This window comes from Pempheris klunzingeri, chromosome 16 (assembly GCF_042242105.1).
Source record: "Pempheris klunzingeri isolate RE-2024b chromosome 16, fPemKlu1.hap1, whole genome shotgun sequence".
NCBI classification, from domain to species: domain Eukaryota; kingdom Metazoa; phylum Chordata; class Actinopteri; order Acropomatiformes; family Pempheridae; genus Pempheris; species Pempheris klunzingeri.
The window spans coordinates 4,954,855-5,012,202 of record NC_092027.1 but is presented as its reverse complement, the minus strand read 5'-3'; the positions used below and the strand labels follow the sequence as shown (position 1 = coordinate 5,012,202).

Here is a 57,348-nt window from a genome sequence, read left to right as displayed (position 1 = left end):
ACAGCAACCTGCGAAGCTGCAGGCCAACTAAAGAGCCTTTTAGAACTCAAGATATTTTGTCATGATGGGAAACGTACAGGTGTGAATAATGAAATGAATCATGGCTGTTTAGCTGCTCCAGTGTCAGGGTCCAGGTATTGTACATATTGGGACGCTTGAATATAACAGTGCTATTGTTAATGTCATTAGTCACACCTGTGCTGTTCCTCCTGTGATAATCCAAAATGTCTGCAGTAAAAACATCTATTTAACTGATTATATTGGCAGCTGAAAAGTTTGTGACCTCTTTATAATGTTGCATTTTGTTTCATGCCGTGAGAAGAAAAATAATTTATTTATGAGCACAGATTTCAAAGACAAAAATGTGATTAAGGCCTCATCTTTTCTCTGTGTAGCCACATCCTCTAACTTCTACTCAAATAACTGAAACATGTCAATAATAACAGGTTGAGACATAAAAACCAGCCCAGATCAGTCCAACAGATCATAGTTCATTCATATACAGTATATACAGTGCTTATTGTATTTTCAAAAACCTGAACAGTAATCTGTCTCCACCACTTGAGGCTGCTAAAGCTGCAAAGTGGTCCTCCCCCTTTATTTCTCTCACCCATCAGATGTCTGTCTCTCCTTGCTTGGCTCCTGGTGTAATTTAGTTTTAAGAATAACAAAACCACGCATCAAACACAAGAAGTCGTTTTTTAGTGGATATGAAGCCATTCAAAACCTCCCAGCTCTCCACAGTCTCTACCAGCACCTCCTGTGAGAGGCTGTAATCCTCCTCATTTCTTCTCCTTATTGCTTTCTGGAGGGGTCAGGGTCAGGGTGGCACCACAGGATTTGCATACTCAGTAGCTCATCACTGGAATCTCTAGTGAGAATCTGCTGTCTGTCTGTCTGTCTGTCCTCGGCACCATGTCACTGGAAACTAATAACAGCATATAACATATAATAACATATTGATGCCTTCCAAGCGGTTTGGTTTGCAAAATCCCGTGTTGAAATTACACGGCTATAAACATTCCTGAGCTGCAAAATGTCGTAACTTACTTTACTGACACAAGAGTCCACTTGTTCCTAAGGCACTGCATAGTTCAGCGCTGCCCATGCAGGTGCAGTACATATGAGAGCATCACTGTGAAGATGATTAGGTTGCTTGAACCTCCAAACTGTTGAACAAATGAGAAACTGATATGCAGCTTTAATGTTGTTATGAGCCCATAATGTTGTAAACTACCAATAAAATCATAGTGTATGTACATAAAAGGTCTGACAATATTTTGTTATGCAATAAAAAGTAAAAGAATAGAAAAAAAATAAAATAAAAGCACAAACAACATGCTCAGGTTTTATTTATACTGCCTTTCTTCTTTCACACTCTGACCCTGTGATGAGCTGTAATGAGTTTCTAGATGGCGTATGCCAAACAACAGGGTCATGACCTCTGTGGCGGTGGTGTAATATGCTGCCCTCTTCCCTGCATCATTACTAACTCTCTATAATTGGCCATGTTCTCATTCTAGGCTCTGTTTTTGCTGATTTCGTTAGTTTTCTCTGCCTCTGTAGCCGACACTTCTCCATACATCATTACTCATCATGGTGAACGATGATCGGTGTACTCACTTTAAATGTTTCATTTTTATACATCAAAAGTTTGGTCTTTATCTGTTACTGTGTGCTTCATCTGATATTATGTCAGTTTCATACTGTGCTCCTGCAGAAACGTTATGACGTTGGAACTGTATTTTTTTTATTCACAATTGCTATGACAGAATGAATTGCTATTACAGAATTAAACTTGAACTTGATGCTGAAAAGCCCTTGTTGTAAATACTCTGCATCAACAGTGAGAGCACCACACGAGTGTAATTACTCATTAGAGTTATGGTGTGTTTTAGTGCCCCATAGTGCCAAAGATTACAACCAACACTGTACTCATGTTATGTTTCATATATCACATGTAGAAGGAGGTCTGGACACAATGATATGAAGACAGCAGCTAATACTACAACAGGTTTGCAGAGCATCGCTCAGGTGCTCCTTGTACTGCACATAAATACATTTGCTACACTTGGCCATATAATGGAATGCAACACAAAACTGAATGAATGAATCTTAAGCTTGCTTCACAATGGTAATATTTATTTAAGCTTTATCGTGTTGGTTTTCATCATATTGTTCGTTGTGCTTACTAATGTTTTTATAAAGGGCCCAGCACATGTTTGCATTCCGATAATTTATCAGTTTTAACGTTTTACTTCCACTCACTTTGAGCTGCAAAGAAACATGTGTCACTGACTGACCCTTGATAAGTCTAAAATGGGATTTCTATGACTTATAACTTCCTCTGTACTTCCAACAAAGTGGTGATTTAGATTCCCGTCTGTGAAAGTGTTGTTTTTTTTTAACCTGGTTTTACTCTAATCTGACAATAACAGGAAAAGAATAGATGAGCATGAGACCTACACTGTGGTGGAGAATAGTTACATGGACACCAGGATGGGTTGATCTCAAGAGTCTCCACCCAGTTTTAGGTGAGAGGCGGACCAAAGAGCAGCCTTGGTGTAAAGAGTTGGTGCACTGTCCTGCACATAGGCGGTGTCCCTCTCTGAGCGAACACCAGAGACATTTAACATTCACTCCAGGACACTTTCAACAGGTGGGCTTTGATCATTTTAAAATTGCAAATTCTAATTTAATAATAAAAATGTCAACATTTCTTGTGATTGTTACAGTCTTTGGTACATTTGATCATGTGGGGATTTGAGTCTAATCTACCAAATGTTTTTACTTTTGCTTTGCTTTCTCATTTTAGGCCTACTTGTGGATTTTTCAAATTATTTTCCATCAGATCACTTTAGTAAAATTGCATTTAAAAAAACAAATCAAAATTCTGCTTTACGTTGTGTTAAATTCTTCCAGAGCACTAATCACAGCAGACTGCAGGTGAGGCTGCAGGGAAATCCGAGAAATCTCCAGGATGGAGTCCCCGTTGAAGCCGGCGGCTCCCCTCCTCCTCCTCCTCCTCCTGCTCGCACTGTGTCCCTGCTGCAGTAAGTGGACCTTTACAAAGTCCAACATTAATTCAAGTTAATGAAATCTGCGTTTGATTTAAGTACATTTTAAAGGTTTAAATGCAAATTGCACCATTTTAAAAGCAGAACTTGCCCAAAGTTCCTCATCTGCTGCACGCCACCTGGGCGTCTCATTATGTATTATTGTATATTTCAGGTGCTCAGCGTATTGACAGCATCAATCCACATCGAGGAAGCATAAATGGAGCAACACGACTCACTATTTCAGGATCAGGTAAGAGATACGACACTGTGCCACTGTGTTCATGGTTTTATCCAAACTAATGATGCTTAAATCTTATTGTAGCTCTGAAGAATAACTGTGAGCATTTTTTTTTTTATTAATTTATGAGACTTTAAACAGATTTTCATTGACTCTCATTGACTTTTTTATTGACTGCATAAGCACCTTTTATTGCTTTCATTCTGTTTTAGATGTGATTTCAGGCTGTTTCATATTTTTATGTCTATAGGACGTGTATACATACACAAAGCTTTATTGCATTTATACATCCCATCCCTTTCACTGCTGTCATAACTCATTACCTATATTCTGCTATTTCGTGTTTAAATATCTTTATTTTACTTTTATATATTGTTTTTCTTTATACATCTTCCTGCAACAGAGCTCCCAGCCAAAGAATTTTACACGAGTGTACTACTACAAATGGAGTGCCAATATCTTGAATCTTGAATGATGACGCATCAAACCAATGATTGATATAATAAAAATAATCAAAGAATATTATTTGTACTATAGTTACCATGTTATGATACCGTTTAGAAGAGAACTGTGAAACTGTGTCAACTCCTAAACCAAAACTTCAGCTAAATTTTCACCTGTTTTCACAGCTCTGTCCGTCTGTTGACTCTTTCATTAAGTAAAAATATTTTTTAAAATGATTTCAAATTGATTTTTTTTTTCAGGTTTTGCCCAGGAGAACCAGTTTCAGCTGAATCCAAAAGACGACACATTTGGTAACCGTGTCACTCTGGTGTCGGACACCCTGTCGGTCCCCTGCGATGTGGAGAGAGACTCAACACATGGCAACCAGATCATGTGTTACACCAGGTAGCTTACGGGCCAGTAAAACTACACAACAAAGTCCCCTCATGCGTGTGATCTGATGATTAATTTGTGATTAATCACAGGCACATGCCGGGTGGTCACTATACGGTTCGTGTCACTGTGGACGGTGATCCCATTCCTGACAGCAATATATGCAGAGGCGTGTACAAATCATACTACTGCAGCTTCTATGTAAGTCTGAAGCTACATACGACACAGACGCCTTGATTTTTAAACTCCTCTAGTCAGGTTTGGTTGTGTCTTGCTGGTTGGTGTCTAACAGTCTTTTCCCTTTTAACTGTAACCTTTCTTAGACTGTGTGGTATCGCACTCCTACTATCACCTCTCTGAGTCCAGTCAATGGCCCCCCAGGTACAGTGTTTACACTGCACATCCTGCAGTCTTTTCACAGAGTCCATTTTGCACTTTACATTAAACCCTTTTCAAAATCCCTGCAGGCACCTTAGTGACAGTGAAAGGGCGCATCTACTCTGATGTGTATGGAAGCAACACTCACAAGAGCACCAACGGCCTCAACGTCCGATTTCTGAGGTATGACGACAAAATAAAATATAGATGCACTTTCAAAATGTTCCTGTTAACATAAAGCTTTTTCTCTTATCCAGGCATTAGAGTGTATTTTTTAAATGAGGGACATTTCTGTTTGCCCACAATCTGAAATCACCTGTAAAAAACATCTTAAGACATCTTACAACCTTTGCAGCTTAGCACTCTTTTATTTCAACCAGTCCTCTTCTACTGTGCCACATTGGTCTCCCTTGTATTTCTGTTGTATTGAATTATTAAAATTTTGCACAAACACCTCTTTATAAAAATTGGCTTGATTTGATTTGATTTGATTTTATTTGATTTCTATTTTGCTATATGATGATATCCTGTAAATATCCTATAAAAGGAGGCAGACTCCCCACTAATAAAGGCTAAAGAAACTAGTCCGACATAAGAAAGCTCTTTATGCGTTAATGTGTTAAATGTTGTAATCAATGCATATAATCTTGTTTATTATAGATCCTACATGGGAGGGATGCCATGTGAGCTGCTCAAGCCTGAGTCAGATGAACTGTAAGTAGTTGGTGTACCAGTCTTTCAAGTGAACTAATAATAAAACTAATAAAATGTAATACAAATAAGTCTGATTTGGTATTTTGTGCAGTATTAAAAGTTTGTCAAATATTTCTAAAGATATAACCTGCGACTGAATTCTGAAACTTCTCACTGGGGAGAAATGAGCTGCAAAATAACGGGGACGTATGTCGGTAAGCTGCATTTAACCACTACAGCTGGTCTTAATATACATTTTAAAAAAGATGAATTAATAAAATAACTACACACACTGTTCTCTGTTAATTATGTTTTATTTCTAACAGGGCATCACAACTTGACTTACATTCTCGATGATGAATTCGGAAGGTAAAGCTTTTATGAAAACATCTGACTTCTTGCTAATCAGCATTTTTTACATGTTAACTTCAGTTTAAGATTTGCATACAGACATATTTATGCTTTCAGAAAGATTTCCCAGCACCGGGTTTATTCAGAAAATAGTATAATGTTTCACTCAACAACAGTAGTATCGTATAAACATCATCATGAAATCATGTGAATTAATTTCTCTTAAATTTTTAGGAGTTTACCAGAAAAGAAACTGTACAGGGTTTCAGGTTTGGGCAAGCTCTCCATGTTCCAGACTTTTGCAGGTACGTTAAGAGGGAAAACATTTGTTCATACTTAAGAAAACGGTCACATTTATTAAATGCCACATAAATGCCACAGTTCCTCTGTGGCATTTGCCACAGTTCCTCTGTGGCATTTATCCTTCTTGTAGTGAAATGTTTGTTATGTCTCCTGTTCAGAGGTGACAGGAGTCTCCCCATCCAAGGGCAGCGTCATGGGTGGAACCTTGTTGACCGTCCACGGCCGCTTCTTCGACCAAACTGACCGCCCAGCCCGTGTACTCGTCGGAGGTAACATCACTCACTATAAGTGTTCAGGATGATTACATGAATGTCTCCTCAAAACAAAACTCTGCACCAGTGGTGCAGCCTACGTGATCTGCACACACTTGCTGCATATCCACTAAGAAAGCTCCAGGATTTCTGTACTGCACTTAAAAATGCAGAGGAATACGTAAAAATATAGTTTTCAGACAGAATGCAGAGAGACTTGACCCCACTCTGGTTAGGGCCTGGGCTACATACCATACTACTTGTTGGGAACAGGCGTCTGATTACAGTCGTGGTTGTGGGTCAACAACAACAACCTGAGCCAATCATTTGAGACTATTAACCTGCAGTCGCAGTCACTAGTCTTGCAAAACATTTTCTCAAAGTGCACACAGCGTGGATGTCAATTTGCAGCAGTTTTTGCATATTTTAGATGCTTACATTACATCATGATCATATGTTGTTAGTTCATTGTGGAATGATTTCTTCATCTGAAGTACTATTGTTGGAATCATTTCATCTCGGCCAGTTTTTGCGTTCCTATTGGGAGTCATCCCCGAACACCCACTACAATAAACCAGACTACACCACTGTTCTGCCCATTGTTGGCACGGCATGTCACGCGAAGGTGATAATCCCCTTTCAACACTACAGAATGTGCATATACTCTATGTCACAAGAAACAAAAGAAACCACAGAGTAGCTGCACGGCAGAGGAAAGAATCTCAGAGACACAGCAGACCGTGACGAACAAACTGAACAAGAAGTTATGAGTCATTTACCATGGTATTGCGTTACAGTCTGTGTTTGACAGTAGAGTCACTTTTCTTGAATCAGTCGTCTTTGACAGTCACAAAATCTGGCGTGTAAGCATTAGTACTCAAAATGAAATCACTACTCACATTTTTGGATTGTTAAGATAATTAACTTCGACAAATTCAAGGGGTTAGAGGACACCAAAAACACTTATAAACCATATAAAGAATACAGAGTCCAAAAGGCTGCAGGGTGTCCATTAAACACCTACTAACTATTTACTTTGAAAGTGTCTGTTCACTGTTTTAAACTAATGTGTTGGCCACAGTAAATGAGTAACCATGGCAACAGGCATGTAGTCAAAGCCTCTGTTTGCAAAAACAATTATTTTGTGCTGCTGCAGGTTGGAGGGCATTGATGTACCAGATACAAAATAAAACACAAACAAAAATGACTGATAATTGAAGATAATCACAGATACATGCTGAATATAATATGATATAATATAATATAATATAATATAATATAATATAATAATACTACTAATAATTACAACCAAGGTACATAACTGCGCTCTTATTTTCAAATATATCACACTGAAACTCAGTAACTTTAAACACCTCTTCGTGACAGCTGTGAGTAGATAATGAGCGTATTTTCACTTTCCGGTTAATTATTCCCATAAGTGCAGCCTGTGTTTTTGTGTCTTTGTGTCAGTGAAAAGTTATTGTGAGACATGCTTTTGTTCTTTGATTTCTGTTCAGGCTTGCCTTGTGAAGTGGAGAGCGTGTCCGATGACAGAATTACGTGCAGAACTGCCAAGCACGAGATGAACAGCAACAACAGGACAGTCTACCCAGGTGAGAACACATATCGTCTTCTTACATCCTTTTGTCTTTTGATGTGATGCAACCAATGCTTGTCTGGATCCATCAAGTTGCTTTATTTTGTGCTGTGTCATTATCTGAAATGCACATCAACATCACTTGATGGATTATCACTGGAAGAATTTAAAGAATCTGTTGTCTTCACTGAAGACAGCACTTGTCACTTGTCACATTGATCATGACTTGGGGACTTTGATGTTCTATGTACTGTTAAAAGATAATCTGGTATCTGACAAAAACACATATTTTTGGTCATACATCACACAAGAGGCCTCTCATACATGTCAACAGGAGATACAGACGCCGGCTTCTCATCAGGATGAACTTTAACAATCACCTTTGGCTGCTTGGAACCAAGCAATAAGACCAAGAACATTAATTCTTTGCTTTTCATATCATATTCAAGAGGCGCAGAAAAACTATTTATTTGAAGTATGCAGCGTGCAAAAGAGGGCTTACATTAATGTTGGACAATGTTTTACTGTCAGAGCCTTCTGAAAATAATTCAAATAAAATTTTAATTTGTTTTGCATTTGTTTTAAGCAAAAGAAGCTAAAGAGGTGTTTTCATTTATGAATGTATGTAACATTAATTTCTTGTGGTTATTTCTAGATAGTGTGTAAGAGTGCTTTACAATTTGCCACCAATATTTCATTTTGGTCACGTTAGATTTTTCTACTGATTATTTTCTCCATTGATTCAATTAATAGTCTATAAAAACAATGAAAAATGCCCTCTGTGATTTCCAAGCACTGAGTGTGACATCGTCAAATGTCTTCTTTTGTTTGACCAACAATTAACCCAGAACCCAAAGATAGTCAGAATTTGAAAGAGACAAATGATTATTAAATAGTCAAATAATCATTGACTAATCAACTACTAGTTTCAACTCAACTGATGATTTTGATTCAAGATCATTCATTTCCATTCAAACCCAGGTGGAAGAGGGTTGAAGGTGGAGATATGGAACCAAACAAGACCTCGTTCCCTGAGTGACATTCACACCTACAACGAGAACACAACTGGTTACTGGACGAAGGTGATCGACTCCATGCCCGAAGACTTTGCTGATGTTGATTATTTCAGCTCACGACTCAGAGGCTTCTTTGTCCCGCCAGCGAGAGCCAACTACACGATATACCTCAACTGTGACGACCGGTGCGATCTCTTCCTCAGCAGCTCCAGCCGCCCAGAAGATAAAGTATGAACAAAGAGTTTACTTCAACATCAACCACACCCACTGTCATCAAGAGACGTTTTCAACAAAGATAACCAAAGAAATGTAGATGTTCTATGTATTACTTTGTGATATACCAATAAGACATATCATTCCTGTTTGCTTTACTTCAGGTTAAAGTTGCGTACCAACCATATTACGTCTCAGACTACACGAAACTGCAATCCCAAAAGTCTGAAGTGATGACTCTAGAGAAAGGCCAACAGTGAGTACAGGAGACACTGTGGCTCTAATTAGCTCACTAATTCATGGTACACCATATTCATTGTAACCCTTGAAAATAATCTAAACTCTATATTTTCTGTAGCTACTACATGGAAATCCTGCAACAAGACTATGGTGGTCCAGGAGGTGTCAACATGGCCTTGTTCCAAGAAGAGAGTTCCTTTACAGAAGCCCAGACAAACGACGCCGTCAATGAGGTTCAGCACATCGTAGCTAAATACGACGTGTTCGATGAGGAGCAGGTTTGTGGTTAATAAATTAACCTGCAGCTATGTTCCACTAAACACAACACATCCCGTTTTAGGAAATGCTCTCTTTCTTGTTAGATGAGAGGATTGATGCCACTGTCTTATATGTTCTCTCTTAGCATAACGACTGGAAATGGGGGGAAAAGTTAGTTATTTAAGTCACTAAAGTGGTATTCATGTTCTTTATTTCCCAAAATGTCAGTTTGTTAATTCAAAGTGAACCAAATAAAAGTATAGTAGTGATATAGTACACCTCTCAAGTTTCATTTGACTAAATAATACATTGAAATTCATTTGTATGTTTTTTAAAATCCACCTCTAAACATTTCAACATTGTTAAGAGCAGCTAATGGCTGGTTTCTGTCCGTCCTCTAATTAGTTAGAGCCGTTTCTATCCTCCTTTCTGACTTTCCAGCTCCATTTTTTGGAAACACAGATACGAATGTCTGTACTCACAGCAATACAGCCAGACCTTTATAGAAGAGGTGATTCAGTGTCTGCCTCTTTCTCATTTGTGTGCTTCATCTTCGCTCACTCAGGTGGTAACCTTTGAATCCTGGCCCAGCAATGCCGCCAGAGTCAAAGAGGTCCAGAAGGTCACCGTCAGCAGCAGCTGTGCCAGCCATCTCTGTGGGAGCACCTTCTTCAGCCTGGGCTATGGACACGCAAAGACAGGTAATGTGTTTTACAATCAATTCACTTAAAAACAAAAGAAATACTGCTTTTTTCTTTATCTTACTTCTAGTAGTAGAGTGACTGCATACATATTTAGCAGCCACAGAAGAGGACCAAAATCCTTACACAGGACAATATTACTCTACTCTAAAGGAGAATACAAGCCTATATGTTCCTTCATGATCCTTTTAAATCATTTAATGTAGAGTTTATAACATGGAAAATACATAATCAGTTAAAACAGGTAAGTAACATCCATTTATTTAGTATGCTCCTTAAACGTCCAAGAGGTCACTTTGCAAGAGAGTCTGCTGCATTAACACTAAAAGCAGATCCTCTAAGATCACTCCTAGCACAACACACTTTAAAAACAACCCACCTACGGCTTTCACAATTATGTTATTGTGCCATGAGTGCATTTTAGGATTTGCATCCACAAAAGGAAAACCTGTTAAAATAATGAAGCTACATCATAAACCAGCCACTATGTTTGTTAATGAGCTTTCTATTTTCCTCTTCTACAGGACCGATGCCAGTCAGCGCCTCAGCAGAAGTGGTGCAAGCAGCCTTAAACAGCCTCTGGTCCATCAAACCAGACACAGTCCACGTCACCAAACAGGACGATAGCCAAGGCTCTCATTACACAGTCACGTTCGATTCTGACAGAGGTATGAAGAGACAAAACAGACATGGACAAAGTGAATCTGTGTACTTAATTGTATTTGTAGCAGCCAAAGTGCAGTAAATTAATTGATCCTCTGTCTTTTTTTTTTGACTGCAGGGGATTTCAAACCTCTTCACTATGAGGTTTTTGGCTCTGACACCAACGTCACCGTTGTTGAGGTTACCAAGGGGAGAAGCAACATGGAGACCTTCACTCTGTTGTGGGGGGGGGTCCCCACGAAGCCCATCGCCTTCAACGCAACTGAGTCTGAGGTCTGTTGTGTAAAAATGTTGAATCCTGAAGTCTTGCTGTCTCCTTTTGCGCCAATGTCCGACAATCTTACTTCACAAACTTTCATAAACAAAGATCTTGGGATAATGACTTAATGATACTTCATTTCATTCACTAAAATATTTTGTCAAAACACATTTTGAACAGAAGTTACTGTCGATGTGGCTTCCTTCACTGTGTGGAAGCTAAATACTAAAAGTAGAAACAATACAAACATCCAGGTTGTGTGACTTTGTGAACAGGTGCAGTCGGCTCTGGAGGACATAATGAAAGCCGAGTGTCCCGGTGAGATCCTGACCTCTGAGGGGACTGACGTGAAGTACTTCAAAGACTTTGAAAATGACAACTCTCAGGTCACTGGAGACAAAAACAACACTTGTATTATAAGTTCATACCTTGAAATATTAACACATTAAAGCATTTTCTTCAATTGTTTTTACTAAATCTTTGGTGAGTATCTGAATTTGGATTCTCACAGTTTTCTGATTTTCTTGCGTTCACCAGTTCAATAGTGCCAAGAAAGGGACTCCAGTGAAGTTCTCTGGTTTCTGTGGTCACTGGTCGCTGAAGAACGCTGAGGTTCTTTTCAAGAACAGTTACACCAAAGAGTCCGGTGGCACCTACGGAGCAGTTTCATTGGACAAGTATCCCATGGTAAAGCACACAGCTGCTTCCATGTATAATGTTCATTTTGTGCATTTTATTCATTTTGAACTCTGTAAATGGACAAATGGGTGCAACAAGAAAAGTAGCTGTTGTAAAGCAACATGCTGGTTTAGGCTCAGTGTCTGTTTAAATCTTTCCTTCTAACGTCTCTAAAAGTTATTGAACTCTGACTCATTCTTCGTTTTTCTCCATAAAACATTTTGAAGCATTTCCATTCCTTTATTTGCAGCTTTGCTTTGCATACAAGGGAATGCTGAAGGATGAAGTTGGAATGAAGTTTACTTACAGCAACAGCATAGGCCAAACCAAGACAGAGACGGCAAAGATCAACACTCTCTTTACTAAGGGCCACGAGTCAGTGAAAACCATCCAGTGATTTTAATTTGTCAGATATATGCAAATATCCTTCCAACACTGCAGCAGCATTTGAACGTGATTGTTTCTCAGCAGATGGAGTTACAAATGCATGGACATGCAGAGTTCCCTGCAGGCAGAATACATTGGAAGTCGATACAGTCTGCTGGAGTTTTACCTCTACAAAGACGACTCTGGAGACGATTTCTTTGTGGATGCCGTTCACATCGGAAAGACACCCACCACAAGTGATGAAAATGGTACAAGGCCACACAGTAGATCTGATTTTTGGTAGAATCAGAATCTATTTTTGTCATCATACAGCAAAGTACAATGAGATTTCGTCTGACCTCTCCCATATAACATACCAACAAGACATAAATAGAAATATAAGAATATGAAAATAAGAAAAAGAAATATATATATATATATGTACACATACACAAGTACTAAAATTAGTAGAAGTATTAAAGTATTTACAATATGTCATTTTATTAATTTCTGTATGCATAACATTACACATTTTTGTAGCTCATTATTGATAATCATGTGAAATACCTTTCTTTACTTTATTATTGTTTACTTTATTCCTCTCTATTGCTTTTATTCTCATAGTTGTTCCCCACAAGAGGAGGCCTCCACCCTTTGAGAGCTCTGCTAAATCCTTCAAGGTGATCGCTGTCAACAAAGACACATCAGCTGCTTCACAGATCAGCTACGAGATCAAAGCCACACCGGAAGAATGTGCCTTTGGCTTCCCACTGATGGAAGTTGGCTTCTTGCAGGTAACTGATTCATTGAATTTATGTAACAATGTCATATTAAAGACAAATCACACGGATCCAATCAGATGTACTGTCTGTCCAGTTTAGGTTCACCTAGAGTCAGGAAACACTTTGGACAAAGAAGTAAACAAACAACCACCTGCCAGTTAATCAGACACTCCCCAAAACATGAACCTCCCTCCCTGAGCCTCAGTGTTTTCTAATATATATCTCTGACACATGTGAAAGGAAGCTTTTTAGCTTTAGAGATTCTGACTTCTTGATGAAAAAATTGCGTGCAGAGAAGATGGGGCTTTCTCAGTTACTTCAGTGCAATCTGTTTGAGCAACAATGTGGAGACTCTAATCTGCCCTGCTGGTGTTTCTTGGGAAATAAAACCCACACAAAGAACAGGCTGGGGCCAGAGCCTTTCTGCAGCAGAAAAAAGGCCCAATCAGCATATGTCCAGTTGAAGGATTCATGCTGATAATAGTTGTTTGAAGCAAAAACAACGTGGACTCCCCACAAGTAAAACCGGATGTCAGATTTAGAGGGGGCAATGCTGCCTCAGTGATGTGACTCATAGAAACAGAGGAAATGTTCTGTAGCCCACGGCCATGTGCTGTAACTTCCAGTACGGAGAGGCGCCGCAGTGATCCTGTGTGTGTCTCATGCCTTGACATGTTGCACACTCATCATTTGCCTAACAGATTACAGCAGAAGCACTGAATCGGTTACTGTGCTGTATAAGGACTGGCACGGAAACGTGTGACTGCAGGTTGTCGTGTGTGTAACAGTTGTTTCATTCAATCTGGCGTGAATCGATTTCATTGTGGATAATTTACAAGGATTTAAAAAACCTTATTCCTCTGCAGTTATGTTGTTTAAATAGAAGAATATTTTGATTGTATGTCGTAGATGTCCAACAGCAGCGAGGACATGGCTGAGTTCAGGGAAGGAGCAGCCACTGTGACCATCACTCGCCCTCACACAGCCACCCCTCCTCTGAACGGCACTTTTGATGTGGAGATTTACGAAGGCCGAGCTGAAGGTAGTTCAGATGGACAGGTGTCGTAACAACTCCACCTGTCTGCTCGTTGTTCACATTAACTCAGACAATGCACGAGATGTTTGGACAGTTTCCAGGGCACCTCGTTTCACACGCGATCACTCCTCCCATCAGCTGCTGCACTGTGAACACATGATGTACACACAACGAAGACAGAAAGAGCTGGAGCAAAGCCTCAGGCTCTGTACAGCGATCAGTGATTTGGCTTCTTAAGTTGACAGTTGAAAAAGGTGACACTTTGAATTGAAGGTGTGTATTCTGTCCCATAATTAGCTACAGATACCAAGAGGTTATGTATACGCTGAGAAATGAAATACAGTGTACATCAACACAGAATTCTCTTTTTTCTATTTTCCCACCTCTTGGTCTGGTTGTTTATTACTACTGCTCCTCCATCACAGCCCATTATGGAGCACGTGGACCAGAGTACCTCAAATTTCCTGCAAAGAGAGAGTCTTAGACTTTAATCCAGACATATCAGTTAATTTGTCTGTATAGCACATAAGTATCAGTTACCTTTGCAGAGAGGTGTTTAACACAACTAGTGTGTGTTCTCAGGTCTGTCCGTGGACATCAGTGAGAAGGACCTAAAGTACGCTCTGGAGGGAGTCCCGGGGATGGGTCAGGTCAGCGTTTCAAGTCAGGGAACCTGCCGGCAACCCAAGTGGAGAGTGGAGTGGCTCACTAAACCTGGAGACCAGCCTCTGATCCACGTCAGACTCCTCTTCTTATTTCAACATTAATTATTTTATTTATTATTTTTTGTTGGCAATATGGCTGCATTGCCTAAAACACTAACACACTGAATTTTATTTACAGAAGTAACAGCTGCAGCAGCAGTCATACGAACAGAAATACGTATAAATGTAGCCATTTGAATAAATATTCATATCATCATGAATTATATCAGATACAGTATGTGTGTACCTATAAACTTTCTATATGAGTACAAACTAGAACTAAACCAACCACAGTAAGAGTACAATGCAGTAACAGTAATACAGTACAGTACTACAGTGTTGGTAGTAGTTTTATTAGCAGTATTTGTTCGTACTGAACGTCCTCTCTTTCACTATTGCAGATTAATGACTCGTCAGTTGTCGGCAAAAACGTACGTGTTTTTGCCCGTGAGAATAAAAAGGGAGGACTGATGATCCGAAGTCTAACAGGAGATTTCTTCCGAGTTTGGGAAACCAAACCACAGGTACAAGTTTCAATAAGCCTCCGGCACATCTGGTGTCAGGTTTCAGCATTATCTGTCCGTCCAATGTCTGCTTTGGCCAATGTAGATTACCTTGTGTGTTTGTTTACTACAAATCCTGTAGGGCAAGTCTTATTTTTGTCTGTAGCCTTGCGTAACACATTCTTTATTTCTATATTTTCTGCCTCCAGGAAGGATTTGATTCATTGTTAGTATTCTACTTAATAACTGCTTTCTAGAAGTGACTGACAGCTACAGTCCTCTACTATTATATTGTTGTGACTGTTGTAACTTCACATGTTAGTGACTAGATCAGCCCAGCGTGTGATTTTTACGCTGTGAAACTTTGTCCTTAAGTTTTGTGGTGCTTTTTGCAGGTGGAGGTTTACATCAATGGTATTCCCTCAAGGTGTTCTGGTGAATGCGGCTTTGAATGGTCTGAGGACACCACTCCAGTTGTGACTGGAATCAGCCCATCTCAAGGTGCTTCTAAACTATTATGAGCATTGAGAAGAGAGTGGACTTAGCTTCACAATTACATTAAGAGTACAACCACCAGGTCCCTCCCATGCCCTCCCTTTCTCTGACCATGGAGCTCAGGGTAGCAGGCAGGAGCTGCAGAGTTGACCGGAGGTCTGGGTAAATCTGGGCAGTGGGCAGCACTGGACAACATGATGAAATTTCAAAAGAATCCTATTACTCTGATTGGTTGTTTGTGCGTTCTGGCAAACGACATCAGGAGCACCAGGAGGAGCCAAAAGAACTAGATAGATCATTTACTATAGTCAGGATTTAGAGACACTTTTGGCAAATATGGCAAAAAGTTATTTTCATAAAAGTTCCCCACTGAGACTTTAAACATGACGCATTGATTTGTAATATACACATCCAATATTCGATCTATTAGGTCAAAATAAACTTGAGAAAAACAAAATAATAATTTGGGAGACGATTAAATTAAACATTAGGCTGTAAAACATATGTAAAATATTCCATTTTGACAAAAAATGCTGTCCAGTTTTAGTGAATTGCTTTTTTTTATAAGACTTCCTGTACATGTGCTATAAAAAGATGGAGATTGTGGTGACTGTTGCATCTATTGTTATATATCGGTGACTCTTTCAGGATCTAATGGCCTGGGGACTCTTCTGACCGTCACTGGGACCGGCTTCAGCAGTGAAAATGCGACCATCGTAGTTGGAGGGGCCAGGTGCCACGTTGAACAGATCACCGGTGAGTGAAAGTGGTTTGGAGGAGTGAATACTGTATCAGCTGTTTCTTACCTAGATGAAGCAGTTAAACCAGATTTTCTGTCTTTCAGCTACCACTCAGGTGTGCAGACTGGGCAGTGCCAGTGCTGGTACTTACCCTGTGTTAGTCCGCTTCCCCTCTCTGGGTGATTCACTCTACCCCGGCGACAACATGTTCCACTTCACCTACCAGCTCATTGTTTCCTCTTTCTCCCCGCTGTCTGGAAGTGTGGCAGGTAGGACGTTACTCAGAAACAATCAGCTGCACTGAACAAAGTCCCACAATCTCTGTTATCTATCAGAGACCTTCCCTCCCTGTAATGGTCCAGTGACTTGGTGCAAAGGGAACCTTAAAGCACAGCCACTTTAAACAAATACTGACTCTTCTTAATTTTATTGAAACTATATAACCATTATGTTATTTTATTTTGTTCTTAGGAGGCACGCTGCTGACAGTGAGAGGTTTCGGCTTCAGCCACAACACCACAGTTACTGTCGGCAGTGAGGAGTGCGCAGTGGTTCGTGCCACTGACACTGAGCTGAAATGCAGAACACCAGCAGTGAGTGTGCAGACTGCTGCTTTTCATGGGTTTTATTTTCCTGCATGAACTAATATTTTAAAGGATTGTTGCACTAAGCACTTTAAATAAACACACATTTTTTTGTGTTTGAGAGATATTCAGTTGATTTATGGTGCAGTATCTCAGTATCATGTATCCCACTGACACAACCTGCTCCAGTCTGTGGCTTGTTTTTCCTGGATCAAGTCGTTGTTCTGTCGTCTGTGGTATAATTGTCTGATATCATTTAGAATCTCAGCTGAAAAATTCTTTAAAATCCATCCTGAAACCCTTGAGAACAAGTCCTTCATTTCGACCCCTTTTACTTATTTATTTCACCCACAAAAACCAACGGGGGGAATTGATGCAACCAGTTGTTTGTTGTGTCGTTCTCACTTGGTGATAAAGGTGTCTTGTCTGATGGTGTACCTCAGCATAGATTCATCCCCTGACAAGTTAAGGCATGAAGACAAATGGAGATAAAGCACCATTTCTTTTGTTTTATCTTTATTTTCTAATCTTGTGGGGTTAAAGAGATACACAGCTTTCATGCTGCTGTTATTACTGGAAGTCTAACGTTTTAAGGGCTCCACTATTACTATTTTAAGAGTTGTATTAACAGCAGGAAGCACTTACCTATTTACCTAAACCTATGTATATTATTTGTAGATTGACTTACACGTCTCACTAATTTTGACATTGAAATGATTAAATTGTAACATTTTGCACTGCTGCTTTAAAGCGACTATGGCAAACATTAGCCACCATAACCTATGGCCAAGTGAGGCTGTAGCCGCAAAAGTGTTTTATTAGATATTAATCCAACTATTGTTTGTAAATAGAAGATTTAACAATTTTTGAACAAATCATTTGAACATGACAGGCTACTAGTTTGGTTTCTCAATAATGCAGTAGCCACTTGTTCGACTTGGTGGTGTTGTTATTTATTTCAGGGAACTGCAGGTTCACAGACCGTCACAGTGACGGTGGGAAACATGAGTCAGACAGCCGGAAGCTCTTTCGCCTACGATAATAACCTCACACCCCAGATCTCAGGCCTGAGTCCCCACACCACCACAGTGATGGGTGAGTTTTTGAGTCAATTTTTGGGCCTTTGTAAACTGTATTCTTGCATTTGTTAACCTTTTAACTAGGTAGGATCATTATAAGAGCGTTACTGAGATGAGTAAACCCAGAACAGTGGGTGGATTATGCTCTTGAATAAAAATATCAAGTAATAGGAAGGATGGGTTTTTGTCCTTAAAGGTCAATAGAAATCCTATCTCTGTGGTGAGTGCAACATAATATAAAGTCTGCTCGCTCTTTGTCTATGAAAAGAAAAGGATTCAGTGTGGATTCATCGTGCTTTAATGCATGGCCTCATGATATTTCCCATCCTTGCAAAACAAACTCATTTGTCTAAAGGCCCAATGCATTTATCATTATGGAATTAGGTTGATGAAAACAATACTGTTATATATAGACAATTGTATTCTTTAAATTGTCAACAACATTAGCCTGCTCTTTCTGTTATAAAACCAGATTAATAACAGGCTCCTACAAGTCAACATAGGGGCTGTTCCTACGGATGTTTTTTCAACATAACGTGAGTCTGAAATGCCTCTCTGAGGATCAATCTAATCATTTGTGTGAAGGGAAGAGGAATAGCAAGAAGTTCTTACTTGAGCTATCCAGTGTTTACATGTGACGCCACTGTCACCAGAAACCTGAAGGAATGTGTGGAAACCTTTTGTTGTCTTTGGCACCTCATTAGTTTTGTTGTCATGTAATGTTGACTTGCAGGTTTTTTCTGTTTTTGCCCTTTACACTTGACTTTAACCTTTAGAATCTGAGCTGAAGACACCTGTCATCCCACGTAATTATACAGTAGTAAACAATACAAGAGGAATACCTCTTAATCCGCAGGACAACCAGTGATACTTTTTGAAAATAAAGAGGATTTAACCAGGTGACAAGTGCTAATTATCACGGCACTTGAATAACAGACGCTCTGGAGTGGAAAACATGTTTGTCTGATGTTTTGTCTCCTTTTGTGCAGGACATCGAGTTCTCACCATCGAGGGTTCGAACCTGGGGGGCCAAGACAACGACAGCATGGTGTTTGTAGGCAGGAAGGAGTGTGTCACCGTGCAGTGGACGGCGACAAGCATCGCCTGTCTGCTCCCCGTGCTGCCGCCTGGTCTACACAAGGTGGACGTGCAGGTCGGAAACAATGGCTACCCCCAGACGAGGTACAGCTGCTGTGAAAGACATTGTCACACTTGAGTGATTTAGAAACACTCTGAAGGACGACAGAACAATCTGTTACGTACCAACTGAAAGGTGCTGATAGTATCACAAGCTTTTGATTTTATTTGCACACGTCAAAAAGGCGCCACTTGAGCTTTTGTTGCACATTTCTTAAAGGTTAGATGTAATAATAAATGTGGATTTTACGGATCATATTGTACAAAATGTCCCCTGATTTTTTCCTTTTAGACATACACAAACAAATATCCAACAGTAAACATAACGAATCAAATCTGATGGACAACAAATCAAACAATTTGATTGATTGAACTGAGTCAGAAAACATAATAAATGGATACATGCACAGTTTTACATAAGACATTTTAATATCCCTTTTTATTTATTATTTCATTGATTTTATCTCAATAAAAACAATAAAAACATTTATTTACTTGTATTTTCATACAACAACTAATGACACATTAACAATAAATCAAACAAAAGTCAGTTATTGAAACATACAATATTACATAATCAATGCTGCTTTCAAGCCAGAAAACATGGTTCATTTGGGACTTAATTGGACTCTTTTGTGCTTTTTTGTTTCGTAGCAACGGTGTGAACGCCACCATTGAATACATCCTGGAAATCGACAGTGTCTCCCCACTGTTTGGCTCCTTACTGGGAGGAACCAGGTTGACTATTTCTGGATCTGGTTTCAGCAACAACACCTCTGACAGCAAAGTGTCCGTTGGTAAGCCACACGAGGTCCAGCAGTTTCAAACAGATTTACTGCCACGGCAATAATCTCTGCCAACAATCTATTAAAAACTGAGATGTAACTACGTAGCAATATGGAAAAGCAATACAATAATGCATCTGCCTCTGGTTTCCTTTATGGTCTCACACGTGTTTTGTGTTGGTTTGTGGTGTGGCAGGAGGAGCGGAGTGTGAAGTGAAGGCCGCCTCAGAGAATGAACTGCAGTGCGTTATGCAGTCGGAGGAGAAGACCCACGTCGTCACGAACCAGGGATCAGACCGCCGTAGGTTTATGTTTCAATCCTTTTTGCAGGTGTCAAACTAAAACTGAGTGGACTAAAATAGAGCACAACAGAGAAAGGATTAAATTCCCCAAAACTGCTGCAAGCAAACAGGCTGTCACCTGCAGCCAGAAACAGTTTCAAAACCAGTTCCACCTGCGATTTTTCCATAATTTGCCATATTTAGTTTTTAAGTACTTCAATTACATAGATTTTAAATTCATGATTTGACGTCTCTCCTGTGCGGGTTAATCTGTTTATGTGTGTACTGCTTGCATGTATAACTGTACATTTGTCTGTGTGTTCCAGTTTACGGAGAAGGGTTTGCATGGAGTCCTGTCTCACTGACGGTGTTTGTTGGAGACACGGTAATGTGGCGCTGGGAGGCACCAGCCTTCCAGAGAGTCGGGTACCGGGTCTTCAGTGTTTCCAGCCCAAGTGGCACCACCTACGAAGGGGGACCATTCAACAGTAGAGCGAAGACAAGCAAAGGTAGGAGACTGACTCACTGTCCGTCAGCAGAAATGATCAGGAGCTATTATCTAAATACTCTTTTACCTCATTGTCACATCAGTACCACTTAACAATAACACTGCCCTTATTAAGGATTTATAAATGATTAGAATTAGTTTATTAATTAGGTTGTTAGCTCTTTATAAATCATTATTCAGCTGTTACAACACAGTTTATCTTCTCTATCAGTTTCTATCTGTTAGCAAGTTACTGGCATTTAACCTCCATCAGGATATCCTAAGTTTCATGTGTCACAGCTGAGTATGACATATCGAATGACCAGAGGCTTTAGCACTATTGTTTACCTCGACATTAGCAGTCCTCAATATTATCACAGGGGCTGATGTGACATTTGCTACCAGGTTGCTATGTGCAGTGAATATTAAAGGGATATGTTGTGATACTTCATGATGGTTGGCATCACTAGTAAATGGTGATGTGTTTACTTACTTTACAGTCAGGCTCCATTTTGCCAGTAATAAATGTTAGTAACTCATAAATAAGATTAATGAGTAGTAAGCAGGTAACAGCAGGTTTGAATCTTCCCAAATAGTGAGTCTGCATCGATGGATGTTATGACCTTATAATTGTTAATTAATGCTTTATAAAATGCTTACAACCTAATTAATAACCTCATTACATTAAAGAGGTAAAGAGGTACTTAAAAATCCACTCTTAAATTGTTTTACACCATCATATGTCATCAGTTTGTGATGTTCAGCGTCTTGCAAGAATTATTTTGTTATACAGGTTTGTGTTGCTTTGTTTTCTCTTATTGTTTTCCTTTAATTAATCAGATAAAAGTGATGTTGTGAGATTAAAACCAACAAAACAAAGAAGAAATGACCAAATGGGGAACTTAAAAACAGTATTATGACAATAGATACATTGCAAACAACATAGGCAACAAACAAGAAAACTGACACACTGCACAAATATAATAATATACAGTTAAGATACATCTGTGCTGAGTTGTAGGTTGTATGCAGGAATGGAGATTAAAAAATAGAAATAGTTATAGTAAAGGTACTGTAACGCAGTCTTTTCTTAACTTAAAGTATGTTTGGGTCGTGGGTAAAACTAGAGCTTGGGGACTACTTCTTCTGTGTGTCCACTTTAATTTGTGCCTCCACTGTAGGACAACTCACCACAGTGCGATACATCAACTACATTATATCACTCCGCCAACCTTAACCACGTCTATCTGTATTTAAGAAAATAATACGGTATATGTTACCATTGATTCAATTATCTCAATTGTATCAGTCCTGAAAAGGTCATCACTGAAATAAATAAAACAAAAATAGATCTCATCGTACGTTATGATGACAACTGGATTTTTGTTTTTTCTTTTACTGTCTCTGATGTTGTGATAAACAAGATGTGTGTGACACGAGGAATGTGATGTGCATGTGATGTGTCACATCTTTCAACATGTGTGAGCGACGGCCGCACACCATGTCCAGGAATGCTTTATGATTTGAGGTCACATCTGTACAAACTCTCCCTCTCTCTCTCTCTCTGGCTCCCATCAGGGTTTTTCAGCTACCGTTTCACTGCACCCGGTGTGTATTACTACAGCAGTGGCTACATCGATGATGCTAACACCAGGCTGCTGCAGGGAGTCGTGAAAGTCGAGCCTCTGAAGCAGAAGAGTAGCGAGGTCTCTGTCAGCGTGGGAGGCATGGAGGCCAGACACGTGGCAGGAGGTAAACGTATAGATGTGGAGAAGATGTTAGTCAGCTTGACCTGTCAGTAAATATGAACATGTAAAAATAGTTCCTAGAGAATCAGTGGATCTTTCTACAACAACTCAGGTTAACTCAGGTGGGAGTTGTGGGAGATAGAGTTGCTGTGACTTTGGTATTTTGGCACATTAGTTTGGATCTGAAATAACTCTTTGAAGCACTTAAGTCTGTTACGGCTGTTCAATCAAAAAGGATCTATTTCAGATCTATCTCTGAAGGGATCCTCTCTGTAATGTTGTCAGACACTTTGAATAATTGGAGCCTGTCTGTGGCATAAATAAGCACTTTTAGTGGTCTTGCTTTAACTAGCATGGTTTCCCTGAAACTGCAGCCACAGGCTACTGGACCAATTCCAAAACCGGTCATTTTAAACCCCAAATATGTGATGTGATTGGAATTATCCTTTAAGAGAAAATAAATAAAGTCATATCAGGTTAATAAATATTTTTAGACATGGTAAAAAAGGTAAAGAGAATTACCATCCAAGTCAAACTAACAACAATTTCAATGGATTAAACTGTTTCCCCTTCAGGTTCACGTCGTGTCTCCAGAGCGGCCCCCCAGTGCGTCGCCTCCCCACAGTGCCCGCAGACCAATGGGACCTCAGGAGGCCTCTACTTCAGTGTCTCCACCTGCGCCACCCCCACAGTGCACTCCATCTCCCCCAACCAGGGCTCGTACCACCAGCTCATCCACATTCAGGGCACAGGCTTCAGCGACACCGCCTGCGCTAACGAGGTCAGCCACGTTTTTATGACTTATTTCTAAACGAGTTGATAATCTGGGCTTTTTTGGTTCTGTTTGTTTTGTTTCTTTTTTTTGTGAACAGTGACACTTTCTGTCCGGGTTTTTGCCAGTACTGTGTGCCATAAAGTTTAATATATTTACTTACACACGCTTTTAAAACTACGAAAGAAAACTATTTGAATGGCTTGATTTGAATCAATATGTCTGCATTTGGCAGATTTACAGGATAATTACACTGATGATTTTACATATTTAAACAGCTAACTGGCAGCCAACCAGTTAATCTGTCACCACTTAGGCTGGAGACAGATAAATTATATCCATCTTTCTACTCCAGATCCTTCATCATCATTGTGCTGTCTGTATCCAAAGCTAAGCTGTGTTTCTCTCACAGTATTAAACAGATAGTTGTCTGTGTCCTGTAGGTGACCGTGGGGGATCAGCCCTGTCAGGTGATCAACAGCTCTCACTCTGACATCAACTGCCAGCTCAGCCCCACAAGCGAACTCTCCATCGGTGTCGCTCTCCCTGTAGCTCTTAGAGTCAACAACCTCGGCAGCGCCATCATCACTGTGCCAAACGAGTTCGGTCGCCGCTTTGTGGTTCTTCCTGTGGTCGATTCGGTCTCGCCTGCTATCGGCAGCCCCACGGGCCACACGCGGCTCCTCGTCCACGGCTCTGGTTTCTCTGAAGGTGAAGTGACTGCAGCCGGCGAGCCGTGCACTGTTGTGTCGGTCAATTACACTTGTATCATCTGTGACACGGCTCCCTCTCAGGAACACACTGGTGATGTCGTCTTCCACATGGACAGGATCCAAAGCTCCTGTCATTCAGACTGCTCCTTCACGTACTCTTCCTCCGTCACTCCCACGGTCACCAGCATTTCCCCCGACAGCATCAACGATTCGACCACCGTCACCATCTCTGGCTCAGGTTTTGGCAGCCATGTGGATGATGTGGCAGTGTTTGCCAGCGCCACAGAGCTGGAAGTCACCGCCGTGACCGATGACAACATCACACTGAGAGTCGATGCTCTACCTGCCGGCGACCACCCAGTCAAAGTGATTGTGAGAAGTAAAGGCCTTGCATCCGGTCATGTCAGCCTGACCAGCCGTGCTCAAGCCGTCCTCAACCCTGACGTAGGCAGCCTGGCTGGCGGCACCTCTGTTGTCTTCACTGGAAACGGCTTCGCTCCAGGGAGCACCGAGGTGATGGTCGATGGCCAACCCTGCAAGATTCAGGAGGTGACGCCGGGTCTGCTTCGCTGCATGACGCCTCCTCACAGCGAGGGGCTGGTGACAGTCACCATCCAGGTGTTATCAGTGCAGTATCCTCCTCTCTCCTTCAACTACTCTGCAGCACACACTCCTGTCATCAGCTCCATCAGCCCCACCACTGGTAAGTATGGTCCTCTACATCCTGTTGTCATAGTAACACTACCCCTCAAGAAGCAGTGTAGACCTGGCTGACAAAAGCATACAAGTCTCTGTTAACCTGAATAAAGTGAAAAACATCTCAATATCTATGATCTAGTGGAATATTCAAAGTCATATTGAGTCCCGTGTAACCTTTCTCTCATCGCCTCATCTTCCTCTCTGTTTATTTCCCACAGGGCCGAGCGGTGCGCTCGTCACTCTGACGGGTTCAGGATTTGGCACAGACTCTCAGCACGTCTCCGTCACCATAAACGACGCCCCCTGCAATGTGTCCACAGTGTCTGACACGCAGGTTCAGTGCACGGCAGGAGACAACCCAGGGGGGGCTTACTCAGTCATGCTGCATCGCAGGGTCAAAGGTTACGCCCAGTCTGATGTCACATACACTTACGAGCTGACCCTGAGCAGCGTGCAGCCCAACGAGGGTAAGCAAAGAGCACATTTTTAGTTATCAGGTCAATAGCTTGGTGTTTAGGGAATAAAGTTTGTTACTGCAACTGAAAATAAACCCCAAACAAACATTCTTCTTTCTGCAGACTCATCACATATATATAGTACATTTGTAGATCTACACTTAAAAACTTCAGTTTAAATTAAAAAAATCACTTTATCTGTGTGTTCTTTGTTTTCTTTGCTGCTGTAATGTTCGACAATTCAACTTTTAATGTCACCTGCATAAATAATCATGTATATATTTATATATTTATATTTTATAAGTAAATCCCTGGATGCTTGGGTCCTGTTCCTGTATGATGTAGACAATCCATTTCTCCTATTTTCTGGAGGAGGTCGTCTCTAATCTCAAAGAAAGTTGTCCTCTCCATCACAAAGATTCCTCAAATGTTCATCCACTGAATGAGACATGGAGGCTTCAGTTTGCACCAGTTCTTTGTAACTTTAATAACATCTCGCTGAATAAGTCTTTCTCCCTCATCTGTACTTCAGGCGGTTTTGGCGGCGGCGCTCTGCTGTGCGTGCACGGGTCTGGGTTTGACCCACACAACTCCACTGTGATGATCTGCGGGGAGGAGTGTGAAGTTCACAGAGAAATGTCGACATCGAGCCGTCTGTACTGTCAGTCTCCATTCAACAACGGTCAGTTTACTGTATTTCACCGGGATAATCCACTTAGATCAAACAAACGTGTGAGAGTTGATCTGTTGTACGAGTTTGTTTACAGTTAATAATCTCCCATAAAATACACTAGAGCTGAAGTTTCTCGTCTCTATCGAGGAAACCAAGCAGGATTTTTAAGACCCTGGAAATAGCAGCTCAACAGAAGGACCATATCAACTGTCCTGCAGCTGCACAAGACGATGAACATCTTTTCAAGTCTTTCTTTAGAAAGAATGTCTTCCTGCTGGTTTATTTTTGGGTCCTGACTCATTATAACAAATCGTTCCTGTCTAAGCTGAACTTTAACAGAGGCAGACTTTGCATGCGAGGAATGCTGTCAACCTTTCGGTGCCGGAGAAAATGACAGGTGCTTCAGATAAGACAGTAACTCGTCACAGGCGGTGAAGCATCTTAGGCTGTCTGTTATCTCTGAGCACGCATCGTGATCCCTCCTGTCGTTTTGTTGTTTCATGTGTGTCTGCCTGCATCTCGATGTCCCGTCTGCTCTCAGGCACTCAGTCGGAGTTGAGCTGCACGGTTGCCGTTTATAACCTGCTGGATGCCGTCAACATGTCAAATGTCTTCACCTACAAATCTCAGCTGACTCCGGTGATCACTGAGGTGTCACCACGCAGAGGAGGAACCGCTGGAGGCACCCGGCTCACAATCACCGGCTCCGGTTTCAGGTGTAGTGAAGGAGGCGACTCTGCAGTGTGCAGATGACACAATGCAGAGACACACCCAGATTATGGACCACTGGTTCAGAATTAAACACTCAACTTACACAACACAACGCTTTTGTTACATGGGACGTCTTTGCTTTCAGTGGATTCAATGGGAACTTATTCTCTTATGCTACATGAAACTACATGTAATATTGTTTTAAAACATTTAAAACAAATATGATTCTTTATATTATCTTTATCATTTAAATGTTTTTTATTTAGTATTCTTTACCAGTATGTAGTGACAATGACAAAGCTTCAATGTGTAGTTTTAAATACACACACAGAACATTATCACGATAATATTACATCATATTATAGTATAGTACATACAGTAATAGTATATGATATTATTTTATCTTATATGAAAATATATGAAATTCTAACATTAACATACTGAACCAAACTATAATGTACCTTCATATAGATTCATGGGATTTTACGTAATTTTACACGACACAATATTGAACAATAAGATAATAATCTTAATATCATTTTAAAATATCTCTTCTATTATATGCATATGTATTATGTATGTCACAGGATCATATACATGTACACACACACACACACACTGTTTTCTTTCCTTTCACTCTTTTCCACCTCACTGAATGCCGTCATGGTCACACACTTTCCCTCCTTACAGCACTGACATAAATGAAGTGAATGTGACCATCGCAGGGTCTGTGTGTGACGTTCAGTCCACCAACAGCACACACATCATCTGTGTGACGAATGCTCAGCGACAGTCTCAGGAAACCAAAGTGCGAGTCAGCGTCGGAGACCAAGGCATCGCCAAGATGGTGAGAGAGAGGACGGTCACAACACAGCGTCACGTCTTCACATCCAGCTGCAACATTATCATCATCTGTGGAGTGCGCGTTTGTCTTAATCCACTCTTTGTCTCTTTCTTTAGGATAATGCAGATTTCTTCTACATTGACGTGTGGTCGTCCAGGTTCACGTGGGGCGGTCTGTCTCCACCTGAGAAGGGCTCGTTTGCCGTCATCACTAAAGGCCAGACCATCCTGCTGGACACCAGCACCCCGGTGCTGAAAATGCTCCTCATTCAAGGTACAACTATTACTCGATCATGGGTATTTGGACTGATGGATCTTTCTTTTCTTTTTGATATTTGCCTAGTTTTTTCATTTTTCTTCTCGTTTTCCAGTCACTGAAGACTTTTAAAGAAGTTAACTATATTTTACCTCCATGTTTTGTTGTAAAGTTTATCACTTTTCAGTATTTAGTGTAGTGTTATTCTTGATCTTGTGGACCTCACATACAGTCTAATTGCTCAACACAAGAACTTAATCACTCGACTCTTTTTTACCAGCAGTGTTGAGTTTGTAACTTGCTGTTTGTTTGTGCTCAGGAGGGACGTTGGTGTTTGATGAAGCAGACATTGAGCTGCAGGCAGAAAACATCCTGATCGTGGACGGCGGACGGCTCCAGATCGGCCAGGAGGCAGCGCCATTCCAGCACAAAGCCATCATCACACTTCATGGAAACCAGCGCTCACCTGAACTTCCTGTTTATGGAACCAAGACGCTGGCTGTCAGAGAGGGAGTGCTTGACCTGCATGGTATGAACGCACACAAACGTATTCAAACAGATGAGAAGATCAGTAGCACTCTCATGTCTGTAGGTTAAATATGAGGCTACAGCCAGCAGCCAGTTAGCTTAGCTTAGCATAAAGACTGGAAACAGGGGGAAAAGCTAGCTGGCTCTGTCAAAGGAAGAAAACTCATGTTACTACCAACTTATTTAAACTTTTTTGTACATATTGAAACATATTTATATATTTAGCATACATATATATTTAGTTTGTGAGTTTTAGAGGAGCTTGTCAGAGGACTTTATTACTTTCAGACAGGGAAAAACAAATAAAACATCCAACGGCATGTTGTTTAAATTTAAATAAGTACTGCAATTATATATAATTTTGATGTACTTTACTTTTTTACTTGAGTATTTATGCTACTTTCTGCGTAGGAAGATATTCTACTTTTTAGTCCACTACATTTAAGAGACCATTACAATAAGAACATTTTTTAGCTATTTTGCATATTTTGCAAATTGTTTTTCACGTTATTTAGCTTCCTGAAACATGTTATATTGGTCAATGAAAAAAATCTTCCTCTCATCAAGTCTTTTTGTTGTCAAATTGAATTTTAAAAGTCATATTTGTGAAAACAATCTGTCAGTGTGAAGTTATATTTCAGTGCAAATAAGCTCGTTTCATTTATTAATAATTCTTGTGCCGCAAACCAGCATTATTCTTTCTTCTTTCTTTATTCTATCAGCTTGAATTATTCTTACTTCACTGCAAAAAAAAAGGTTTTCCGGTCGTATTACTGCTTTTACTTAAATAAAGGATCTGAAAACTTCCTCCACCACCTAATAACATCCATCTAGGTTAACATTAAGCAACAGAAATCTGAAACAGCTCTGACCCAGATAACCCAAAAGCCCCTGATTACATTGTGTCATTATATCACATAACGGTGAGCTGATGGAGTAATTTGAGTCGTGTGTCCTGCAGGGATGTTATTATCATTGACACCTCAGCTGCCCTCCTCAGGTGTGAGTCATTGTTGACAACCTGTTTCTCCAGGTATTCCAGTTCCTGTCCCCTGGACCCACTTGGCCCAGACGGCGACCGACGGCTCGACCACACTGATCCTGATGAAGGCTGTGACATGGAAAGTTGGAGACAAAATCGTCATTGCCTCCACCGGCCACAGGTACCCCGAGGCCTCGGGTTCATGGATGTCTAATTTGTCATGTCTAATTTAATCAAAGTAATTTAGGAAAATAGTAGTACAGTCATTATAGATAGATAGATTTAATGTTTTACTGTGTATTCCACAGATTCACACTGATCATTTATGTGTTTTTCCAGGCACAGTCAGAAGGAGAACGAGGTAAAGACGATCGCTGCTGTGTCTGCCGATGGCAAGACTCTCACCCTGAGCGAGCCGCTCGAGTACACTCACCTCGGGGTGACCGTCACGCTGCCTGATGGTACGGTGTTTGAGGGCCGAGCTGAGGTGGGTCTCCTCACCAGGAACATCGTGGTACGAGGCGCCCAGCACCAAGAGTGGGATGACACGATCGAAGCCTGCCCCGAAGGCTTTAACACAGGTACTGCGTTTTGTAGATGATGTTTGAGTTTTAGGAACTTTTCTGGTTTAATTTTACAGTGAATGATTAAAAAAAGTAAAAGTAAAGAATAAGAGACTTCTGTCAAGTGAAAACAACCTGCAGAGGTGTCACAGCCCAATGCAACTAAAACAAAGAAATGAACAAATTTCACAAAACAAAGAACAAAGATGCAACACTTTGGCATCATTGTTGTACTTATATTGAGATAATAACAACGTTGTGCATATTATCATGGGGATCATGATGATTAGTATTAGGGATTGTTAACATCTTTTCCCCCATGTGCTGTAGGGGAATTCGCCACCCAAACGTGCTTCCAAGGAAGGTTCGGAGAGGAGGTGGGCAGCGATCAGTTTGGCGGCTGCATCATGTTCCACGCTCCCAGACCAAATGAGAATCTAGCAATCGGCAGGCTGGAATATGTCGAGGTGAAATGCTGAAAACCTACTTAGCCGAAACTTTATTATTTATTATTTACAGATGATTATGTTACTAAGAGGGCAGCGTGGTGGTGCGGTGGTTAGAAGGTTTGAATCCTGCTGGCCGGCAGGTTTGTGGCTTGAACCTTTAACCGTTCTGCGTGGAGTTTGCATGTTCTCCCCATGCTTGTGTGGTACTCCAACGTCCTCCCACAGTCCAAAGACATGCAGGTTAATTGGTGACTCTAAACTGCTCGTAGGTGTGAGAGTGAGTGTGAATGGTTGTCTGTCTCCAAGTGCCCTGTGACTGACTGACGACCAGTCCTGGGTGTACCCCACCTCTCTCCCAAAGTCAGCTGGGATTGGCTCCAGCCCCCCCTGTGACCCTTAAGGATAAGCAGTGTAGATAATGGATGGATGACTAATGATTGAGGATGATCATGATTAATAAGCTGACTCCTGTGTTCTTTGTTCCTTTTTGTATCCAGACGAATTGAAATGATAAATGTGATATTTGTGCTTTCATGCTACAGGTCTTCCATGCAGGACAGGCCTTTAGGCTGGGACGTTATCCCATCCACTGGCATCTGATGGGAGACATCAACTACAAGTCGTACGTGAGAGGTTGTGCTATCCACCAGACCTTCAACAGGGCCGTGACCATCCACAACACCCACCGGCTGCTGGTGGAGCACAACGTCATCTACAATATCATGGGCGGGGCCTTCTTCATCGAGGACGGCATTGAGACGGAGAACATCCTGCAGTACAACCTGGCTGTGTTTGTCAAACAAAGCACCAGCCTGCTGAACGATGACGTCACTCCCGCCGCCTACTGGGTCACCAATCCCAACAACATCATCCGGCACAACGTCGCCGCAGGGGGCACCCACTTTGGCTTCTGGTACCGCATGCATGATCATCCAGATGGACCGTCCTATGACAAAAACATCTGCCAGAAGAGGGTTCCCCTCGGTGAGTTTACCAACAACACCGTGCACTCTCAGGGCTGGTTCGGCCTTTGGATCTTCAGGGAGTTTTACCCCATGAAGAACGGAGGCTGCCGCTCCCGAACCCCCGAGCCTGCTGTCTTCCACTCCCTCACCACCTGGAACTGTGAGAAGGGTGCTGAGTGGGTCGACGTGGGTGCAGTGCAGTTCAACGGCTTCATCATGGTCAACAATGAGAAGGCTGGCATTGAAGCCAAGCGCATCTTGCGGTGGGCCGTGAGCAGCTTCGAAGAGGACGGAGGGGCAACGATGTCCAACAGCATCATTGTGGGCCACGTGGACGAGCTCGGACTGGGAGGTAACTACTGTACGCGCCGAGGTGTCATCGCGCCGTTGGACGACGGCCTGAGTGTCCTTAACACCACGTTCATCAACTTCGACCGCAGCTCATGTGCAGCCATCGGGGTCGCCATGATCGATGGGACGTGCGTGGATCGGTGTGGTGGCTGGGCTGTCAGATTTAGTAATATCCAGTACTTCAACTCACCCAACAAGGCCGCCTTCAGGTGGGAGCATGAGGTGCAGCTGGTGGACACTGATGGTTCCCTCACAGGTATTCAGGCTTAAGTATTGCACATATTTCTCACATAGTCACATTAATGTTGAGTCATGTAATAGTTGTATATCCAAATTAATTCCAAATGACTAATTCCTCAATCCATGAGGGCTTCCCAGAAAATCATTATTAGTTAAATATAACCAGTTTTGAATAAATATTACTGAATTAGGAGTGAGTCCAGTGGTAAATGTTGTAGTTCTAGAGTATTTCCAGCAGCAGGAGGGAGTATGTCAGATGCGTATCAGTTTTAAATTCAGGTTACTGCAGCACTGGTGGGTTTATCCTCAAACTCTGCGTCCGACTAACCTCTGTGTTACCCACGTTTTCTTATTTTCAGGAAACATCAACCACAAAGTCGTGCCTATGAGCTCCTTGCTGGATCCTGCTCACTGTTCCCAGAGTGCCGAGTGGAGCGTAGGTTTCTCCGGCGCAGTGTGCGACCATACCGTCAACTTCCATCGTCTGTCATTCAACAATCCATCACCAGCCTCTCTAAAGGGCAAGGATGTCATCTTAACCAACTCACACGGTATTAAAACAGATTTATTATCTTTTAAATGTAGGTGTGTAGTTGAAACAGCATTAACTTATCTGTAACCTTTATTGACCTCGACTAGTGATTCATGGGAATTACAGAAGATCTAACTAGAACTAAACTCCTACAGTGGGCGTCTATTGGTAAAAGCTGGTATATAAACAGAAAATAAATGACAGTATAGAAAAACAGTGGTAATAATATAAACTGTGTCTATATATGAGAAATTATAGTTGTTGTCAAATAGTGTGCATTAATGTTCACTTAACGTGTGTTATAAAAAACATTTATTAAATGTTCGTATGCTTCTTGCTAAAAAGGGGAGTTAAAGTAAAATGTTAATGTGTAAATGTATCTGCACTAATATAAAATATTATATATATATTATAAATGCCCTATAACAAGTAGAACATTTAATAAGCATACACGTTATTTCTATTGTTAAAAGTGGTGTTTTTATACTGACTATTAAAGGCACCAGTGTGGTTCCCTACCTGAAGAAGAGGATGACTCATAAGCTGGGCTGGATGGCCATGCTGCCCTCTAGACAAACATACAACTGGTACTTCAGAGACATGGATCACATCACCAACATCACGTATGCTGCCAAGTTCTACGGCTTCAAGGTAAAATCCATGAAGGTGTTATTGGAGCAAAACAAGTGAGCCCCTGTCGCAGTGGACTTTGTAATTCTAGATGATAGTCACTCATGTGTATCCAGGCAAAAAGGCTTCACTTGTAGATTTTTCTTTCTTTCTAACAAACACAAACAAAGCAGTTACAGCCTGATTCTTCAGTGCACAAATGATGCACAAATCCTAATCCACAAATCACAAATTAAGACACTTGTTCACTGCTGCAGTGAATATGGTTCTAGGATTCACACATCCGCATCAAGACATGAAATCATGAACATCCATAAATCAGTATGTGAATTCAATACAGTGAGAAAAGAATATTGTAGAATATTTTGCTCCAATAACATAAAGATCCTTCACACGATAGTAAAGTGAGCTAATAATAATAAAAGGACAATTTCATAAATGTACATCAAATCTCAAACTATCTTTTCTGCCTATTAACTCTATTAATATTTTTCTGCTTCTTCCCACTCATGCAGCCGGATCAGTATGTGATCATCAACCACAACTTCACCCAGAGTCCCGACAAATTCCGCATCATGGATGAGAGGAACGGCTCATCGACGCCGCTGAGCTTCAGCAGCAACAAGAACGGAGACTGGTACTTTGACGACAGCTCCAACAACCTCTACTACATCGGTGAGACTCACTTTACTGATGACTGATTAATCATTCAAGGTGTTTATCAGGGACACAGAGCTTAACATTGACTGATTACAGTTTCTCAACTGTGACATGTAAATACAAACGAGAAGAACAAGAATTTATGAAGGGGCATTTTTCACTTATACTATTACTACATATTTCTCTTTTTGACAATAAAAATTAGATTTTAATTCTCAGTAAGCCACTGGATGAAAATACTAATTGTTTTTTGTGTGTTATGATGGTTGTTTGGTTGGAGCTCATAGTTTGTCCTCTAGATTATTTGCCATCAAATCAAAAACAAGAACAGAACGTTCAGTTATTTGCAGTAATTTGTGCTTCTTCGTGCATTTGACATCGTTCTGTGTCTGCAGTGTCTGGGAAGACCAGCCAGCGCCGGCGGCGTAACAGCGTCGACCGCTCCATGACTGACTCTGCGGTGAACTTCAGGGTCTACCGCTGCTTGTTCCCCAACTGCATCCCACCAACACCACCACCTCCTGCCACGCTCGCACCCTTACCCAGCGGCCGGCCTGACGACTTCATGTAGGTTTAACCCCACTGCAGCGTGTCATTTAGAAGAAAACGTCTATAAGTAGTAATAATACTCTTAATCTTTCGTGCTGTTATATTTCTTATTGTCATTGATGCATTAACATGTGACCAGCACTTTTGTTGTGGTTGGTCGAGGTCATTTTAACTCTTTAAAATCTTTAAAATCTTGGGTAGTTTAATCTGCACTTATAACTTATAAAAACATCTCTGTCTATCAGTGTATCCTAAACACCTTATTTTGTTGTGTGCGCCCAATATTTCAATCTGTTTTTGAGTGTCTGTACCTTGAAAGAAGACAAAAATTATAAAAATTATTCTAATGTTTTTGTATTGAGTTGAACATTTCTAAGAGGTTTTGAAAATGACTTGATAAGAGGACTTGTCTCACTAAACAGTGGATCTAGTTTTATAAGCAGCATGAAATAATCTGGAAAATATGCAAAGAGAGTTTATGGTCATGGGGAACACCAAAAGTTGTTGTAACAGGATTGGGACTGTTGATATGAAATGAGCCACTACCAGAAAAAAAACAAAGTCACAAGATATTTGATTTTACAAAACTGAACATAACTGTTATGTTGTGTCTGCTTTGGCCTTCCTCTTGGTAAAATTTCCTTTATTTGTGTATTTCTCTCCAGTCTCTGGTCTAATGCGTCTTTCTGGAGCAGTTCACCAGAAAATAACTTCACTGTACCGACAGAGGGCGCTGATGTGGTCATCCCATCAGGTAACATCAGGAACAAAACCCCCCAAATCTTCCCTCTTTACTGTAGGATGAAGAAGGTGATAGATAGATGATAGAAGAAATAAATGGTATAAAGTTGTTATAATATCTTTGTTTCCCCATCAAACCACAGGACACTGGGTCGTTTTGGACAGCGACACTCCTCCTCTCAACAAGCTGACGGTCGTTGGGGTTCTTGAGATCCCCGACAGCATGACCAGCCCGTCCTCCAGACGGGCTCGGGCTGCACCTGATTACAGCGCTGTGGTGATAGACGCTGTCTACGTCTCCATCCAGGTCAGTCAGATCAATAATCTCTCTGACTTCTGTGATTCTCCAGATCAACTCTCAATAAATAAATACATCTTTTTATCTTATTTATCTTCGGGAGGATGTTGTCAGCATTTCAAAAAGTGACAAAAACATGTGAATAAGATTCTGTGAAATAAGTATAAGTATTAGCAGTGACGGTTATCCATATATCCATCAAACTAAATCACCAGATACTCTAAGCAAAAGGAGATTTCAGTACTTCCCACACTGTGTGACTGATAGCTGATGGAACAGTGTGTTAAGCGCTCGCGTCTCGTGCTGTTTTCAGGGCGGCAGGCTGGTTGCAGGGCGTGACGACGAGCCGTTCAGGGGTCAGCTGCACATCAAACTGAGAGGGAACCACCGCACTCCTGACTGGCCTCTGCCCAACGGCCCCAACCAGGGGTCCAAGGTCCTGGGTAAGAAAACAGCAGCAGAATCAACTTTAAGTGCTCTCCAGGACAAATATATAGAGATATTTGATGCAGAATCAGAAAATGTTAAACAACATTGTCACACATTTATGAAGATGATATATAAAAATACCCAAATGTTTTTATCATGAAAAATATATTACATTATATTACTCATAATAAGTTGGCATATTTTTATGCCTCCCACTGGTGACAGGCATGGCTGGAGGCATTATGATGTCCGTCTGTCCCTTTCTCATGAATGCAATATCTCTGCAGCCTTGAACTGATCAGATTTTGGTCAAAAGTCAAAGATCAACAGTCCACAGTTGACAGAAACTGTCTTTTCTGTCACTGACAAAGAAGTTATTATTGAAAAATGTCATAAAATGAATAACCCCAGCCCAGAGTGATGCTGTGGTGTTTCAGAACTGACTCAGTGTGTGTTTTGCTGTACCACAGGTGTGTTTGGCACTCTGGAGCTCTATGGACAACCTCACAACGTTTATCACACCAAACTCGCTGCCACCTCCAGCGCTGGATCCAACACTCTGACTCTGGCGCAGTCTGTCGACTGGCAGGTCAGCGTGGATTCAAACCTGAAGATATTTGTGTTTGAATTTTGCCTTTTGCATAAAATCAAACACTGTTTAGTACTGATTCAGCTACGGCCATTTATGTGTTTGTTGTGTGTGCAGGTCGGGGACGAAGTCGCCATCTCCACCACCAGCTACAGCGCGTGGGAGACCGAAAAACGTCACATCACAGCCGTGTCAGAAGATGGACACATCCTGACCCTGAACCAGCCTTTGACCCACACTCACATCGGTCAGTTCAGCACCTCTCCGGAGAACTACTAAATGATTTTAAACATACTGCAATGATTTGGGACACTTTTGTCCATGTTGCTACGTCTCACTAGATATTCAGGTTTTAACATTTACCATCAGAGCAAATCACATTGACTTATTCATGTGATAGATCTAATTTGAACTGCTAAAACACACTTAAACTGTTGTCACAAGAGTCTCAGACTGATCACACTGGCCTCTTTTCCTCTCTCTCTTCAGGTGAGACTCACTCTGTTTCAGGTACGTCGCTCTCCTACACTCTGGCGGCGAATGTTGCTCTGCTGACCAGAAACATTAGGATCATCGGTCAGGAGTATCCAGAGATGATGCAGGAGTCGTTCGGAGCCAGACTCTTGGTGGGCACCTACTCCTGGGCCGGAATCGACTATAAAGGTAACACAAGTTTTTTTTTAAATCAAATGTATAAAATGTGATGTCTGTTCCTGCAGAAAACTGTTTCCACTGTATTTACTAGATTAATTATCTGTAAAGTGATTACTGACCTGGACCTGTGTGCTTCTCAGACATATCATTCATCATTTATTATAGTTTTTGAAGCCAAAAAAGGTTGAATTGAATCTGTAAACACCAATTTCATCTGCTAATACTCATTATTCATTGATTGTTTTATATAAGATACATAAATCATCAGTCAATCAACATAGCTGATTGGCTGATAATATCTTCCCCCGATCAAGGTTTCTTAGGTTTTATTATTTCTCGTTTCAACAATAGGAAGTGCATAGATTGCCTTCATGCTCATCTACATTATTTACAAATCATATTTATATCTAAACACATTAATCGCATGATTGTTTGATGCTCTATTCCTAAAGGTAAAGCTCAGATCAGGAACGTGGAGTTCTTCCGCTCTGGTCAGGAAGGCTGGACTGACGACACCGACCCTCGTTACTCTGTAGCCTTCCACAACCTGGGAGAGGTACAGCAACACACACACACACACATTAAAACCTAAGAAATACTATTGTTTATTAAAAAGGACTGTTAAATCTGTAAAATGTAAAAATAAAATTGTTTGTTTCTGTGTTGAAAGGTTTCAGAAGAAGACACGTACATTCAGGGTTGCGCTTTCCACGACGGCTTCTCTCCGGCCATCGGAGTGTTTGGGACGGAGGGACTGAACGTTGACGATAACATCGTCCACCACACTGTGGGAGAAGGTAACCACTTGTACTCTAGTCAACATGCTTTACAAATGCTGTAGTAATTACACATGTGGCCAAGATCAGTGTGATTTTCTCTGCGGAGAATTAAAATGCGTCCCTGTTTGCAGGTATCAGAATTTGGGGAGACAAGATAACAGTGAGGAGGAACCTGGTGATGATGACGCTGTGGCCTGGATCCTATCAGGACAGAGAGGAGCCCTTCAACTACGCCTGGAACGCCGCCATCGAGGTCCGTCCTCTCAAAATACAACACAAACCACTTATACTATAAAAATGTGTGCCTGCGTTTAAGGTCTACACTGTTTTCCTTCAGGTCAATGAGGGGACAAATGTTGTGCTGCAGCATAACATCGTGGCCGGCTTTGAGAGAGTCGCTTATCGCATCAATGGGGAACCGTGTCCAGGTAACACACCTTATGTACACACAGTGAACATTTCATTTGAATTTCCCTTGCTGGCTGTTTCTTTCAAAACAGTAAAAGAATCGTGAGCTAAAAAAAAAACAATAAATATCACATATCAATGATCACATTAAAGGTCTGAGCCAGAAAAGAGAAGGAGGTGGTATTTTAAAGTAGGCATCAGCTGTCCCGTTCAATCAGCAGCCACCACCTGCAACTCAGCACAGTGAAACCACCGAGGAGGGTGAACAGCACCTCCCTCAGGCAGGGGGGGAACACTACACAGATCGTAACAGCCACACTTTGGGACCCGGAGTTATAACACAGGTTCATGCATAAAGTCTAAGTTTGAGGAGAACGATGCAGAACAGAAGTCCTCACAGATTTTCTCCTCCCTGACTTGTGCCTGTGCAGGTTATTTGAACGAGAATGAGAACTGGATTCAGAACGAGGCTCACGGCGGTCTGTTCGGAGTCTACATGAACAAAGACGGTTTACCAGGCTGCAGCCTCATCCGGGGCTTCTTCATCTGGAGGAGCTTTGACTACGGCATCTACTTCCAGGTACTGAACTTCTTCTGTTACTCACACTGACATCGATTTATTAACACAAAAATCAGTGTTCTGACTTAATTTGACTGCATCAAGGGGCAAAAACATGGAGCTGTGCCTCTTGTGATGTCAGGGGTCAGGAAAAGTAAAAGAAAACTTTCTCCTCTCTTTTTAAGATTCATTATGCACGTGGAAAAACTAATCTTTGCTCAAGTAATACTTCTGAAACTCTGGTGTTGATGTCATTGACTTTTACTTTGCCTGAAAAAGAGCAGGAGCTGCAGGAGTTTATTCACAAGAAATGATGACACCTCACCATCCTCTTCTTCCTCCTCTTCCTCCTCCCCTCACAGACCATCATGAAGATTATGATTTCCAACGTGACCCTGGTGGACAACGGGATGGGCATCATGTCGATCATCTTCGCTCCCCCTTCCGTCTCCCATGCATACGCAGACAAAACTGTAAAAATTCTGGTGAGTTCATTTTGTTTCAGCATTTCTTACTTTTTCCTCTCATACGTAACCACATATCATTTAGTTCTACAGTAGTCGACAGATTTCATATTCCTCGTGTTCATCTTTTCCCAGGATGCCTTGATCGTTGGCAGCAGCCCGAGCTTCAACTGTTCAGACACTTTGCCCTCCAGTGACTTCAATATGGAAAACACTAAAGACCATCGAGCCCCAAGACCTGTGAATGGTACAAACTCCCTGATGCTGCCAAAACACATCGACATTCACTGCTGCAATGTAGATTTTAGCGGTTTTCATTCTTGGGCTGAGAAAACTGGTATACAGGTTTGCAGCAGGTTTTAAAAGGCCTCGGATGTTTCTGGATTAACCTTAACAGGATCAAAATCATGTGTTGGGTCAGATTACTTTGAAATGTAGAAATGTTCCCTTTTCTCTTTAAACATTTTCAATGTAAATAAAATTCATTTTCCATATTCAGCATTTACAGTTGGTCAAATCAAGTTACCCTTACAAAAAGCAAGATTGTGTAAATGTGAGTAAATTTTATGTGTGTCATGGCGATATTTTTAGGGATTGAGGGCTGTTTTGGAGGGACTGCCACTATGTGCAGCCACTTTGTCCCTCATGTGCAGCGCTTGTCTAAGAAACATGAGTTATTATCATTGGTTATCATTAAAAAAGCCCTGGTTAACACAGAAAAAGGTGTCAGAATGTTACAATTGCCAAATTATAAAGATATAATCAAAAATGTAATTGAATAATCCATGACAATGATCCTTCCTTTCTGTGTAACTGAAACTGATTCTTTACTTTGTGGCTCTGTTTTCACTCTGTACAGGTGGCAGGTCTGGAATCTGTTGGCCGACTTTTCATTCTGGACACAACACTGCTCCAAAAAAGCCCCACCATGTGAACAACAACTACAATGCCATCAAAGGCCTGATGACAGTCAAGGGTGAGTTCAGGCTCTGAGAAATGCTGTTGTGTTCAGAAACTGTAAACAAGCAGAACAATGATGTGAAGCAGAACAAATTCCTCATTCCTCATTTCTCGTGCTTCTTGTCAAGACACGACATTCGTCGGTTTCCGAAACGTTTGCTCCAGTGAGACAAACATCATGTTCATCACCAACCCTCTGAACGAGGACCTGCAGCACCCTGTGCAGGTTTCCAACATAAAGATGGTGGACAGCACAGAGGAGGCCAATGTCTTCATCCACAGGCCTGACGTCAGGTAAATCTACTGATACCAGGCTTGAAAAAGACATTTTTATGTACATGTGGTGGAAGGAAACCTGTATATATTTGTATTTTCTCCTACTCTATAATTCTACTGCAAAGCATTTCACAGACAAATGTGTTACATTTGACTCTTTAGTGAGCTTCAGTTACTTTGCAGATTCAACAATACAAAATATAATTAAAATATAGATTATGATATAAACATATAAATTTATTGGTAATTCACAAGCTACTCAGCAGCGTGTGAAGTAATATATCAACATACACATATGTGAATAAATTCAAATGAGCATTTACATCTTCATGCTGCTTTGCGGATGATGATATAAAACTGATTTCTCTGTTTTTGTGCTTCAGTAAAGCGAACCCATCCGACTGTGTGGACATGGACTGCGATGCGAAGAAGAAGAGCTTGCTGAAGGACCTGGACGGTTCCTTCCTGGGCGCAGTGGGAACTGTGTTGCCCCAGTCTGAGTATGAGTGGGGAGGTGATCCCAGGAGGGGACTCGGCGACTACCGCATCCCAACAGTCATGCTGACTTTCCTCAACGGCAGCCGCATCCCTGTGAACCAGATCGCTCCACACAAAGGTGACAACAGATGGATAAGAAAAAAAAGAGACCCCACAGCTTTATCAGAAAGTCGACTAATTTCCAAAATGCTGTGTTGCTTCATTTGTCTGTAGGTATCATCAGGAAAGACTGTGTGTTAATGAGCTCCTGGCAGAGCTACAAGTGTTTCGGGCTCAACTACAGGATGCTGGTGATCGAGAGCCTTGACGCTGACACAGAGACCAGACGTCTGTCCCCCGTCGCTGTGCTCGGAGACGGCTTTGTGGATCTGATCAACGGTAGGACTGGTCCTGTAGTCCTGAGATGATTAAAGCACAAAAAAACTAAATGATTTCTCTTAAATCGAGTCAAAAAATAGACAGTGTGTGTCTTTAACTCAGCAGTGTGTCTTTGTTTCCAGGTCCTCAGGATCAGGGTTGGTGTTCGGGCTACACCTGTCAGAGGAGAGTGTCTCTCTTCCACAGCATCGTGGCCACCGGTCACTCCTTCGACGTCTACTTCTCCAGCGTCAGTCCTCAGAAACTTCGCCTCATGATGCTCAACTCTGATCCATCTGAGGTCAGTGCACAACCTGGATAACTCTGAATATGAGACGTAAAAACATTTCATTTTCAGATCTTCAGGTTAAGCTAAACAATGTTTTTAAATTGTGGAACTCTCTAAACGTGAATCCCAGCGTCTTAAATAAAAACAAATGATACATTTCCCTTGAGGTCAATGTGGGTGTGATGGCTGCACGGTGTAGCTGCAGGACTTTCACCCAGGAGAGTGGGATTTGAATCTTGTATGAGGCCAGCAGTTAATTATGTCGATTTATATATTTCAATTTTCAGTTTTCAGTTGCAGTTCGGTTAGATTTAGGCACCAAAACTACCTGGTTAGATTTAAGAAAAGATCATGACTTGGGCTAAAATTACAAGTCAAATACAAATACAAAAGGCAGTGGACATTTAACACAAAATATCTTCTGTCCAACATAAGATAAGATAAGATATTCCTTTATTAGTCCCACAACGGGGAAATTTAACATGTTCCCATGTGCAGATAGTGTTGTTGACTACTTGACACTCAGCACTCAGGTGCAAATAGCTTCTACCTTTTTTTCAGTTTTTCAAAAATAAGACACCAAAGAAGTTTTGTAATTTGTGCAGAGTATCGTGGTGTCAGTCTTCTACTCTAAGCCACAGCGGCTGGATGTGTACGTTGGCGACAATCTGATTGCTCCGACTAATGCTGAGTGGAACGCTGACGGCACTGACTACACCCTGAAGAAACCCATCTACGCAGGTACTAATGCATTACTCACATGCAGGTAATTTGACTGTAAACCAACAATAAAACAGGGTTGACGTAGCATTTATTTGTTTGCTTTTTTATTTTAAATGTCATGTATTTTATTCTTTGCAAAGAGGTCAGATAACAGTACAGAGCACGTAGGATCTGCAATGTATGTGACAAAGAAAACTCTGTGAGCTGAGCATATTTATAGGAAACAGATTCACCACTCCTAACAGCAGGGTGTGGATTTCAGTCTAACTGATATGATTGAAAGTGGAAGTGATAAGAACAACGTAAGGGATATGATTATCATACAGGACAGACAGTCAGAAACAACTTAAGCAAAAAGTCAGACAGAAGACAGTCAGTCCAGTATTGCTGAATAAGTTCCCATTACACATGTTTTCTATTTTTCTTTCTTTTATCCCTCCAGATCAATACGTCCCCAAACTGAATGCCACTCTGGGCACCAACTACTTCGACCAGGACTACAAGATGCTGAAGGTCCTGGTGAGAGGCTCTAATCCGGTGGAGATCCGAACCTCCCCGGTTCTATTCCTCGCCTTCGAGCTGCCCGCCATGACTGAGGACGAGTTTTTCGGAGATAACCTGATCAGGAATCTCGCTACATTCCTCAAAGTTCCCTCAAATATGATCCGCATCACCAAGATCGTCCGGGAGGACGGAGGGGCCAGACGCAGGAAGAGATCCACTGGCCTGACGGTGGAGGTGGAGATCAAGAAACCTCCAGCCCAGCAAACCACCAACAGCACCAACGGTTAGTGGGAGGAAGTCTCATTTATGTGCTGATGTCTGCCCTCATATTGTTCTTACAGATTGTTTAACACATCAACTTATAACTTCAGATCCTGTCTTCTGCATGTAACAGCTCTCTGTTCTCTTTGCCCTCTCAGATGAGGAGGACTTCACTCTGTTGAAGAACATTGCTAATGATCTGGGTCAGGCAGCGGTTTCTGGAAACCTCAGTCAGTCCATCGGCTACAACGTGTCTTCGATGGGCGTCATCCCGCCTCCTCCTCCATCATCTGACCCCGACTGGAACAAGGTGAACGTCAAGGTTTAATCATAACAACATCTGCTACGTTAGCAGATGAGTACTCATTGGTTCAATGTTGTTGTTTTTTGCTTTTAAATCTCAGGAGGCCACAGAGAAGGTGACGCGTGAGGAGCCTAAAGTGAGCTATGTGTCCAGCGTGTCCAACCTGCTGCTGATGGAGGAGCCGATAGCCGGGGAGTTTGTGGGTCCTCTGTACCAGCAGCCCAGCCTCATGGCTGTGGATGAGCAGGTGAGGCAGCGATAGTGAAGGCAGAGATAAATAAACAGTGATTCATAGCAGCTCAGGATCAGATGTCCAATACTCATCCTAATACTGTTATATTAGGTTAAACCAGCCTGATCTAAGCCCAGCAGGGGACCTTTGTTGTATCTCCATCTAATAAACACTTAAAAATACTCATTATTAAGACAAAATGATTTTGTTCACTTTTTAAGGGAGTTTTTGGATTATTGGACTGATAATGAGTTGCAACACCATTTTACCATTTTAGCCTAAATGGGACAATATTCACTGTATTTATGTACTATATTAATTCAATGTAAACAGAATACAAAGCAAAAGGCTCAAATTTTCTAACATTTTTGGGCAACTGTATTTACTAATTTTCTAATTTGTTACCAGTTCTAGTAGCGAAGTCATTCCCTCCAAGCCCCAGTAAATATCTTATTCTGGATCAAATTAACTTGAACCCCAACATGAAATGGAAAAGTGAAGACTTTACTTCATGTTTTAGTTGCTGTGTGTAAGCATTGACCTGTGTGCAGGGTAACTGTGTCTCTGTGGGAGTGACGACGCTCACCGTAACAGCCAGCCTGAAGGACTCCAGTGGGAACAGTGTAGGCGGACTGGAAGGAAACACCACCATCCTGTTCAGCACCTGCTGGGCAAACTTCACCGACCTGTCCATAATCAACAGTGGTACGTCTGCCTCAGGCTTTTAAAATCAATCCTACAAACTGCTAGAAACATATTTGTTATCTGATATAAAGTGAGTTTGACAAACAGCAGGTTTCATTTTATCTGAATCACCACAGTAATGACTCCTCTTGTCCCTGCAGGTGAGAACCTCACCATGGCCTTCACTCTGAAGGAGTGGGGCGCTCAGTCACACTCCTTCTCCGTCAAAAACACTCCAACCACCCAGGCCCCGTCCACCACCACCAACGTCACCTGGCCACCATCCACCGCCTCCACCCCGTCCACCTCAACCACAAGCGAGCCACAGAGCACCACCGACGACAGCATCTTCAGCTCCAGCACCGCCGTGTCCGCCGGCAGTCTGTGTCTGGTCAGCGTTATCTACGCTGTGGCCTGCTGCTCTGGCGGCATCCCCATATGTTAGACAGCTCTGCCAAGCTGAGAGGGTTTTATGAAGGACACCTCAGCATAGATTCAACTTATTCAGAAGAAGTCTGCTAAATAAAACTAATATAATCCTTGAATCTGCTGTGCTCAGGGCTTTGTTCTCTCTCCTCCACCCCCTTCACCCTCTGTTTCTCTGACAGTTTCTCTTTTTTTCCTTTTGTGGCCTTTTGTTTTGATTTTTTTAATGTTTTGCTATGATAATAGACCAAATCAAAGAACTTTATACTGTAGACTTTCTATTTTACAACAAGTGCAATAGGGCTAAACTTAAATGTGTTAAAACAGGAAGGAAGACATGAAGTTTGCATTTTCTTGATGATTGTTTTAAACTATATATATATATATTTTCTCTTTTCAATAAATTCTATTTTTCATGGATAATCACATCTATTGTGCATCAGTGATTTCCCTCATTAGTCCAATCATGTCCTGGCGCTGACTGAGGATCTGTCCATGGTGCTGAAGGACGCTGATTGGCTGAAAGCATCCTCTTTTTTGCGCCAGTGCGATCTGAGTGCGCTTCGCTAGAGGGCGGGAGACTCCGTGGTAAATCCTACATCCACGGTGCTCCTCAGCTGCAGGGATATTTATCAAAGTCTTAAAACGGAGAGAGACCTCAAAAACGGAGACAAAAAAATAGCAATGAAGAGCCATTTTGGTTTTGTACCTGCGGGTTTTTGTGTTACAAACTAAAAGTGAGTCTCTGCAAATGCGCCAGAAGTTGACGGGCGTCTTTTCAGCGCACATCTGCCTTCCCAGGAGGGAGGCTACGGAGGAACAATTAGTTTTACAGCCTTAATTTGCGCCCTCCATTTATCCCTAACGATAACAGCACAATGTGGGCGTGTTCTCGCCCCCTTTTTAACTTTGCACCGCCTGTCCCTCCGAGCTGTGCGCACTTTGCGGAGCAGCCACTTGCTGCTGAGTGGATGCAGAGTTCAGCTCCGGCCTCTCCCCTGGTCCCCCGGCCACAGCTCAGGCTCCGGCTCTAAACTCCGGACGAGACCAGAGGATGGATTTCTATCTCCTCGCTTTTCTCTGCGGGGCTCTCGTGTTTGTTTGGGAAATCCCATGTTTCCAGACTATCGCTATTTTCCCTCCGCCTGCCCCGAAGAGCAGCAAGGTGGCCAAAATCTTTGGTGGGCAAGAAGCTTCTAAATACTTCAAGGAGTTTTACGCGCCGCCGTCCAGCGACAGAAACAATAAAGCAACACCTAAAGACTCGATTGAGCCTCATGACTACATGCTGTCTATTTACAAGACCTTCTCCACGGCGGAGAGACTGGGACTCAACGCCAGTTTCTTTCGCTCTTCAAAAGCTGCAAATACTATTGCAAGTTTTGTGGATAATGGACAAGGTATGTGGAGCTTTACTGTATGTGTGTGTGTGTGTGTGCGTGTGTGTGTGTGTGTGTGCAGGTAGGATTGATTGAACACCCATGACTCATACTTTGTCTCCCAGATTAATTCAGTGCAGACAATAGTGGGATTTTTCCTGTCAGATTCCACATCTCTGTGGTATGCACATCATCTCCGTGAGAATGCATCTGACCCTGCCGTTTTAATGCTTTCCACAGATGACCTCCCACTCTCCCCTCTGAGGAGACAGCAGTATCTGTTCGACGTCTCAACCCTCTCCAAAAAAGCGGAGGTGCTGGGAGCCGAGCTGAGGATATACACCAAAGTGTCTGGGAATTTCAGGATATCGGAAACAGAGCCCGTCGACATCCAGCTCCTCTCCTGCCACGACCGACAGCTGCTCGACTCCAAGACGCTGGACCTGCAGGATTCGCAAAGGCCGAAGTGGGAGGTGTTGGACGTGTGGGAAATATTCAAAGAGCAGCAGCACCTGAGCCAGGGGAAGCACTTCTGCCTGGAGCTCAGGGCCATGCTGGACAACCCAGAGAGGGAGCTGGACCTGCACCTTCTGGGCTTGCACAGGCACGGCAGGCCTCAACAGAAGAAAGCCATCTTAGTGGTGTTCACCAGGTCTAAGAAGAGGCAGACCCTCTTCAGCGAGAGGAGAGAGGGGAGGGCGTTGCTGGGTCTGGAGAGGAAGGCCATGGAGAGGGGCCCCGGCACCAAAGCCAGCAGGAGAAGGAGGACGGCTGCGTCCAAAACCCGACACGGGAAGAGACACGGAAAGAAGTCCAAATCCAGGTGCAGCAAGAAGCCGCTGCACGTCAACTTCAGAGACCTGGGCTGGGACGACTGGATCATCGCCCCGCTGGATTATGAGGCGTACCACTGCGAAGGGGTGTGTGACTTCCCCCTGCGCTCCCACCTGGAGCCCACCAACCACGCCATCATCCAGACTCTGATGAATTCAATGAACCCCAGCAACATGCCGCCCAGCTGCTGCGCCCCGTCCAAACTCAGCCCCATCAGCATCCTCTACATCGACTCAGGAAACAATGTGGTCTACAAACAGTACGAGGACATGGTGGTTGAGTCTTGTGGCTGTCGGTAGTAGCTCTGGCAGGTGTAGTGCTTAGCGTTGACCTCCTCCTCGTTCTTCAGGCTCTCTGGTCGGTGGGAATGGGACAGTGTTACAGTCTGTGTGGTGACAAGGCTGCACATGAAGTATGGAAAACGTGCTTGATTTGTTCAGCAGGATGGAGACTTGAACTTAGCGTTGCATTCCCTAACCATGCACCAGCAAGGTCATGTTTAATACCTCAAACATTTGTTTTCTTGTTGTTTCTGTATGTTGGCAAAACCCTGTCTGACCACTTCAACACTACAGTGACTGCATGTTCCCGGATATATAAGACAAACCTGTTGAAAGCTCTGTCTCCTCCACGTCCACTAATCAACAAAAGGCTTAAAAGAAGAGTTCAACATTTTGGCAAATACTCAAATACGCTCTTTTGTTGTTTGTTTTTCTTTCTTTTTCGTTGCAAAGTTAGAAAGATTCCACTCGTCTGTTTGTACAATAAATATGAAGCCTGTTAGCTTAGCTTAGCATAAAGACTGAAAATGGGGAAACAACTAGCCTGACTGTCGAAAAGTAACAAAATCCTGCACAAACCTAACTTCGCTTTTTGTATTCATTAAACAAATAAGATTAGGTGTATTAATTATTAAGCAAGCGAGGCTAACTGTCTTTCTTTATGCTAAGCAAAGCTGACTGCCTCCTGACTGTAGCTTCATATTGTCTCATCTCTCGGTAAAAAAGTGAACAGTTTCCAAAAATTTTAAACTCCTTTAAAAAGAAACAAATATTAACAATCCCACATTTGAGGAAAATGAATGTGCTCCTATAAAATTATCACCAGTGCTGAAATAAAACACTTTTTATCCTGTTGCCAGCTGCTGTTTGGCCAATGAGACAGTAGCACTGTGTTACACTGCTACTGTTATAAAAAGTAACATGAATAATATGAACATTTAATATATGTGATGTTAGATTAGACTAAAAGTCTTCTTACAGTCAAATCAGTCCCTCAGTCCTGCAGTGTAATTATTCTTAATAACTTAACATCCAGATTCATTACAAGCTTCTAAAGATCAAAAATGGTCCATTTGTTTTAATTGGGGACTTTTGATAACTGAACCAAAATGATTGATTACACTTCTGCGGCCTGTTTCTTCTACTACTGAAGAAAAAAAAAGAGCGATAAACTTCAGGTAAACATTTGTTCCCCTAATGGACGTCTCGACATCTCTGCCAGGATTAATAAGCAGATCTTCAGCACTTGACATGGCCTATGACTCAGGGAACGTCCTCGAGTGCTGGAGAGAATGTGAAGTCCTTTTTTTATTCAGATTAAACCATCTTCATTTCCACCAAAACCAAAACCACCGCAGGGTTTCTCACCAGTTTTCCTACCGTTTCTTTTGTGTTTGTTGTTTTGTTTTCTTTAGTTTTTGACGAGATGCATAATTTTATCTGTAATGCACTGATGTTCAAAGGTACCATGTGTAAATATTTGATACTGAAATAATAATTTATGTTCTACGAATAAGTTATTTCATTATTATTGTCCACTTTGTTCTGTTACGTCTAGCCGGCATGAGTCACACATCTGGATGTTCAAGTTCAAATAAACACGAATGGGTAAATCTTTTGGCAACGAAACGTGACAGCTATGTTCTGGTCACACAGACTGTGAAATACTGTGGTATCATCAGTGGTTTTGATGTATATATAAATAGGAAATAATTCTTCACCAAAGAAAAAACTTTGTTTTTGTTTGGTGAACTCTTTTTTAGGCTATACTGTTGTTTAAAACATTAGTAGCACATTTTAGCCTCTTATATTTTGTTTTGCATTATTTACTGGAATCTGAAAATAATATATTATACTGGCTGTCGGTAAGATGAAATGGATAATTCAGTGTCATGCCATAGTGTTTATGTTTTATTTTAACCTTTGCTCTCATGCATCGAACCATGTGACACATTTTTACAGCAGAAAATGAATTGATAATGTATTTTTATAAAGTAAAATAATCAGTAAAATTGTTTAACCAAATTAATCTATTCTTATAAACTGTGTGAACTGTAAGATATGTAGAGTAACCGGCAAATTAAAATGTCTTGAACTTGACATGTTTTCTTGTTGAAGTGTGGAATTTACCAATATTTTTACTTTTTTGGTCATTTTACTGCAGTTTACTACTCCTAATACCTCTATTAGTAGTGATTGTTCTTAATTTTACCTTTTTTTACAAATATCTTAGAAGCTCTGTGTCACACTGACTATGTTGCACTAACATGCACTAAATATTCTGTTATTGACCCTCAATAATATTGAAAGACAATATTCCTACAAACTGTTTACATGATGAATGAGAGTGAATATTCCACTAATATTTCCATTTACATCCACATTACGTTGTGATATTTGCACATGTACAAAAACCTGTCGATATCCAACTCTTTTAAAATGTTTATAAGTAGATGTGTTTCTCCTTCTGACCAGAAATGTGAGCGTGCATCTCTTCCCCAACTGTTACCCACTTGGTTTGTTTCTAGCACACAGAGCTGACAGTAAACAGGAGAGAGCCCATGTGTCGCAAATTGTGGTAAACACCCCCAATGAGACACTTTGTACACGTCCAAAAAGATGCCCCAAAAATCTGAATAATATCAACATAGCCTACATGTCATGTAGGAAAATTCTGCATCCAGAACATCCACCTGGAATATGTTGTTTACATGACCTCTATGTAATACAGACTATTGTCATATCTGATTATTTTCACCTTTAAATAATCCTCAATCAAGACCTCAGTTCAGCTCAGTTTTCTATTATTGTCCTGCTTGAAATTTGGCTGGTTAGAAAAAATAAAAGTAAAAAAATAAGCAAAAATAAATTAAAATAGGTAAAAACACAAAGCTACACTGCAAAAAGGACAGATTTAAGGCCAAACTTCCTAGATGAAAGTACGCCTGCATGGCTGCCAGTGCAGGAGGTGAATTAAACATGATGTGGTGTCTGATAGTAAATCAGGTAATCTGAAGCTCGGCACATAAAATCTTGAATTAAGATCAAAAACACTCATATCAAGTAATCTAGTTCATGTTAATCAATGCAAATGTAGCCTGTTTAATGGGTACGTCCCTCATAACTCAGATAAAAACTAATCCAGACAAGGCGACTTTACTTGAATTAAGTCAAATGATCTTCATTAAAAAGCACTAGATAATCCATCTATACTAAAAACAAGACCAACTAGATTTTGAATTTAAGCTTATTACACTTGGTTAGCAGCATAAAAAAGACTTGATTGAATTGATTTATTACACAAGCTGAAATGGATCGTTTGAATCGATTACTCTGACTCTGAGGAGTCCACACCTCAGAGGAAGCAGCTCACATGATTTATTTGAAGATATTTTGGGGAAATGATATGAATAATGATGAATACTGACTTTGATCTTGCTGAAAGTCACATGAGAAGATTGCCACCAACTCTCACATCTGTCAGTTAGCTTAGCTTAGCACAAAGAGTGGAAACAGGAGGAAAGAGCTGGCTTTGCTCTACCAGCAGCTGTAAAGATCCCCAGTGACATGTTATATCTCATTTGTTTAATTCAGACAAAAAGCGTAAACGTGTCACATAAAAGTGTCATCAGCAGCAGACTCAAAGAAGTTCAGCGTGTATTCACTGATAAAAACCACAAGTTGTTGTTTCAACACTTTTTTGTGGGGTTTGCGCTGATTAAACAAATGAGTTAGCGTGTTAACTGCTAAACTTTAAACAGACGTTTGGACAGAGCCAGGCTAGCCGTTTCTCCCTGTCCCCCAGTCTGACAGTACACGAGAGTCTTTCCATCCAACTCTCAGCAGAAAAGCATGTAAGCCTATTTCCAAAAAATGTCAAAGCATTCTTTAAAGGGGTGGAAAGTATCCGTTAATGTGCGTCTTTTGTCTTTTGTGGAATGTGTTGCTGCTGACCTTTTGTTGTTAAAGGTACAGTGCACCTAAACTGTACCTGCTACCGATAGAAAGAAGACGTCAGACTCATTATTTTTCCTCCGTGGTGTTAAAGGGGACGAGCAGGATGAGTGACAGTTTGCAGGGTGAAAACAGGGTCAGCAGACAAGTGGGAAGAGCGCCATCTTCTCTGGGTGGGCTGTGTTTCTGTGTGTGCTGGAGGTCGGGGTGGGGTTGGAGGGGGGGGGGCGATATGTGACAAACAAATTGGTGGGCAGATGTAGTGACTGGCCCCCTCCCCACCCAACCTTCCCCTTTAGTCTAGAGCCACATTGGGTCCCCTGCATCTCAGACAATGGCAGTGGAGGATCTCAACATCAGATTAAGCCTGGCTTTTCCTCACCGGGGTCAAAGGTCAAGTGGGGCATTGTCTCCGGGGGCTGTGGACATTAAACAACGTACACGTCCCCTTAGAAAAGGGCGGCAATCAAGAGGGGAGGGAGGAGGGCGAGGGGAAGGAATGTGTGTGATGCTCTCTGAGGGCCCCGCTGTCACTCCCCAAACAACAAGGTGAGATATAAAAAAGAGGCGGCCGGTTTGAAGCAGCTGCTCTAAACAGCCAGCGGAGGACAAAAGACTGGAATGTGCCGTCTCTATAGTGGCGTACGGAGGCGTTTCTGCACTGTGTCTCGCTGTGGCAGATTTGCTGTGAGATGGAGAAAAATATTTGCAGGGGAAACAAAGCCGGGTGTAAATCGAGTGCAGGATTCAACAGTTGTTATCAGAAGTGGAGGGGGGAGGGCGGAGCTCATGTTTTTCTGTTTTCTCGCTGAGTTTTTCTGTGATGGTAAATGTTTCACACATGTCCAGAGCGCAGTCGAGAGGAAAACAAAGCAACCGAGATCTGGGGTAAGATATTTCCTGAAGTACAGAAACATGTGATGTGTGTCCAGGAAATCTCAGGCAGTCACAGCAAAAAGACAACAACTGTCCCCTGAAGTATTTACCCGATTTAAGTCCAACACTTGTCTCCCTCGTTTGCTTTTTGTCGAGGGCAAAAGTGATGTCTTGTCATCTTGACCTCTGTGTTTGCTCTGGTAAATGCAGCCTGTTAGTGGCTTTAGAGTGCAAATCCTCCGTGGAGTCAGATGGCAGCAGGCTCAAAGCCCCCTGACACACCAGGGAAGTGACTTGTTACTCCGTCTGTTTGCAGAGTCGAGGGACTTTTTATTTGTAGTCTTTGCTGCAGGGTTTTCAACCTCTGCCTTCCTCTGATTCCTCTGATCCCAGGAGGCTTTGATTTGATGTCAGAAGACGTCTAGATGTCTTGGTTAAAACGTGGTTTAATGTGGTTGAGAATCTAAACGCTTTATAGATGTTTATTATATCTAACGTATGTTTCAACAATATCAAAATGACTTTATCTTCAGACCCAGAAACATTTTGTTCATTAAGATTCCAACTGCTGATATTTTGGTTAACTCTGAGCCACAGTGGTACAAAACCTGGATTATTCAACAAGATTTAGGGACATTAAATGGAACTACTTTACTGTCTTCGTAGGGATCCTTTTAAGATTTGTACAATAAAAGTAAAAGTGCACTAGAGCAGTGAGTCCTGCAATAAATCCTCCGTTCTTGAGATTATAATGTTCAGTTTCTGTTGAGCTGTATTATACAGCCAGGCTTTTCCTGTTATTTAGCCGACCCTCACCGATATAAGTTGGCCGAACAAACACCCTTTTAAATGTAAAAGTAGCCTCAGATTTAGAAGAAAGTCTGAATTCAATAATATTTAGTCCAGATTTGGGTCAAAAGTTTGATGCAAAAAGCCTAAAACTTAACGTACACTACTTGAAAAATAGCAGAAATCTATTTTTTTTACAAGTTAGAAAACCTGGACCTTTAATCTCACAGGCTGAAACTCAACACTGACCATAACAGCTCATTTGTTCGTTTCAATGGTGAATATTGGTGAAAGATGTGTTATATAGTTGTGGGCTGTTGTTATTGAGCTACTCTTCACTCTCCTGCTTTAATTTTCTAAACATTTCACTCAGGCGTGATTGAAATTTAAGAGAAGTGCGTTGATCCTAAGTCTGTGAGCTAACCGATGCAGACTCAGAGGAGAGGGATTACACAGCTGAGTGAGAGAGCAAAGTGATGGAGGAGGAGGAGGAGGTCAGAGCAGCTCTCTCTCATTCTCGCAGACAGGTGTGTCCTCTGTGGATCACTGCTGCTGACAAAGAGCGTCTTCTTCGTCTTGAATGTCACTGGGAAAACAGAAGCCCTCTCAGGGTTTGGACTCGTGACCGTGACACGCTAACAGATCCTGGTTTAAGTAATCTGCCCCTCACTTAATGCACTAATACTATTTTATGTCCAGAGGAGGACAGACTTCCATCTACAAGGACATAGAGGATGAACTTTTGGTGAAATGTCTTCTATTTATGCTGATTTCTTTTGGCTGGATGATTATTTAAAACTTCGGTTGTGCTTATGGAAGGAAACCTTTTTGTAGCAGATTTTATTTGCTGAGTTTTGGGGGAGAATATTTTGTTTAAAAGTTGTAACATAACCTGTAATTTTGTAATAAAATGAATAGTAATGAAATATTTGACCACTGCAACTGCACTTCTTGTGAACCCATACGTTTTGGTCACTTTGTGTGAGTGTGACGTGAAAATAGAAGAGGTCAGAAATCCGTGCACTAATCCTGACATAAAAAATGTGTGTTCAAGTGGATGTCAGTTAAACCGTGTTACTGGAAAGCCCCTGCCATTTCCAGATTTTTGAGACAGAGAAAATGAATGAAAAACAGTGTGTTTTTTCACAGATGTCCCTGCAGCTGTTTGCACCACTGCCCACAATTTCTTGTAATTTGCATCAGCTGTGAGGAGTCTCTGCATATCTGTTTTCCATCGCAGCATTTTTGAGACAATGGGGTCCATCAACGCCACAGAAGTGATTTTAGTCTGCATGCGAGGATACGTAAGAGTATAAAAATGGAGTCATTTTTCCCACCGTGAACTCACTACAAACTGAAAACACAGTTAGTTTATAGTGTGCAGTTTGGATTCAATCAATGTGAACTACAACCCCCACCTCCCCCCTCCATCAGCAGGATGCCTGACACCTGTGCTCGCTGCTCCTCGCACATTAAAGCAGGTGGAGTCAATCAGTCTCTTCCTTTGTGTTTGTTTTCAGAGTCGTAGTTTGTCTCCACACAACATTTCACCTCATCTATACATTAGGCCCCAATTACCTCACTGATTCACATTTTCCATTAAGTTGATTTCATCTTTGGTTAAAAGCCATGTGAGCTTTTGAGTTTTGTTGTTTTGACAGAAATTGATTGGCAAATTTATCAGCCTTCTCATCATGTGTATTATGTGTTTGGTTCATAATACCTGCACTTCTTTTCTCTTTACGCTCAAAGAAAGGAACCAGTTAACAGTTTCTCCGGGGTTTCACTTCTTAAAACAACATGGACTCAATAATTCTACTCCTTCCCATCTGAAGTCTCACATTTGAGAGACCTCTCTCCGTCTCCCCATCCCTACCCGAGCACATGCACTAGGGATGCACATGTTATGTTTCCACACTTTGAACACGATCCTCCAGTTTTGTTCCCATACTTGATCTTTCTGGTCTCCCACAGATTGTGGCCTCAGGTGAAGGTTTCATGAGAGGGCGGCAGGGGCAGATCCGTATTTTTGCTTCTTAAAGACTCACATTATCCACAACACCTCATAATTGTAAAGTTTTATAGATATTGGAAAAGTCATGATACCACTCCTTCCTGCACATGAGGGGAAGAGGACGAGAGCCAGCAGGGGTGTGTGTTTGTGAATGAGATGTAAACAGAGGGAGGGAAAAAAACTGGAAGAGTGAAAGAGAGGAAGAGATGGGCTGAAAAAGAGGTTGTAAAGGAAGAGAATTTGAAAAATAAAGGGCAAGAGGGTGAGTCAGAGAGCAAGAAGGAAAGCAAGGAGACATAAAAAGAGAGAGAGTTCTGGAAAAGAAAGACGGCACAGTATCCAAAAGGGAGCAGATGCAACCAAAGTGAATAAGAGCGAACAACAGAGAAAAAGAGAGACGAGCAGCTTATAGGTGGCAGCAACCACACAAGCAGCTCTGTGAGGCTGTACATCAGCTACTAACATGCTAATGTCAAACAGGTTTAATGTTTATCATGATCACCATCTGAGTTTAGCATGTTAGCATGACAACATGTGCTAATTAGCACCACAGAGAAAGCACAGCTGAGGCTGATGGGAATGTTATTAGTTTTGCAGGTGCTAAACCAAAGTAATTTGCTATTTACACCCAGGTGTGTGTTGGAAAGAGTATAATATGTATTTAATGCACCCTGATTTTTATATCAATATTTGACTTGTTATTTTAACCAAAACCCTGATCTTTTCCTAAACCTAACCAAGAATTTTAAGTGCCTAAACCTAACCAAATGTTGACTAAAAACAGATAAGAGTAAAGGAAAATTTAAATATAACAAAGTTAACAAACTAATTAATGGAATTTACTACTGGGTCTGAGACAGGATTCATTCTTCTGTGTGAAAGTCTGGTACCAAAACCATTCAACCAGCACATACACATTAACCTGAAAATGGCATTTGGACACTGATCAAAAAATTCTGATCTGATGAAAATTTAAGAGATCACCAAAGTGATCACAATTCAAAAGTAAAGGCAACATGAACCTCAATCCATCCAGCTGTTGAGATATTTCACTTAAAGCCAACAATGTGACACAAGGGGAAAAGTTAAACGACATAAACACTCCTGACGCCAGAGCAATATGGCGGCGCACACACTGAACAAGAGGCGGCGTGTGAAGTTCAGACAAGTTCAGTTTGATGAAGGCAGCCATGATTTTCCAAGCAGTGATGCGATCGCACCGTTATGTCCAAGAAGCCGTAGCGGGCCATCGTCTTTTTAAAAAGGCCGAGCAGCACTAACTAACCGTAAGTTAATTAGGACGAGGCCAATGGTGAAAATTTGACAATGAATTTGAGAGAGAAGGGGGAAGAAAGTAAGTTGGATGAGGCGGAGTAAAACATGAGGGCAGAGAAATAAGTGTGTGTGTGTGTGTGTGTGTGTGTGTGTGTGAGTGTGTGTGAGCTCCTTGTTCCTGCAGCAGAGCCCCATCAGTCAGGCCTTTTGGCAGCAGAACAAACCGGGCAGAGTTACTTTTTAGCGGGTGTTCCCCTCTTCTCCTCTCCGCAGCCTTTTACTGTCACACAGGGATCTAAATGATGAGGACACGTAGAACATGCAGATGTTTGCAATATCTCTCTAATATGAACTCTCTCATACGGACGCACCTGGCTCTGATTTGTCTGAGATAGAGCATGTAGCGTGTGCACTTGACATCAGTTTTTATGTGTGCAGAAAGATACTTAAAGGAAAGAGAGAAGGGGAGGAGGAGGGGAGCGGGTTGTAAGTAAAAACAGAGCAACTGTCGCTCACATACCCGACACAGAATGATAATCAGGGCCCGGGCTGCTTTTGTACATGAGCAGCTTTGGTTTTAGGTGACAGCGCTGGTAGTGTTGTTTTACAGTCAGTCTGCAGTTGGAAATAAAAACCAGACGAGGTGGGCTCCGCGGCCAAAATCAGTCCCCCCGGTAATTAAAAGTGCCTGCTGAGAGCTCTTTACTACACGCAGCCAGATCACTGATCATCACTGGCCGATCACATCAAAAGGAAATGACACAGGACACAAGGCGAGCCATTAGTGAGTCGATTTCCCCCCAAAGATCACAGGCACTCATTGGGCGGCTGATTACCTACAGATTGTCTGTTCTATCTGCACATTTTCACCCACTGTGAGACAAAGTTTTATTTTTAAAATCCCGATATGTAGTAAATCTCCACACAGGGAAACTATTTAATGCCAAAATTGGATGATTTAATGCGTCATCAAATTTCATGTTCTGCCCATATTTCGATTTTGTTTGAGTCAATTAAACTTTTGCCAAACAGCAGCCACTGTGGCCACAAGATGTAAACATTCATTACACAATGAATTTGCCGTAATTTAAGATAATTTTCTCGAGGCAAAAACAGAACGCCTAATCTCTCATAAACCACATGTTGTCATTTTCAAACTTCGGTTTTGAATCAAACAAATAATAGCGTTTAAATGACTGAGCTCTAGAGGTGCTACAAGTTATGCTTTGTTACCTCCACACAGAGGCAGGCTAGCTGTTTCCCCCTGTTTCCTGTCTTTATGCTAAGCTAAGCTAATCAGGTGTTGGCTGTAGCGTCACGTTTAACAATCTTTTCATTTCTTTTCATCTAACTCTCTAGCAGAAAGAAAATACTATAAGCAAGTTTTCCAAAATGTTACATTTTCAAAGTACTTGAGTGCAAAATATGTTTTTAAAGATGCAAAATTTGTTTATGAAACGTAGCCGAAATTGTACTTA

General features: G+C 41.6%; 2 protein-coding genes across 2 annotated transcripts; both read left to right on the top strand.

Annotated features, from left to right (window-relative positions):
• The first annotated feature begins 1,412 nt into the window (after positions 1–1,412).
• On the top strand, positions 1,413–44,877 carry pkhd1l1.1 (PKHD1 like 1, tandem duplicate 1). The gene is made up of 77 exons (XM_070846837.1): positions 1,413–1,457; positions 2,923–3,039; positions 3,162–3,309; positions 4,002–4,146; positions 4,227–4,335; positions 4,458–4,515; positions 4,602–4,695; positions 5,173–5,226; positions 5,347–5,420; positions 5,532–5,574; positions 5,791–5,861; positions 6,018–6,128; positions 7,628–7,723; positions 8,689–8,951; positions 9,101–9,192; positions 9,295–9,454; positions 10,000–10,135; positions 10,660–10,803; positions 10,917–11,071; positions 11,333–11,468; positions 11,623–11,744; positions 11,986–12,110; positions 12,207–12,370; positions 12,726–12,895; positions 13,793–13,925; positions 14,502–14,656; positions 15,025–15,153; positions 15,528–15,627; positions 16,270–16,377; positions 16,466–16,630; positions 16,833–16,954; positions 17,908–18,040; positions 19,014–19,206; positions 19,816–19,958; positions 20,143–20,247; positions 20,554–20,736; positions 22,293–22,480; positions 23,070–23,243; positions 23,678–24,650; positions 24,865–25,113; positions 25,634–25,783; positions 26,316–26,490; positions 27,176–27,332; positions 27,446–27,602; positions 27,904–28,113; positions 29,146–29,275; positions 29,434–29,675; positions 29,988–30,124; positions 30,649–31,678; positions 32,022–32,213; positions 32,694–32,845; positions 33,340–33,499; positions 33,880–34,051; positions 34,699–34,787; positions 34,918–35,081; positions 35,386–35,515; positions 35,972–36,090; positions 36,208–36,337; positions 36,580–36,753; positions 37,197–37,300; positions 37,415–37,541; positions 37,655–37,776; positions 37,861–37,951; positions 38,363–38,511; positions 38,853–38,975; positions 39,090–39,201; positions 39,814–39,930; positions 40,043–40,208; positions 40,574–40,806; positions 40,902–41,066; positions 41,189–41,346; positions 41,940–42,075; positions 42,500–42,844; positions 42,981–43,132; positions 43,227–43,373; positions 43,910–44,063; positions 44,204–44,877. Exons 1-77 carry the CDS (start codon positions 1,413–1,415, stop codon positions 44,485–44,487), a joined length of 12,840 nt encoding a protein of 4,279 aa, XP_070702938.1. The 3' UTR covers positions 44,488–44,877.
• A 630-nt stretch (positions 44,878–45,507) lies between these two features.
• On the top strand, positions 45,508–46,980 carry gdf6b (growth differentiation factor 6b). Its single transcript, XM_070846905.1, has 2 exons — positions 45,508–45,868; positions 46,088–46,980. Exons 1-2 carry the CDS (start codon positions 45,523–45,525, stop codon positions 46,978–46,980), a joined length of 1,239 nt encoding a protein of 412 aa, XP_070703006.1. The 5' UTR covers positions 45,508–45,522.
• Positions 46,981–57,348: the final 10,368 nt, after the last annotated feature.

Coding starts and splice junctions, on each gene's coding strand:
- pkhd1l1.1 (XM_070846837.1), top strand. CDS start 1,413: ATGGCGTATGCCAAACAACAGGGTCATGACCTCTGTGGCGGTGGT. Junction 5,421..5,531: donor AATAACGGGGACGTATGTCG/GTAAGCTGCATT, acceptor TATTTCTAACAG/GGCATCACAACTTGACTTAC. Junction 30,125..30,648: donor GCAGGCTGGAATATGTCGAG/GTGAAATGCTGA, acceptor TTCATGCTACAG/GTCTTCCATGCAGGACAGGC.
- gdf6b (XM_070846905.1), top strand. CDS start 45,523: ATGGATTTCTATCTCCTCGCTTTTCTCTGCGGGGCTCTCGTGTTTGTT. Junction 45,869..46,087: donor TTTTGTGGATAATGGACAAG/GTATGTGGAGCT, acceptor TGCTTTCCACAG/ATGACCTCCCACTCTCCCCT.